This window comes from Nicotiana tabacum, chromosome 2 (assembly GCF_000715075.1).
Source record: "Nicotiana tabacum cultivar K326 chromosome 2, ASM71507v2, whole genome shotgun sequence".
Classification (NCBI taxonomy): domain Eukaryota; kingdom Viridiplantae; phylum Streptophyta; class Magnoliopsida; order Solanales; family Solanaceae; genus Nicotiana; species Nicotiana tabacum.
In genome coordinates, this window is record NC_134081.1 from 99,409,305 (window position 1) to 99,481,196 (window position 71,892).

At 36.8% G+C, this 71,892-nt stretch overlaps 6 protein-coding genes across 9 annotated transcripts; 3 read left to right on the top strand and 3 right to left on the bottom strand.

Moving 5' to 3' along the window:
• Positions 1-18,317: 18,317 nt before the first annotated feature.
• LOC107785579 (uncharacterized) lies at positions 18,318-19,034 on the top strand. The gene has a single exon (XM_016606917.1). The coding sequence runs from the start codon at positions 18,318-18,320 to the stop codon at positions 19,032-19,034; it is 717 nt and encodes a 238-aa protein (XP_016462403.1).
• Positions 19,035-24,065: 5,031 nt separating this feature from the next.
• LOC107785583 (uncharacterized) lies at positions 24,066-30,027 on the bottom strand. Its single transcript, XM_016606921.2, has 9 exons — positions 29,656-30,027; positions 28,960-29,088; positions 28,757-28,886; positions 28,172-28,292; positions 27,074-27,155; positions 26,188-26,241; positions 25,109-25,147; positions 24,488-24,587; positions 24,066-24,411 (listed from the first exon to the last, which is right to left on the bottom strand). The coding sequence occupies exons 1-9, from the start codon at positions 29,887-29,889 to the stop codon at positions 24,284-24,286; spliced, it is 1,017 nt and encodes a 338-aa protein (XP_016462407.1). The 5' UTR covers positions 29,890-30,027; the 3' UTR covers positions 24,066-24,283.
• Positions 30,028-41,343: 11,316 nt separating this feature from the next.
• Positions 41,344-42,783, top strand: LOC107785582 (uncharacterized). Of its 2 annotated transcripts, none has more exons than XM_016606919.2 (3): positions 41,344-41,846; positions 41,945-42,052; positions 42,441-42,783. In XM_016606919.2, the coding sequence occupies exons 1-3, from the start codon at positions 41,556-41,558 to the stop codon at positions 42,519-42,521; spliced, it is 480 nt and encodes a 159-aa protein (XP_016462405.2). In that variant the 5' UTR covers positions 41,344-41,555; the 3' UTR covers positions 42,522-42,783. The 2 variants fall into 2 exon arrangements, with proteins under 2 accessions (XP_016462405.2, XP_016462406.2); XM_016606920.2 differs by having other exon boundaries at positions 41,945-42,046.
• Positions 42,784-46,738: 3,955 nt separating this feature from the next.
• On the bottom strand, positions 46,739-48,803 carry LOC107785580 (large ribosomal subunit protein uL5z-like). Its single transcript, XM_016606918.2, has 5 exons — positions 48,671-48,803; positions 48,468-48,575; positions 48,328-48,370; positions 47,375-47,570; positions 46,739-47,157 (listed from the first exon to the last, which is right to left on the bottom strand). Exons 1-5 carry the CDS (start codon positions 48,671-48,673, stop codon positions 46,962-46,964), a joined length of 546 nt encoding a protein of 181 aa, XP_016462404.1. The 5' UTR covers positions 48,674-48,803; the 3' UTR covers positions 46,739-46,961.
• A 724-nt stretch (positions 48,804-49,527) lies between these two features.
• LOC107773423 (uncharacterized) lies at positions 49,528-57,840 on the top strand. Of its 3 annotated transcripts, none has more exons than XM_075236639.1 (6): positions 49,528-51,569; positions 51,750-53,481; positions 53,601-53,791; positions 55,343-55,410; positions 55,501-55,581; positions 55,814-57,840. In XM_075236639.1, exon 2 carries the CDS (start codon positions 51,776-51,778, stop codon positions 53,156-53,158), a length of 1,383 nt encoding a protein of 460 aa, XP_075092740.1. In that variant the 5' UTR covers positions 49,528-51,569; positions 51,750-51,775; the 3' UTR covers positions 53,159-53,481; positions 53,601-53,791; positions 55,343-55,410; positions 55,501-55,581; positions 55,814-57,840. The 3 variants fall into 3 exon arrangements, with proteins under 3 accessions (XP_075092740.1, XP_075092732.1, XP_075092727.1); XM_075236631.1 differs by having other exon boundaries at positions 49,530-50,358; positions 55,708-57,840; XM_075236626.1 differs by having other exon boundaries at positions 49,530-50,358.
• Positions 57,841-58,008: 168 nt separating this feature from the next.
• LOC107762403 (uncharacterized) lies at positions 58,009-59,201 on the bottom strand. Its single transcript, XM_016580760.2, has 2 exons — positions 58,719-59,201; positions 58,009-58,302 (listed from the first exon to the last, which is right to left on the bottom strand). The coding sequence occupies exons 1-2, from the start codon at positions 59,135-59,137 to the stop codon at positions 58,056-58,058; spliced, it is 666 nt and encodes a 221-aa protein (XP_016436246.1). The 5' UTR covers positions 59,138-59,201; the 3' UTR covers positions 58,009-58,055.
• Between the last annotated feature and the right edge of the window lie 12,691 nt (positions 59,202-71,892).

Genomic DNA, 71,892 nt, shown 5'->3' on the forward strand with positions numbered 1-71,892 from the left:
CGACTCTGAAAAATGAATAAATAATACAATTTCGAACAATGTCACTTTAATTAAAAAAATTCTCTGTCCCCTATCACCCTCGGGAAAAAGGAGGTGTGACAATTATTGATACTCCTATTGCCACTACCACTCTTCTGTACATGGATGAATTAGTTCCCCTATGAATGAAACCATGTATCACGGTATCAATGGTTCACTCTTGTGTCTCACAGCCAACAGACCTGACATTGTATTCAGTGTGGGATTATGTGCTAGATTTCAATCAAGTCCAAAAGAATCTTATTGAAAGCTGCTAAGAGAATTCTGAGGTATCTCAAACGAACACATGACCTGGTCTTCTACTATCCCTCAAGAGACAATTTTGACTTAATTGGGTATGCTGATGCTGATTATGCTAGTTATTTGATGGATAGAAAGAGTACATCTGGGATGACACAGTTTCTAGGATCATACTTGATTTCATGGGGTACAAGAAAACAAAAAGTCAGTAGCTCTCTCTACTGCAAAAGTTGAATATGAGCCAGCTGCTTCCTGTTGTGCTCAACTGTTGTGGATCAAGCAACAACTGAAAGATTTTGGTGTATTTTCTGATTGTGTGCCATTATTGTGTGATAACACAAATGCTCTCAGCATGGCAAGAAACCCGATTCAGCATAAAAGGACAAAGCACATTGATGTGCGACATTATTTTCTCAGGAAGAATGTTGAAAAGGGTCTCATCTGCATAAAATTTTGCAAAATAGAGGACCAGGTAGCTGATATCTTCACCATAATATTGAGTAGAGAGTATTTTAAAAAGAATCGACTGGAGTTGGGACTAATAAAATTTAACTAAGTACCATGTCCCTCAATGATTAGCTATGAAGGAATGAAAGGTAAACTGCTAAAAAGTATTTTCTGTTAATTTGTAATTCAATTTTATACCGTTACAGGTAAACACGTATGACAATTACAGAGCGAACAAGCAGCTAATGATATTGCAATTTGGTAGAAGGATGAGGCTCATATTTATAAAAAACCAGCCAGGGTGCCTAGTTCCCTTGACTCAGGTTAGTAGATCCACGTCATTAAAATATGTCCGTCTTTTCTCTCACACCTTTTTAAGCCAAACGTCACACCCGTTACAAACTGACCCGTCTACCTATTACCTTGCACCCAATTATAACTGATCCCTCATCCCCTCTAAATAACTCCAAAAGACATGTCTTTCTCACAACTGTCTACATCAAAGCCATCAAACTCTTTTCCTCTCTCAGAAAACCCTCCCTCTTGTGTCTTTGCTCTCAAAAATCATAATGTCTTCCTAGAATCCAAAGTCTCCAAAGTCCACCATTGTCACTCCCACTATGTCTTTGTCTCACGAAGCACAACAGAACGACCCTGAGTCTCAACCTTCACCCAATGAAAATCCAATCTCCGACCAACAACCACCAAATGTCTCCTCTCCGACCCCATCGAGTTCTGGTTCTCACCATAGCCGAAAAAATCAAACACCCAAAAAGTTTGTCGCTACAACCTCTCCCTCTGCTTCACTGGAAAAAATGGCTGAAGACAAAATGATAGACGAAAAAGAGGGAATAGAGGTTTTGAGTGAGCAAGTTGGGGAGGTATTTGTAGCCCAAGTGGGTGTTGCTAGTTGTGGTGAAGCATCTGAAGTGCCTATTACTTTTCTTGCTCCAACGTTTGATCTGAATATTGTTTCTCCATCAGGTAATGCCATTCTTACCTTTACTGATTCTACATTGTTCATTGCTACCGAAGGAGGGTTAGTGGGGAGTATGTGTGTGATGATGTGACTGTTGGGTCTCAAGGGAAAGGAAAAGGGGATGGGGATGGAAGTGGGGAACTGGTGCCTCACGGTGACTTAGTGCTAGTTAGTACTACAGTGGAGCCAACAGAGGGACCTACTCTGTCATGCCCCAACCTCGAGAAGCACGATCGATGCTCAACTGAGTGAACCCGGTCGAGCAAGCCTAGTAAACCTTTTCTATCCGACTCATTCATGATCCAAAAAGGGAATGCGTCACCATTTGTAAAACAGGGGAGAGATCAGTCATATAAGTATATAAACGTTGCTAGTTCATTTTTTTCATTTTATGCATTATGCCATAGTTAAATTTTCAAAATACAACTCAGTCCAACGACCATCCCAACATACATACATGACCCACATAAACGTCTACGGAGCCTCTAAGGGTACAAAAGAGCAACATGACAATGCCGGCAATAAGGCCCCGGCTATACCTCAAAATATTTTAAAAAAACTTATACAGAAGAAGGACCACATGACCCCAGGAAGAAATGGGGCTCACCAAGACTGCTGTGATGAGTGAGAGGGAGAGCACCACTATCTGCAATCAGCGCTATCTGCGATGGAACTACCTACATCCATTCAAAGATGTAGTGACCCCGGCAAAAGGGACGTTAGCACTGTCGAATAATACTAGTATGTATAGCTAAAAACACTAATCTTAGTAGAATGAACAATGAAACAAAGAGAAGGCAGTCATAACGATCAATAAGTACTTCACATAAATACAAAGAATCACCAAATAATGATCACATAATTTCCAATTCAATCTTTCCATCTTTTTAGGTTAATGATATTTAGTGCCAAAGCCATAACTCACAATGCCACCGTATTTTTACACGGAGTCCAGTCTTGGCCCGACCGGCTAAGTCATCCCAAGTGAGACATATCCATGTCCACAATGTAAATCAATAATTCCAACACAAATGCCACCATGTGTACGGCATGACGTCCGATCTCGGCCCGATCAGCTAAGCCATCTCACTTGAGACATAACCTCTTTCAAGTATTCACTCAATTCACATCTCTTTCCCATCTTTCATTACATGGCACAAACAACCTCATTTATTAAATAGTTCTTGGCACTTTGGCACATTTTACAATTCAAGTCATTCCCTTTTTATTCGTTCAACTAACGTCATCATTCATGTCGATAAGTACCATCACATAAGGCATTTCACACATAAGTGAAGGAACTTGAAAAATCATAGTTACGTTCTCAAATAGCATGATGACATGGTAAACATCTAAAACAAGTAGGGAACATGAATCTTCCAACCCAACACACTAAGGCTAACAATTCTAGTATGATCAAGTCGGAACTTACACCAAATATTTGGACACCAGGAGTTCGATTCTAGGAAGAAGAGAGTTAACCATACATACCTCAATTGCGCTTCTTTAGACTCTACAATTATCCAGAACCCTTAGCAACCTCAATCTATTTTAGCAATATATAAATTGAACCCAAAATTAGGAAAACATTCATGGTTCTAGTTCCCTTTTCTACACTCTTTTTACCACACATGCATGCAAGATAAACAACCCTCATACCCATGGACCATCTTATTAATTACTCATTTTCAGTATAAGTTTCAAAAATTTAGGGCTAGGGTATATATTCTTACCTCTAGGATGGAGGCCTAGATTGCTTTCCTTGATAATCTTCAAAGTTTCAAGCAAGAATTGAAGAATAATTGATGAGGATTATTTTCTCACTCTAAGGCTCCCTCTCTCACTCTTTAGTATCAGAAAATGAGCTCAAAATAGAAAAAGGGGGTGTTTTAACGAAATGGGGGTCGGATTTTAAATTAAAAAAATGGGTTCCCCGACACAGGTTTACGGTCGCATAATGGTTATGCGGTCCGCAAAGTCACCGCAGAAATGGCCCTCAGGGTCCTAAACTTACGGCTCAGGTATGCGACCAGTATGCGGTCCGCATACTCGTTCTGCAGTCGCATAATGCACCGTAGAACTCCCTCCGTAAAAACCCAAGAGGGATTATGCGATCGATATGCAGTCTGCATAGTGGTTATGCGGTCGCATAATCGACCGCAAAGCTGACCTCAAACTAGCCAACGTACTGCTTCACTCTGCGGCCATTATGCGGTCCGCAGAACGATTATGCGGCCGCATAATGGGCTGCAGAAACACGTCCTTCTGCGAAATATTTTTCTCTAAGTCCGTAGGATACTGTTTAATCCAAAAAGTCTGAACCGCGGCAAGCTTGCGAGTTTTTGTATGGCACCACGAAACCTCGAGTTTTTGTTTTAAATTTTTGTGGGTCCTTACATCCTCCCCCACTTAAGATTATTCGTCCTCGAATGAGGATCAAGGTTTGCTTAACATAATTTCATTTGTACCACATACCATCAGCCCAAAATTTGCCTAACTTCCTAATTTTCTGAAAATTTTGCCATAGTTTCCTTTGTATTTAGACCTAACCACCTGTCAGAGAGCCCCCGAAACACACCTTAGCAACATATATAGAATTAAATGACACAGTTGAATGCAAAATAACCTCAACGGAAGCCTCATAGGGGACATATAACTAGAAAGGAGTGTCTTTATATTAGCCGAACAAGTGATACAAAACTTAAGGGGAACAATTTTATAGAGCTATTACATGGCTATTCAAATAAATGAGGGTACTTCTTTTTCATTTCATTCTCGGCTTCCCAAGTAGCTTCTTCGACTTATTAGTTTCGCCATAATACTTTTACGGATGTAATTTCTTTGCTCCTCAACTTTCGGACCTGTCTATCAAGAATAGCAACCGGAATCTCTTCATATGACAGTTCTTCACTAATCTTGATGGTCTCAACCGGCACGATAGCGGACGGATCTCCAACTACCTTCTTCAACATGGACACATGGCATACCGGGTACACTAATGACATCTGAGGTGGTAGATTACTCTTGTACGCCACATGACCTATCCTTTGAGTAATTCTATACGGCCCGACATACCTCGGACTTAATTTCCCTTTTCTTCCAAACTGCATGATCCCCTTCATGGGAGATACCTTCAAGAACACCCAATTATCTTCCTTGAACTCTAAGTCTCAGCGACGAACATTCGAATAGGATTTTTGACGACTCTGAGCAGTTCTCAACCACTCCTTTATGATCTTAACCTTTTTCATAGCCTGATGCACAAGGTTTGGTCCTATTAGTTCTGCTTCTCCAACCTCGAACCACCCAATCGGTGATCTACATCTTCTACTAAACAAGGCCTCAAACGGCTCCATCTGAATACTGGCATGAAAGCTGTTGTTATAAGCACATTCTATGAGCGGAAAATGATTGTCCCAGCTGCCCTTCAAGTCAAGCACACAAGCACGCAACATGTCCTCAAGCGTCTGAATAGTCCGATATGCTTGCCCGTCAGTTGATGGGAGGAAAGTCGTGCTAAGATTTACGTGCGTATCCAAACCTTGCTGAAATTTCTTCCAGAAATTAGCTGTGAACTGGTCCCCTCGATCGGATATGATGTAAACTGGAGTGCCATGAAGCTTGGCTATTTCTTTGATATACAATTGAGCATATTGTTCCGCAGTGTCGGTGGATTTAACCGACAAGAAGTATGCTGATTTCATGAGTTGATCCACGATCACCCAAATTGAGTCAAATTTATGCGGAGTGCATGGTAACCCTACCACAAAATCCATGTTGATCATTACCCATTTCGACATTGGAATTTCTATACTCTGAGCTAACCCATCGGGCCTTTGATGCGCGGCCTTCACTTGTTGACAGTTTGAACATTTTGCCACAAAGTCCACCACAACCCTCTTCATGATATTCCACCAGTAAACTTCCTTGAGGTCATGATACATTTTTGTAGAACCTAGGTGCACGGAATATCTAGAAGTATGAGCTTCGGCCATGATTCTTTCCCAAAGACCAGCTATGTTTGGAACACATAGTAGCCCTTGGTACCGTAATGTACCGTCATCCAAGCCAAGAGAAAAGACCGTAGTCTTGTGTTTATGAATCCCCTCCTTCAGTTGCACCAACACTGGATCATTGTATTGCTTCTCCTTGACCTCCGTCACAAGCGATGACTCTGCCCTATTCCGCACAATCACTCCCCCCTCATTAGAGTCCTCAAAACGAACTCCCAAACTGGCCAACTGGTGAACCTCCCGGGCCAAGGGCCTTTGACATGCCTCCAAGTGAGCCAAACTACCCGTAGACTTCCGACTAAGAGCATCCGCCACCACATTAGCTTTCCCCGGATGATTAAAAAAAATGTCGATGTCATAATCTTTGAGCAACTCAAGCCACCTTCTCTGCCTTAAATTCAATTCCTTTTGCTTGAAAATGTATTGAAGACACTTGTGGTCCGTGAATACATCTACATGGACCCCATACAAATAATGACGCCAAATTTTTAATGCAAAAAGCTCCGCCGCAAGCTCTAAGTCATGCGTTGGATAATTCTTTTCATGATTCTTAAGTTGCCTTGAAGCATATGTTATTACCTTACCATGTTACATTAATACACACGCAAGACTGGTCCTTGAAGCATCGCAATACACCACAAACCCCTCGGTACCCTATGGTAGGGTCAATATTGGCGTCGAAGTCAATCTTAATTTCAATTCCTGGAAATTCCTTTCACAAGCATCGGACCAATGGAACTTAACCGCCTTCTACGTCAATTTAGTCAATAGAGAGGCAAGAGTGGATAACCCCTCCACGAACCTCCTATAATACCCGGTCAAACCCAAAAAATTACGAATCTCTGTTGGAGTAGTAGGTCTAGGCCAATCCTTCACTGCTGCAATCTTTTGAGGATCAACCTTAATTCCTTCTCCGGAGACGACATGACCCAGAAATGTGATAAATTTAAGCCAAAATTCTCATTTCGAGAACTTTGCATACAATTGGTGTTGGTGAAGAGTTTGTAGAACTGCCTTGAGGTGATCGGCGTGATCCTCTCGACTTCGTGAATACACAAGGATGTCGTCGATGAATATTATCAAAAAGGAGTCGAGGAACGGCTTGAAGACTCGATTCATAAGATCCATGAAAGATGCCGGGGCATTTGTTAGCATGATGACATGGTAAACATCTAAAACAATTAGGGAACATGAATCTTCTAACCCAACACACTAAGTCAAACAATTCTAGTATGATCAAGTCGGAACTTACACCAAATATTCGGACACCAGGAGTTCGATTCTAGGAAGAAGAGAGTTAGCCATACATACCTCAATTGCGCTTCTTTAGACTCTACAATTATCCGGAACCCTTAGCAACCTTAATTTATTTTAGCAATATATAAATTGAATCCAAAATTAGGAAAATATTCATGGTTCTAGTTCCCTTTTCCACACTCTTTTTACCACACAAGCATGCAAGATAAACAACCCTCATACCCATGGACCATCTTATTAATTACTCATTTTCAGTATAAGTTTCTAAAATTTAGGGCTAGGGTATAGATTCTTACCTCTAGGATGGAGGCCTAGATTGCTTTCCTTGATAATCTTCAAAGTTTCAAGCAAGAATTGAAGAATAATTGATGAGGATTACTTTCTCACTCTAAAGCTCTCTCTCTCACTCTATAGTATTAGAAAATGAGCTCAAAATAGACTAAAGGGGGTGTTTTAACGGAATGGGGGTCAGGTTTTAAATTAAGAAAATGGGTACCCCGACACAGGTCTGCGGTCGCATATGCGACCGCATAACGGTTATGCGGTCCGCAAAGTGACCGCAGAAATGGCCCTCAGGGGCCTGAACTTATGGCTCAGGTATGCGACCATTATGCGGTCCGCATACTCGTTCTGCGGCCGCATAATGCACCGCAGAACTCCCTCCGCAAAAACCCAAGAAGGATTATGCAATCGATATGCGGTCCGCATAGTTGTTATGCGGTCGCATAATTGACCGCAAAGCTGACCTCAAACTAGCCAACGTACTGCTTCACTCTGTGGCCATATGCGGTCCGCAGAGTGATTATGTGGCCGCATAATGGGTAGCAGAAACACGTCCTTCTGTGATACATTTTTCTCTAAGTCCGTAAGGTACTGTTCAATCCAAAAAGTCCAAACTGCGGCGAGCTTGCGAGTTTTTGTTTGGCACCACGAAACCCCAAGTTTTTATTTTAAATTTTTGCGGGTCCTTACATCCTCCCCCACTTAAGATCATTCATCCTCGAATGAGGATCAAGGTTTGCTTAACACAATTTCATTTGTACCACATACCATCAGCCCCAAATTTGCCAAACTTCCTAATTTTCTAAATATTTCGCCAGAGTTTCCTTTGTATTTAGGCCTAACCACCTCTCAGAGATCCCCCGAAACACACCTTAGCAACATATATAGAATTAAATAACACAACAGAATGCAAAATAACACCAACCGAAGCCTCATAGGGGGGCATATAACTAGAAAGGAGTGTCTTTATATTAGCCAAACAAGTGATACAAAATTTAGGGGGGACAACTTTATAGAGCTATTACATGGCTATTCAAATAAATGAGGGTACTTATTTTTCATTTCATTCTCGGCTTCCCAAGTAGCTTCTTCGACTTGCTGGTTTCGCCATAATACTTTTACGGATGCAATTTCTTTGTTTTTCAACTTTCGGACATGTCTATCAAGAATAGCAACTGGAATCTCTTCATATGATAGTTCTTCACTAATCTCGATGGTCTCAACCGGCACGATAGCGAACGGATCTCCAACTACCTTCTTCAACATGGACACATGGCATACCGGGTGCACTAATGACATCTCATGTGGTAGATTAAGCTTGTACGCCACCTGACCTATCCTTTGAGTAATTCTATACGGCCCGACATACCTCGAACTTAATTTCCCTTTTCTTCCAAACTGCATGATCCCCTTCATGGGAGATACCTTCAAGAACACCCAATTATCTTCCTTGAACTCTATGTCTCAGCGACGAACATCCGAATAGGATTTTTGATGACTCTGAGCAGTTCTCAACCGCTCCTTTATGATACTTTTCCATAGCCTGATGCACAAGGTTTAGTCCTATTAGTTCAGCTTCTCCAACCTCGAACCACCCAATAGGCGATCTACATCTTCTTCCAAACAAGGCCTCAAATGGCACCATCTGAATACTGGCATGGAAGTTGTTGTAATAAGCAAATTCTATGAGCGGCAAATGATTGTCCCAGCTGCCCTTCAAGTCAAGCACACAAGCACAACATGTACTCAAGCGTCTGAATAGTCTGCTCTGCTTGCCCGTCAGTCTATGGGTGGAAAGTAATGCTAAGATTTACCTGTGTATCCAAACCTTGCTGAAATTTCTTCCAGAAATTAGCTGTGAACTGGGAACCTCGATCGAAAATGATGGAAACTGGAGTGCCATGAAGCCTGACTATTTCTTTGATATACAATTGAGCATATTGTTCCGCAGTGTCGGTGGATTTAACCGGCAAAAAGTATGCTGATTTTGTGAGTCGATCCACGATCACCCAAATTGAGTCAAATTTACGCGGAGTGCGTGGTAACCCTACCACAAAATTCATGTTGATCATTTCCCATTTCCACATTGGAATTTCTATACTCTGAGCTAACCCACGGGCCTTTGATGCTCGGCCTTCACTTGTTGACAGTTTGAACATTTTACCATAAAGTCGCCACACCCCTCTTCATGTTATTCTACCAGTAAACTTCCTTGAGGTCATGATACATTTTTGTAGAACCTGGGTGCACGGAATATCTAGAAGTATGAGCTTCTGCCATGATTCTTTCCCGAAGACCATCTACGTTTGGAACACATAGTCGCCCTTGGTACCGTAATATACCGGCATCCACGCCAAGAGAAAAGGTCGTAGTCTTGTGTTTATGAATCCCCTCCTTCAGCTGCACCAACACTGGATCATTGTATTGTTTCTTCTTGACCTCCGTCACAAGCGATGACTCTGCCCTATTCCGCACAATCACTCCCCCCCTCATTAGAATCCTCAAAACGAACTCCCAAACTGGCCAACTGGTGAACCTCCTAGGCCAAGGGCCTTTGACATGTCTCCAAGTGAGCCAAACTACCCATAGACTTCTGACTAAGAGCATCCGCCACCACATTAGCTTTCCCCGGATGATAAAAAAAAATGTCGATGTCATAATCTTTAAGCAACTCAAGCCACCTTCTCTGCCTTAAGTTCAATTCCTTTTGCTTGAAAATGTATTGAAGACTCTTGTGGTCCGTGAATACATCTACATGGACCCCATGCAAATAATGACGCTAAATTTTTAATGCAAAAAATACCGCTGCAAACTCTAAGTCATGCGTTGGATAGTTCTTTTCATGATTCTTAAGTTGCCTTGAAGCATATGCTATTACCTTACCATGTTGCATTAATAAATACCCAAGACCGGTCCTTGAAGCATTGCAATACACCACAAACCCCTCGGTACCCTCTGGTAGGGTCAATACTGGCGCCGAAGTCAATCTTAATTTCAATTCCTGGAAATTCTTTTCACAAGCATCGGACCACTGGAACTTAACCGCCTTCTACGTCAATTTAGTCAATGGACATGCAAGAGTGGAGAATCCCTCCACGAACCTCCTATAATATCCGGCCAAACCCAAGAAACTGCGAATCTCTATTGGAGTAGTAGGTCTAGGCCAATCCTTCACCGCTGCAATATTTTGAGGATCAACCTTAATTCCTTCTCCGGAGACGACATGACCCATGAATGTGACACATTTAAGCCAAAATTCACATTTCGAGAACTTTGCATACAATTGGTGTTGGTGAAGAGTTTGCAGAACTACCTTGAGGCGATCGGCGTGATCCTCTCGACTTCGTGAATACACAAAGATGTCGTCAATGAATATTATCACAAAAGAGTCGAGGAACAGCTTGAAGACTCGATTCATAAGATCCATGAAAGCTGCCGGGGCATTTGTTAGCAGGATGACATGGTAAACATCTAAAACAATTAGGGAACATGAATCTTCCAACCCAACCTACTAAGGCAAACAATTCTAGTATGATCAAGTCGGAACTTACACCAAATATTCGGACACCAGAAGTTTGATTCTAGGAAGAAGAGAGTTAGCCATACATACCTCAATTGCGCTTCTTTAGACTCTACAATTATCCGGAACCCTTAGTAACCTCAATCTATTTTAGCAATATACAAATTGAATCCAAAATTAAGAAAACATTCGTGGTTCTAGTTCCCTTTTCCACACTCTTTTTACCATACATGCATGCAAGATAAACAACCCTCATACCCATGGACCATCTTATTAATTACTCATTTTCAGTATAAGTTTCTAAAATTTAGGGTTAGGGTATAGATTCTTACCTCTAGGATGGAGGACTAGATTGCTTTCCTTGATAATCTTCAAAGTTTCAAGCAATAATTGAAGAATAATTGATGAGGATTACTTTCTAACTCTAAGGCTCTCTCTCTCTCTCTCTCTCACTCTATAGTATCAGAAAATAAGCTCAAAATAGACTAAAGGGGGTGTTTTAACGGAATGGGGGTCGGGTTTTAAATTAAGAAAATGGGTGCCCCGACACAGGTCTGCGGTCACATATGCGACCGCATAACGGTTATGCGGTCCGCAAAGTGACCGCAGAAATGGCCCTCAGAGGCCTGAACTTACGGCTCAGGTATGCGACCAGTATGCGGTCCGCGTACTCGTTCTGCGGTCGCATAATGCACCGCAGAACTCCCTCCGCAAAAACCCAAGAGGGATTATGCGATCGATTTGCGGGTCCTTACATCCTCCCCCACTTAAGATCATTCGTCCTCGAATGAGGATCAAGGTTTGCTTAACACAATTTCATTTGTACCACATACCATCAACCCCAAATTTGCCAAACTTCCTAATTTTCTGAAAATTTCGCCAGAGTTCCCTTTGTATTTAGGCCTAACCACCTATCAAAGAGCCCCCGAAACACACCTTAGCAACATATATAGAATTAAATGACCCAACAGAATGCAAAATAACACCAACCGATGCCTCATGGGGGAGACATATAACTAGAAAGTAGTGCTTTTCTATTAGCCAAACAAGTGATACAAATTTTGTTTTGTTTTTTTTTTGGGGGGGGGGGGACGACAATTTTATAGAGCTATTACATGGCTATTTAAATAGATGAGGGTACTTCTTTTTCATTTCACTCTCGGCTTCCCAAGTAGCTTCTTCGACTTGTTGGTTTCGCCATAATACTTTTACGGATGCAATTTCTTTGTTCCTCAACTTTCGGACATGTCTATCAAGAATAGCAACCAGAATCTCTTCATATGACAGTTTTTCACTAATCTCGATGGTCTCAACCGGCACGATAGCGGACGGATCTCCAACTACCTTCTTCAACATGGACACATGGAATACCGGGTGCACTAATGATATCTCAGGTGGTAGATTAAGCTTGTACGCCACCTGACCTATCCTTTGAGTAATTCTATACGGCCCGACATACCTCGGACTTAATTTTCCTTTCCTTCCAAACTGCATGATCCCCTTCATGGGAGATACCTTCAAGAACACCCAATTATCTTCCTTGAACTCTAAGTCTCTGCGACGAACATCCGAATAGGATTTTTGATGACTCTGAGCAGTTCTCAACCGCTCCTTTACGATCTTAACCTTTTTCATAGCCTGATGCACAAGGTTTGGTCCTATTAGTTCAGCTTCTCCAACCTCGAACCACACAATCGGCGATCTACATCTTTCACCATACAAGGCCTCAAACGGCGCCATCTGAATACTGGCATGGAAGCTGTTGTTATAAGCAAATTCTATGAGCGGCAAATGATTGTCCCAGCTGCCCTTCAAGTCAAGCACACAAGCACAACATGTACTCAAGCATCTGAATAGTCTGCTCTGCTTGCCCGTCAGTCTATAGTTGGAAAGTAATGCTAAGATTTACCTGCGTATCCAAACCTTGCTGAAATTTCTTCCAGAAATTAGCTGTGAACTGGGACCCTCGATCGAAAATGATGGAAACTGGAGTGCCATGAAGCCTTACTATTTCTTTGATATACAATTGAGCATATTGTTCCGCAGTGTCGGTGGATTTAATGTGCTTGTGGCACAGTTTATTATTGCTAGAAGTTATAGGATAGTCCCCAAAGAGCCTGCTCTTAAAAGACCCACTACTAAGAAGCAGAAGAAAGAAGCACTTGAGAGAGCTTTGAAGAGAAATAAGAAGAAAAAGAAAAGAAGAAGGTTGGTGAAAGGAGGAAAATTAGTGAATGAGGAGGATCTGCCTCCGGAAAACATTGAGGATATTGAGGATGAAGAGGTAAATGAGGAACCTGCTTCCCTTGTTCGTAAATCCTCTAAGAAGTCTATGCTTGTGAAGCCCAAAAGAGGATCATCTGTGAAAGGTGTGGAGATTGATAAAGAGAAGAGTGTTGAAGAAAAGAGTCTGGTGAGAAAAGTACGTCTGAAAAGAAGGGGAAAGTGTGAAGAAATCTTAGAAGAGGAAGGCAAGTGACAAAGAAGAACCCGGTTCCTCCAAGAAAGCCAAAGTGGAAGTGTCTGAAGTTGACAAAAGAGAAAACCTAAAGAAGCTAAGGGAGCTATGGGGCAGAGTGTTTGATGTTGATATCCTTAAAATGTCATGCATGAGATAGTTGGTTGCAATTTGCGAGTTTCAGAAGTGGACTCATCTGTTTACCATTCAGAGTCCCAAGGTCTATGAAGAGGAGGTTCGTAACTTCTACGCGTATCTGTTCACTATGGAAGACGACAATATTTGCCTAAAGGTTAATGGAGTGGATTTTGTGATGGATGAAGTTGGACTGGAAAATATCTTGGGTGTGCCCACTGAGGGGCTCTCGTCTGTTGAAGGGACCTGCTCCCCTGACTTTAGGAAGATAATTTTAAAGACTCGGGTTGTTTAAAGAGGGGAACAGGTACACAAGAAGGCCCCACTTCCAGAATATCAGCTCATGTTTGAGATGGTGAACAAGGTCCTGCTCCCTCGCACAGAGAGATGTTCCATTTCTTAATGGCGGACCTATTCCTCATGGAAGCATTGGATGGATACACTACCATCAACCTTCCTGGTATCATGACTGAACATATGAAAAAATGGCAGACTTTAAGGAGGGGAACCATGGTTTGCCTTATGGGTTCTTGCTCACTAAAGACTTTGAATATTTCAAAGTCCCTTTGGGAAGAGCAATGGTGGGAACTCGAAAGCAAACTTTCTCAAAGACTACCTTGGATAAGTGTGAGTGTATAGACAAGGAGGGGGAATTGGTAGCAATTCTATGATTTCTGAGCTGATCGATGCTCAGACTGTTGCTAACGAGGAAATAAGGAGGCTGAAGGCTAGAAATTTCATTCTTGAGGGATAGCTCAGTCAAGCAAAAGAGGAACCTGGTTCTAGCAGTGCACAGGATGTAGAGGTTGCCTGCTGAAAATGCAGATCTGAGGAACATGTTGAGAACCTGGAAGAGCAACTGATAAACGAGCAACGGTCTGCAAATGCTCGAGTGGATATTCCTCTCAAAGCCCTTGCCTCTTCATCCAACCCTCCCTCTTCCAGTGCCCCTTGAACAGTCCCCTTGTCAGTGCCTAGTTTAACTGTGCTTGTCTTAGCCCCAGTGTCCTATTTTGGCTTGTTACTTTTATGAGTGTGGTACTTTAAGTTTGTTTTTTGTGTGGTTGTTTTGTAACAATAGTACTACTGCCTATGTTTTTCTTCTCAAATTAATCAATGAGTATCTCAGTCTTTTGCTATGCATGTTATATTCTTGTGCTCTGTTTTTAGCTATGATGTATGCACACAAGAGGCATGAGTTAACTTAGCTGGACTTCTTTTTGCGTTTACTTGCATATATTCTTTTTATGATGCCAAAAGGGGGAAGAAAATTGAAGGGGAGAAAGAGAAACAGGTTCTCAGGGGGAATATAACTAATCTGCATGGTGAATTGTATGGAGATCTGGTTCTTAGGGGGAACTTCAATTCTAAATTTGTCATCATCAAAAAGGGGAAAATTAATAAGTTATATGCCTTTGTATTTTGATGATTTAACAAATTTCATATGAAAACTAGATATGGAACCTGATACATAGCCTCAAAATACTCAGAACAACAAGTCACACGTCTGGCACAAGTTTTAATAATATCAGTCAAAAAAATGACAGAGGGAATAGATGGCTATCAGTTCCTCCGGTCACAGTATACATCAACTCCTTACACCTATTAAAATTGCTACACTATTGCACTGCACACACAATAGTGCGATAGTCACTTTATAGAGCATGTTGTGTACCGGATACTTGCTTACATTATCCCATTGACCTCACTTATATATTACCAACATGAGGCAAGGGAACACACACACTTGCAAACGCTAAATCATTAAGTCTCTCTTAAGTGTATTGCCACCTTCATTTACTCTAAGGCTTGAAGAACAAAGTAGCAACAGAACAAAGGACCAGATCCCAGCACTGTATTCATTGTATGTCCTTAGTATTGTTGTATCTTTGTTAATGTTATTCACTTGATATTCCTACTCAGCTTAGTTAGAAGCATCTTATCGGATATCTTTTGTAAACCATAAACCGTGTGTTTGTGTTTGTTTAGAGTTAGTCAAAGTGGTGAGCTTTGTAATAGAGTTATTACAAAGAGGCTTGCAAATACAGTTATTGCAAGTAGGTGAGGGATTAAGAGTTTAATTCATAAGTTACAATATGTTGTAATCTAAAGTTGCTCGATTAGTGAAGTTGAAATCCTATAAGTGTAGGTCAATCCTACGAGTGTAGGTCGTGATAGTTTTTCACGTAAAATACTATTGTGTCATTTACTTACCGGTGTATGTATATTCTATGGAATTGATAGAGAACCAGATTCTCTATATATAGACTTTTAGTTTACATCAACGTAACAATTAATATCAATTACTCTTATTCGTATTTATTATTTGTTTGTTTGTTTGTTTGTTTGTTTTGCTTTTTTTATTCCCCTTTTCTTGTCTGGTTCTTGATTGATTGAAATGAGTACGTCACGACTGATTAAATACAAGAACAGAAAATAAGGTTCCTCATAAAAAATAAAAATAAAATGTATTGCAAAAGAAGACAGCCAATGAATATAAAAGAAAGCAGCCAATGAACATAAGAAGGCAGTCAAATGTATATACGAAGTCATATGCTACCCGTGACATTGCAAAATGCAATAATTTAAGTTTATCGATATAGTGGTTAGAGACTCAGAGTTGTTCCATGCCAATAATGACATGTTTTTTCATGCATTGATAGCAGCGAGGAAGACAATTATATTTTGATACGAGTAGTTGTTTAATTTCTTGTTTTTAAATACTCCTTGTAGTAGTCTAACAAATTATTCAAAGACCGAGTGGAATCTCGCTTTTCACATATCACAGCAGCCAATTTGTCATTTGAAAATCTATATATTCCATCGTGAAGACCACCGTTAAAGGCACTCCGGTATACAAGATATTATGTATTCATGCAAGATTTGAAAAATCGTATCCGAAAGAGTTGTACGGTCAAATATCTCTATAACAATATTTCTATATATTAATTATTCATTATAAAAATCGAATTTTCCTCAGAACCGAGTTTTAAAGTTTTATTTTACCTCTCTATAACAACTTTTTACCTATAACAACAACAACCATATTTATAGCAGAACGTTCTTTGTAAAATTACTCCTCCCCTCTATAACAACCAAATAGAATCTTTAAGATTACTAATAATAATTCTAAAAATATGCACATAATCTTTTCCATTAAATAAATAAAGTTTCTATCCTGCATAAGATAAAAGTCTTGAAGATTTGCACATAATATCTTTTTCCGTTGGACAAATTCCAAAAAATATTTAGATAGAAAATTTAGCTGTTAAGCTGTTAGATTGTCTTCAAGGAAAAACTATTGGATACCTTTTTGCCGAAAATTTGGACACGAATCTTCGCCAATTCAAGCATTATATCGCTAGTAAGAAAATTAAATCTAAGAAACAAGCTATAATTATAAAGTTCTTCCATCAGTCTTGAATTTTTTTAGGTAGCTTTAAAATATCTGCCCTAGAGTTTAAATCTTTATACTTTTAGTTATGAATTTATTAATAATGTATTAACTTTCTTCAATATTTAACTAGTAAAATATGTATATCCTTTGAGATTTTAAATTTGAATAATTTTCTTATCTTTTATATGTAATATGAGAAAAGGAATAATATATTATTAATTTTTGAATAATTTTTATCTATAACAGCCAAAATATATTTAAACGTCAAATATTGTTATATGTGTATAAAAGTCATTCACTGTAAACGCCAAAAAATATCGGAATAAATAAGGTTGTTATAGAGAGAGTTGACTGTATAAATAATCTTTCTTAATGCAAGCATTAATTACTGTTTCTATAACTCGAACTCATGACCTATATCATGAGGAATAATACCAAGTATTAATCCTTAATCCTTTGCTAATATTTTTCCCATAGTCAAGAAAGAAATTCTTTATCAAAATATTTAACAAATTAGAAAAATTACCTTAGGGGCGGATCAAGTGTAATATTCAGGAGTTCACGTGAACCTTATAATTTTTGCCTAATCTTATTTTTGTATTAAAATTTTTATTAAATGCATAAGAATATTTAATTTCTTAATGCAAGCATTAATTACTGTTTCTATAACTCGAACTCATGACCTATATCATGAGGAATAATACCAAGTATTAATCCTTAATCCTTTGCTAATATTTTTCCCATAGTCAAGAAAGAAATTCTTTATCAAAATATTTAACAAATTAGAAAAATTACCTTAGGGGCAGATCAAGTGTAATATTCAGGAGTTCACGTGAACCTTATAATTTTTGCCTAATCTTATTTTTGTATTAAAATTTTTATTAAATGCATAAGAATATTTAGCTCTAAATCCAGTCCATTGGTCCTATTATTATTGTATTTTAATTTGAGATTACTGTAGGAACCTATAAAATTTAAATTCTGGATCTTTCTCTGTGTTGAGTACTTTTGCCTATTGTCTTAAAGTAAACTAAATTAACTTATGTCCGACATAGATTCAAAAATAGGTCAAATTAACTTCTGAGCAGTAAAATGGGACAAAATTCTGAAATGAAGGAGTGAATAACATTAGAATCCTTCTTTAAATTAAACAAAATAATTAAGAACAACATTGGTTTCTTTTACCTTTTATTAGGTACAACTGTACAAGAAAAAGTATCTTTTACACTCAAACTTAGTGACGACAAAAGCTCCGACGCCTCAGTCCTCTTTCCCTCTAAAGAGTTTGAAAATAATGAATAAAAATATAAAAGAAAAATAGTTTTTCTTTTTTTTCTCTTTTCCCCTAATGCCTTTATTTTGGTGAGAGGAGCTTTTCAAAAGAACAGTTTAAAAGATAAACGTGTATTACTTTAATAACATAAACATAATTGCTAAAGTTTGAAATAAGACCTATATATTGCTCCCTACTAGTAATTTATCATTTCAGAATATCTCTCTACACCTCTAACCTATCTCTAAACCTCTCTTTTTTTTTTTGGCCGACATTAATGGACGTTGAAGAATTGCTTAACCTCTTCAATTCTTACTGGTTTGAATCTGAAATACTCAAACCCAAACAACCCTTTTCAGGAATTTCCAAAACCAACAGCAACCCAAATCTTGAATCCAATAAACAAATTCTTGAACAGCCAAAACTTTCAAAAGTTCCAACTTTTATAGTCAGATCTCAAAGTGACCAATGTTTGAGCTCTAAAGATAGTACTTTTCATTCAGAAAACTCACCAAAATCTGTTCTGGTTGAGCCTAAACTTCAGCCAATTCTTTCTGGGAAAGAATATAATGAGTCTGTATTTTCCTCTGAGGCAGCTGAAGGAGGTGTTAAGAGTAAAGAGAGTTATAGAAGGAGAAAAAAGAAGAGTAATAATAGTAAAAGTTTGTCAGAGTTAGAGTTTGAGGAGTTAAAAGGGTTTATGGATCTTGGTTTTGAGTTTTCAGATAAAGATAAAGATTCAAGTTTGGTGTCAATACTTCCTGGATTGAGGAGATTGGGAAGGGAAAATGAAGAGAATATGAGATTTGAGGAATTAGAAGCTTCAGTTTCAAGGCCTCATCTTTCTGAAGCATGGGCTGTTTGGGAGGAAAAGAAAAAAATGGAGAAAAATCCACTCAAAAGTTGGAAGATTAATCCAGTTTTAGGAAATGAAATGGAAATTAAAGATCAGCTTAGGTTTTGGGCTCATACTGTTGCTTCTACTGTGAGATAGTAAATGGCATTGTTCCCCTCCTCTGAACTTCAAAATGATGAAAGGAGAATGAGGGGAAATTGCAAGTAGAGTTGCTTTTACCTTTTTTTTTGGTGGTCTAATTGTAATATATTTGTATGGCTAATTTCTTCTACTGAATCGTTTTCGATTTTGATTATCAATTTACCATCTTAGAAAGTTTTGTATCTAGAAGTAGCAGAGATAGAATTGGTTGAAACTTGAAAAAATGAGTTGTTAAAGTTAGGAGAAAAATAATTTTTGAAAGTTGAAATTGTGTTTGAATATACATTTTATTTGAAAAGAATTTGAGGTTAAAAAACTTCAAAAATTACTCTAAAAATATTTTTGTGATTTGAAAGTTTTATTTTCAAAATCAGCGAAAAATTATTAAAATCTATAAACAAAAAGATATTTGAAAAAAAGCTTACAAATTTTATGACCAAATGGGAGCGAAATATATTTAGATTTGATTTCTATCCAACCTGAGAATTTATCTTTAGAAAATGGTTTCCGATTAGTTTGCGTATTCTTTAACTATTTCATGATACTATACCGAATAATTTTGTTAATCAAAGTTTATACAGATAAAGGAAATCACCAAGTTATTTTCACCTTTACTAACAAATGAATTAGGATGTTATTTGATTTTCACTCGACCTAGAAAACCATTGCCCGAAATTATATTTTAAAATAAGAACATCTAGGAATCACAAGTGATATAGTAGCTTATACCAATACTCATTGGTTGCCTGTTACTGTTTAAGCCATTCCAAAATCTACATCCGCTCCTCCTATTCTCTTTTTCTTCTTATTATTATTTTGCTTTTATGTTTTCTTTTTTCAAAATCATCAAATGGGAGAATACAACAACAACAATTCAGTATAATCTCATTAGTAGGGTATTGGGAAGGTAGTGTGTACACAAAACTTATTTCTATCCTGGGTAGAGTAGACCATCGGCTCCCTCCCTTCAAAAATTCTCCACATTGCTCTTGGGATGACTCGAACTCAGAACCTCTTGGTTGAAAGTGGAAGACTTGCCGCCGGAATAGTTCCAAGAAATTGAATTGGTCCATTCAATTTTTGAATGAGTGCCATCGACGAGAGGGCAACAAAACATTGTGCAGACCAACCAATACTGACTTTTATACGTGGACTTTCTTTGTTTATCTATAATATATTCACATATCAAAGTACCCTTCATGCCAAGAACTTTCTAGATACATCCAAAAGATATTTATCTTGGAATATCCTCCCTATATTCCTAGTCTATTTCCTCCATTTAATTGAACACAAAACTTAAAAATACTGTAATTTAACGTGTTTATTATATAGTAAGTAATTGTGGACGAATTAATAGTAAATTTAGTACTCTATTTTTTTTGTGATAGACATAGATAAATGCTTTGGTAAAAATAAAGAGTGGAATATATAACAGGACTGTATTTGCTAGAAAAATTCATGTTCCCTAAACTCCGTAAATATATCACATCAACTGACACAATAACATAAATCGAAATATCCTGCCTCCGTATATGACCAATCCATTGTATACCTTCATCTCTGCTTTAAATGTTGTTATTACCTCTCAATTAGCTTATTATATTAGTCTAATTATCAATCAATAAAGAATGCACCAATCCATTGTATACCTTCATCTCTGCTTTAAATGTTGTTATTACCTCTCAATTAGCTTATTATATTAGTCTAATTATCAATCAATAAAGAATGCACTTACTTGTCCATAGAACTAGTAAAATGGTTAAAAGAAAACAGTTATCTACTCATATTATCCATTAAAAAATATGTTGGATAATGAACTTTTTAAAAACGGGTCGAATATGGATAAGAACCATATTATTCATTTAGAAAATGATTAACCAATGGATAACTAATGTGTTTAACTTTTACATTTGTAACGCCTCAAATTGAGGGTTACTCAAGTTTGGGAAACTATGAATTCTCCCAAAAGTGATCATATTCAAGAAGGCATGTATCCATATTATCCGCCGGATAACTTGTTTTTTATCCGTCTCAAATACGGATCGGGTCGGATAGTTTATCTGTTTTTAAAATTATCAATTTTGACCCGCTCATATCCGACTCGCCCGTTTGACACCCCTACTTGTCCATGTGATAATTATCTTGTACTTAACAAACACATTGGGAGAGAAAACTGAGGTGGCTTAAATAACAACGACATTAGTGAATAAAACTAAAACGTATTAACTGAACTTTCAACGTGAATCAGTCAAATCGTTACTAATTGACTTGACTTTCCACCTAACAGAACAATGATTGGAGTAACTAACAGCTTCTTTGGATGGTAATTACCATTGTATTGTGTTGTTATTTTGAATGTAATATTACAATTAATGGTGCTTAGTACGTAAAAGGGTCAATAAAATCAAATAGAAATTAGATACAGTATAAGTTATATACGTTTAAAGATTTTTTACTAGTTTATTATATCAAGTTAGTTACCACATCTTTTTTCCAGGATACCTATTAATGTTCGTTATACAAAATTACCTTGTAGAAGACCTAAGTGTGTAAAATATCTTACTGGATTAAAATTAATTTTTTTTATTCTTCTAGACCAACGTGTACTAAACAACCGCTAATGCGATTCGAATAATATATGCTCAGTTATATACGTGAATGTGCGTGTACACGTATATACAACAAACTTTACAAGATTTCCTTTTAGGAAAAAAAAAAAAAGGTCTCTTTTCCAAGTGCGCATATATGGCAGCTATTTAGAAGAGGAAAAAATCTGATGCTCTTTGACACTTTCTGGTTTGACAAGGAATATTTACAGACTGGCCATGATTTATTTTCAGCAGATTTAATGGAGAAATGAAATTCAAGAATCAAAAGAAAAGGATAAAAGTTAAACAGCTAAAAGGGTTTACCGACATACAGCTTCTCAGCTTGCATAATTTGTCATGAAAATTTTCAAATTTGTTGTAAGCTCAAAGATGTCAAAAAACACGAGCTTCATTATTATTTGACAATCCAACAAACTACAACAACTACTACCAATTTGTTGAAGCCGACTATACGAATCATTACTTCTCCATTTAAGCTATACTTATGTTATCGCATTATTTGACAATGTGCCAAAAGCTTCTACTATTTCAGTTGACATGAAGTTTCAAGTACTTGACTTAAAGCTCACAACATTATAAGCTTCTCCCTCCCTTCCTACCCAATAATGTGAAAGTGAAAGTGATACCACCAAGAAAAAGATAAGAATTATGATGACAAATTTGAACAACAATTATTAATATTAAGACATCAAATAGTGAACTATGACTGCGACAACCAGTTTGGCCTAACAAATTACAACAACAAATCCAGTATAACCTTACAAGTGGAGCATGGAAGAGTAGTGTGTGCAAACCTTACCTCTACCTTCAAGGTAGAGGTTGTTTCTAATTTGACATAACAAATTACAACATCAAATTCACTCTCCAACAAGTCCAAGTACTGAAGAAAACCTTACACTTTTATAAAGTTCTCAACATCTTATTTTGCAAATCTTTTTTTTCTTTTACTTTTTCTTGTCCTTCTTTGATAGTCAAAATTATATATTTGTATACGGTCAAAACCAAGTTTGCCCTTCGTGTGATTAATCAAGATTGGAGCATGATAGATCGAGGTTCATCATTATCGAGCTATGAAGTGAAGTCGGGCTGCTGAGTTCGAGCCCTAGAAACCGACCAAGGTCGAGATCAGCCAAGATCGATATCGAGCCCAGAAAGAGGTCGAGCAAATAGAGACCGATCGAGACCGAAATCAACCGAGATCGAACTCATATAGAGGTCGAACGAATAGAGGTCGATCACGATCGAGAGCGGCCGAGTTCGAGATTGAGCCAAGGGACCAAAGAGCCGTTATAATTACATTTGGGGAGAGAATCTCGGCGTAAATCAAGGAAAAGCCTATTAATTAATCTATCATGGGATCCTCACTATGTATTTTTAATTATATCCAAAGTAGGATTCATCCACTATATTAGGAGTAAGTTATCATTGATTCACGGGACTCAATTTTGATTCATTCACGGATTCATTCATATATTCATACACTCTCATATTCGGAAATTTATTGAGATTTACATAGCATCTAGCTAATATTTTCCTTTTTGGGGCTTTTGGTATTGATTTATCTCGTTTATTTATAAATCATTCTCTACTCAATTTGAGTTTATATTCATTCATTTTTTACAGTCAATATTCGACATATTTCTACTTATCTTTTTAATTTGCACCAAGTTATACCACGTATCCTTAGAACCACGCATAAATTCAACTCTATCCGTTTTTTCGGGTAAACAACATTTAAGCAGTATATCATGATAATACTTACAGAAGCATCGTACAGGCTACAGCTGAGAGATAAATTTTATGAATCTGAATGTGTATATCTTAAAAAAGGGTCAACTATAGGAGAGAACAATAGAAAAGGCCCCATAGACGGGGTAGGTAAACAATATGCTTTAACAACTTAAAATAATAGCCATGTTAAAATTATGGAGGATTTCTTTTGTTAAATATACTTACCAAAGTCAACATACAAAATAGTAGTGAAAAGAAATTAGATTTGAAAAACTGCTCTTTATAAAACAACTCAAATTTGAGTCATGCTTCACCCTTTCAACTGGGAGTATTAAAGGATATTCTAGCTCTTCCATTTGTATTTGCATGATGGATAAGATATAGGACAAAGAAGTATCATTTAAAAATACCAACCACATATTAATATAAACTTGTCAATTGCAAAAGGTCCACCTAGGTTCGGAGGCGAGGCTAAGATTCCAACCTTATGGGTTCTGGATTTTGGAACCACGACTTCAAGTATTAAGGACCGAGTTCGGCCGAACCCGTATTTGTCTCTCCGCCCCTGCCTGGGTTTTGGGGTGTTTTATTTTTTATTTTATTTTTTGGGGGGGAGGGGGTTCTAAGGTAATCAGATAGAACCATCAATCATGAATAACATGCATAGAGTACACAGGTTGGATTATGGTTTTCTCCATTTTCTCCTTATATAACTTTTATTGAATTATGACTAATCTTACATACGAAGCTTAATTTTGGGTATACATAATTACATTGAGGTGGGAAGGCACCGCGACTATATATCATGAACAGACTATATCTAAATGCATCAATCATATACAACCATATATTACAAAGGTGAGATGCATGTACCATATGCTAGAGAATCGGTTAGGAAGTAGTATGTCAATTGTCATTGGAGATGGCCTCTGGAAGTTTAAAGGTAGGAGGTTTATCGGCGCCTCTCCTTGAGTATTCTCTCCATCTTCGAGCAGCTGCTGCAGCTCGTTTTGTTCTTTCTTCCACTTCTTCATCTGCAGCAACCAACCCAAATTAGGTTATGTGGAGATAGTATACATTAGCAAATTCATTTAGGTTTGTTTTCGCTACCTGTGTTTGCGTAGTCTTTAGCATTGCCCCATAAGTTGTCCCAGTACGATTCAGGTTTCTCAGAATCTTTCTTCTTCATCATTCTGATTTTAGCTTGTTCCTGCGATAGCTTACACGTTATACCAGATTCCCATCTAATCACAATGCTACAGCTATCAATGGAGCAAAAATCCGAGTATGAAATCCGCGTAGAAACAACATTATATGCCCCCTACTAAACAAACTAACAAGCCCACCTTTTCCAATATTGCTAGCAATATACCACTATGGTAACTCTCCCATAAACAAATAAAATTCAAAGCAATATATATAACCACGGAGATGCACTGCTCAAAAGGAGAGAATGATGAACAAAATAATAGAGGAAATTGCAGTATCATGCCTAAATTTATTACAAATCAATACTTCCTAATGCATGAATAACCAAAATAAGTCGGGAATATGCATAAAAGTAAACCATCTGCAACATGGACCACGTGCACAGTGACATATAACATATCACGAAATATAGGTTAACAATCAATTCGAGATTTTTGAACAGAAGCAAAACAAACGAATTTAAATATGCATATTACAAGGTAGTATAGACATATACTTTAAACTTGGGCCAGTAGTTCTTACCAAGACTTTAGATTGTCGTTTCTCCCACCGGATGCTCGCCTGCATCGTAAAGTGTTTTGACATTATACAAATGTGTAAAGCGAATTGGAGAAGAGCAAATAATTAGCTGAACTTTAACTGCACATAGCTTCATTATTAGAACAGGTTCAAAAACAAATTGATAAGTTGATTTCCAGAGGCTAAGAATCTCAGTTCCAACAAGTCCAAACAAGATAACAGAACTACTGGTGGTTTCCATAAATCGAAGAACAGAACAGTTGTGGATATCATTGGAAAAAAAAACTATTTCAATTTTCACATAGGGGATATTGAAAAAGAAGAAAATAAGAACTTATACAATGCATGCAAGCCAGATATAGCTATCTTTTTCGTGGAGATGTACTGAACAATATCCTATTCATTCTAGAGTTAGACAGTGACTAACTCCTTCTGAACATATGTCCTAAACAGTGATTTCTTGAAATTGATCAGTCATGATAATTTATGATAATAGAGTTCTTCAAATTTAGTCTGGCATGAAAATATATATTCATGGATAATTCTCTTGGCGAATCAGCTTTCTATTTTCACAATATAATGACAATAAATATTTGCTCATAAAATATTCTAGATATATATTTGGCAAAGATGAAACATTTAATCAGTCACTTTAAAGTAGATATCTTATAGGTGTATCTCTCAAGCTTTCGATCTTGAATAATTCTATTTGATTACAGCCTAGTTGTTTTTTGCTAAATTTATCAAATGTTTCTAGCTTAGGGGTACAGTTCAAACAGCTAAATACATTATTATCCTTTCTTCCAATATCATTGCAACTGAAGCATAAAAAATTTCTAGCTTAGAATACAGTCCAACTGCAACTGCTTCTCAGAGTTCTTTGAATGTGGATTTCAAAAAAGATACTAAAATAGAAGATAGATCATTCAAAGCCATCATACACAAATTTGGAACACTGTAAGATGCAATTAAACTATGGACATTTTCAGGGCCAAAAATATCATGATGATGTCAATTATTGATTAAACTCATATTGATAAAATGAACCATCAAAAGAGACATAAAACGGAATAACAAAATACCATTCTGAAAACATCCACTGATCCACCACCCATTCCTGAAAGCATGAAGGCAACCTATTGAGACATAAAATACACATGTTACACGTGATACCAAGATAAAAGGAAGATCAAACAAGATCGAGTAATTTGAAAAGTCTAGCAGCATATTCATTTAGTTGATAGAGTCATTAGAAGCTTGTTAGAACAGAAACTTAAGAAATTTTTTGGATAATTTAGACACAGATCACAGAATACCATCTCCAAACATGATAAAGAGGAAGTAGAACATTTATTTCCATATTTAAAGAGTGAAATACATCAAAAGCATCCCTCTGCAACTAGTCTGAATAACTGACTGTTACTTCCACATAATCCTTTTATATCATATCAACCTGCTAAAACATTCACCTACAGCACCAACAAATCATTTCAGCTTCAAGCAACTCAAAAAGATCTCAAGCCAAGAGAGAGAGTGTGTCATATCTGCTGGAGATGAAAACTCATATTCCATTTATAGGCACCAACTTAGCTGATTCAAAAAATAAGGAGCAGTTTACCCATGGTCTTTTAACCCTGGGCTTGCCTGATTAGTGAATTCACTATGCCTAGGTGAATTAAGGTATTTCGAATACTACAACTTCTTTGCCTAGAGTTAAATGAGCTAATAAAAGCAGTATCCGACTACTTCATGTTTATAAAACTTTTAGACGACTATGCAATTTCAGTCAACAAAAAGAATGAATATAGGTTATTGACATCAAAAGAATTACACATGCTCACAGTAGAATCCATCAGTCAACAATTTAAGAAGTCATCGAGCATTTTAGTGCAGCAAAATCATAAGGAATATAAACTGGATGTGCTTTTGGACATGAAATTGCCAAATTAGGTGAGAAATGTAGCTCACGTTTACTCTTTCTACTCTTCGCATTTCATCCTCAAGCAAAGATAGCTGTGCAGCAGAAGTCCAATGGATACAATCAACTGGGCTGCAAAGAGAAAGAACTAGTAATTTGACTAGCAATATCGTTCACTCCTACAAATTCTGTGAGATGGAAATAGCAGAAGTACACAACTTAAGGATCCTAAGACTGTGGAATCGACAAATAAGACGTAACTTTCAGGAGAACAGAAAAAAGTAATGCTTTAGAGTAGGATTAGTTAAATCTTCCATATTCAGGAAGAAACAACATTTTTGATTTTGCAGCCCCCGGACAAGTTCAATTTGGGATGTATCAGTTTCTTTTCCATTGGATGAACTTCAAAGTCATCTGATATAGATACATAAATCAAGTGTCCTTTCATTTCCTTTTGGAAAAGTAGCCTAATATAGCATAAGAATCTTTGTTAAAACTAAAAGTGCAGATATGTCCATCACTTAAAGCAAACTTGTTTACATTAGTCTATCTTCCGAACAGACACTCTTCCTATGCATTTCTCAAGAGCTTAAGCTGCAGAGTTCAAGCTTATTTGTCCAGCTTATAACTTCTTAAGGGAGGCGAAATAGATAGTATAATCATTGCAGTCTAAAGGAGATACACATTTTGAATTAATACTCTAGTGAGGCGAAATAGATAGTATAATCGTTGCAGTCTAAAGGAGATACACATTTTGAATTAATACTCTATTGACTCAAGTCTCAAGTTATGTATAACAACACATAGGATGTGTCATAAACCTTCTATAAAATAAGAATATGACATTGGAAACATCTCATAGCGGCAAAACAAAATAAATGAACGAAACAAGATGAAATAGGAGATGCATCACATGCACATATATAAGCTATAGAGTTACACTTTATATTTGCGAATCTGCAGAATCATTTTTGCAATTTTACTTGATTTGCATCAGGATCATACCACATTGAGAGACCATAAAGGAAATAATAACTGTATATGTCTATTTTACTTGAATCTTGACTGAACAAAATTACATTAGGCCTTTAGCAAAATGGATATAGAAGTTCAAAATAAGCAGCTACATCCACGAAGCAAGAACCTACCAGCTATCTATAGCTTGTTGAATTAAATCAGTGTTTCCAGATTGATCGTAAACTCTAGCTCTTCCATAGTCTTCCTCAATGCCAAACACTTTTGGGCAAACATTGGCACAATTTTTGCAGCCTGTGAAGGAGAGAGATGTGTTCTAAATCATACTTTTTCAAGAAGGTGCTGCAAATTTTCTCTTTGTATATCAATGAATTGACAAAACTTCCTTAACAGAGGTCAACAAATTTAGAAACAAATCATAACTGATAGTATAATGCTTTGCACTAAAACTATACAAAATCTATGCAGTTTTTCCTAATTACTTTCAGCATTCCAGACTCATTGAGACGTCAAACATTCTCGCTTTTCTAGCCTTGTAAAAGAGCATGCTTTGCAAATCCATTGGAGGTGGTTAACACATCAGATGACCGATAACCAGCTTCGTTCATTAGTACAGACATGACTTTTAGAATTCAGTCCCAGGAAAAACAAAACTAAAAGCATGGAGATGAACTAACTCCAAAAAAAATTAGCTACCTGAAAGAGATATGAAGTGAAATTTAAAAAATAAATAAACAAATAAAGTTGAGGCATAATACCTATGCAGCTAAACTCATCAACAAATACATGATCTTTCGTTGATGAATCACTCAGGAAAGGATTGATTGCTGTGGCAGTGTACCCGTGGATCTCATCATAAACTCTCCTTTGCACAGGATCACTAAGAATCTAAAGTGCTACAATGATTAGCAATTGAAGTGCAACACAAAGTACATGCATTATCAAATATTCAAACACCCACCTCATAGACCTCATTGATAAACATGCAAAAATTCGTGGTCTCAGGATCATCACCACTCAAATCTGGATGACAAGCTTTCATGCAATTATAATACGCTTTCTTTATTTGCGTGGGTGTAGCATCAGGAAGCTGGCAACATAATGACCACGAAAAGTTAACAAGGTAGCTAATAGTATAACCTCCAATTACTGTTTGCATTGAAATATGGTTTTGCCTCACTAGTATTAACTAATTACTGAAACGCATAGTACCGGATTTTCGATAAAGGAAACAGGCAAATTATACTAGATATGTGCAATTGCCATGTCTGCATCAGCATATTCAGCTTCTTCATAAAGTACTGTAATAATTAACATACCTTTTGTTAATATAGACTGATAGTATATTTTCCTTAGAGGATTAAAGTAGCATCTGAATAAGCAGTTAAAATTTACCCATTATTTGAGGTTGGTTAATGGTATTTTGTTGAAAGTAATCACAGAAACTACAATATGAAAAGCCAAAAAAGAACTTCAATTAGCATATCCAGACACAAGGCAATGAAGGCAGCCAAAAAAAAAAGAGAGTAAAATTTTGATTTTTGAAAGTTAATGACTGGACTTACACAAAAAGAATGTTTTTTCTCTTATTAAGAACTAACTGATTGGAAAGAAAGGCAATAAGACAGTGAAAGTTGAAAAATAGGTTGTAAATTACCAAACCCAAAACACCATAGTAATCATCAGCAATTTCCTCAGATGCTGCGGAATCTTGATAAGCAACTTTGATTCTCCCTAATCTTCTCTTCTTCCCAGAATGACCAACTGAGCTCCAATTCAAATTATTAAAATTATTAGCCAAAATTGGCCATTTACTTCTTGAAGAGAAAAGCTGCAGTGGGTTTTGTAATTTGAGGGAATCTGTGCAAACAGGTGACAATAATTGAGCCATTTTTTTACAGCTTGACAGCTTCTAAAGAATCAAGAGGTAAGCCAATAATGGATCAAAGATACACAAAAAAAATGAAGAAGAAGAAAGCAGAAATAATGGAAAAGGTTGGGATATTTTTAGCGTGTAATTGAAGAATTTATTTAAGTTTATGAGGAGGGAAAATTTTTGAATAAAAAGAAATTAAGGAAAAATGATGAGATGGCAAGCTGAGAACCTTTTGTTTTTTTAAGAATCTAGAGTAGGCTTAGAATGAATCTTGTGCAGCTTGGCATAGGTCGGAACGTGATTTTGTAAGCAATGACACGTGTCTTAACGTGGAGGAATTTACTTGCACGCTTCATCTGAAGTTCTTTGTCATAATTAGTAGAAGCCTAGAAGGTGAAAATAAAAAATAGAACAAGGTGAAAAAGTAAAGGTAAATGAAGATAAATACAACATTAATTCTTTATTCTTACGGCTTGTTTGAATTGTTGTTACTTATCGTTTTATAATGTATCGTATCGTATTGTAGTGTATTATATTATATGGTGTTGTTTCATAAATATAATATTTGGATAGATTGCATCGTTTGCCGTCGTTTCATGATGTCATGCACCAACAATATAAAAAATAAACTTGCAACATTATTAAGAAAAATAAGATACGGAGTAGAATTATTATATAAAAAAGCAGGGTAAATAATAAAATATGATTATTTAACAATAAGGAAGAGCAAGATGAGAGAGAAAAGTAAGGAAACGGCGTCACCATACCGGCATTTTTTATCGTTACGAAACGATAGATTTAACAATACGATACAGTAAGATTTTAAGTAACAATCAAAACAAACATTATATTTAAAGAACAATAAAATACAATACATTAGATAACAACCATCCAAACAAGTTGTTAGGTGCATAAGTAAAGGTTAATGAAGATAAAAACAACATTAATTCTTTATTCTTACCACTGTCATTGGTTTCTTCTCCTTCCCTTCTATACCATGTAATGTGATAGGAAAAAATTGAAAAGGAATTAATGCTTGTTTAATGGCTTTGCTTTTGGTTCTGGATAGCATAATTTGTGCGGAGGAAATGGGCTTTCATGGCCATTTACACTTTTGAAATTAAAAATATATATATTTTTAGATATATTATATGTAAAAGATAGAAAATCTTTTATGTATAAAATAAGATAGTCATATAACTAAAAATATATTTGTACACGAACGTTCATGATTATTTACAATGTTAAAATTAAAAAAAATATTGCTATCATTTGTCCAACTCCCCTTGGAGTCTTGGACCAATTGCTAAGGTATTAGCAATTGGGCAACAAAAGGCTGCATTATTGACTATGCCATTGGGATTTGGGTCATCACATCTTGTAAACATCTGTATCACATCTTGTGAAAGGTATAGGCAACCACCAATGAAGAAATTTTGGCGACCAAAGTTTCCCATTATAAATTATATAAGAAATCTTACGGAAATGTTTCAAATAAGTCCTAACTTATCAACCTCTAGCCGTTAATTATAAATTTACCAAAATTAATCATTACATATAAAAATAAATAAAGGTTCTTTCTCTCCAAGAATCACACGCAAAGATCTACTTCCATATTTTTAAGTATGATCAGCTAAATTAGATGCAAGACGGGAAAAAAAATTCATGAATAAGGTAGCAAAGAAATTATACAGGATTCCAAAAATCTAAGTAAAATGAGATATTTTTCAACGGGTATGGTTGAAATTTATTGAAAATATATAGATTAGTCAATATACAAAAATTGAAAAAGATTGGAGGTGATTTGAAATAATTTTATATCAAAATTCTTAGTTAAAATCGAATTCAAAAAATTCTTCTACTACATACATCAAACATGTATACATAGATATATAATACATACACAACCCCTAAAACTTGCCTGAATTTTTCACTTGGACAGTTATACTAAGGTTTGTTGCTATTGAGCTCTTGATCTCTACCAAAAATGAGCCAACTGAACACAAATTTGGCGACTCTAAACAAATTAGGGTGCGTGAATATCACTCATCACTGACATGGCAGATCAAACTAATAAAAAACTGACACGTACGCGAAGAAATGAAAAGGGTCAAAGTCTGAAATTAAACAGAAAAAGTGACATTGACTGACGGTAACGGAAAAAAGAAGGCCGGCCGGAATCTTTTGACAAAAAGTTGAGTGCTGCCTTACTCCAGAAAAGAAGAATCCTCTCTGATTTGGGTACTTCCTTGCACATCTCTCTGTCTCTCGGTTTCTATTTTTCGTTATGAAGAATTGGGAAATGGCATAAGAAAATGGAGAATAATTGGGGGGAGCTGGTGGCCAGCTTCTGCTGGTTTTGTTAAAAATAGCTTGAAGGGGGAACACTGAAATTGATGTTTTAAATTGCCTTTCTAAACTGCAGTAATGGGATGCAGTGGCCGTGGTGAAAGAAGAAGATACTAATTCTGGTATAAAAAGATTGAATTGAAATAATCTGTCCAAAAACCAATGATTAACCAGAATGAGTGCAATTAATTGGAATTGCATTTCTCATTTCTCACTAATAATAACTGTTGATAATATAACACCGTGATGTTTTTATAAAAATAGTGGATCACATCATTAATGAGCAAGAAATGATTTTTCTAAGATCTACTAGAGATCCAGGACCGTAAATCAAAGTGATTCCATTTCTCCAAACTTTCTACTGTATGAATTTGATAAGAAGATACAGGGAGTGGTAGCAGCAGTGACTATGGTGGCTGCCGGAATTAGTAAAAAACGGCTTCAAAATTTGTCACCCGAAAATCATCTTTGCGGCGAAACATTCAGAATTTCCAGCAAAACGCACTCTGTTTTAAGTGAGATACATGCTACGTGACACGTCAGCAAGTTGTTTCTAATTGACACACTTGAGCTTAGGTTCAAGTGTTCAATAGGAGCGAAGAATAGTTAAAGTGTCTAAATGAAAAAATAGAACAAATTGAAAGGGCCTATATGTATTTGGCCTATATATTAGATGACACATTAAATATATCTTCAAAAATTTATTTAGACACCTAAACAAAACCTATGACCTATTGAACATTTTATCTATGCTCAAACCGTACCTATTGAACACAAATTTGACAATTATAAACCAACTTCAGTGCGTGAATACACTTGCTATTGACATGGCAAATACAGCCAATGAAAAAAAGTACATGTCAGCAAATAAAAACTCAAAGATTGAGAAAAAAGAAAGCTCGAGACATGAAGAGTTTATCGGAAATGAAAATCTGATAATATTTCATCTTTCCAGCAACAACTTGTCTTTTCCGGCAAATGGCTTTGTCTATAGTATTTGAAAGATGATGAAGAAGAACTCCATTTTTTTGCACGAGAGAGAGAGAGAGAGAGAGATATCCTTTAAAAAAAATCCGACAGTCTCCATTTTTTTCGTCGAAGTTGATCCAATGTCTCTTTGATTAGCCATGTGACTCCATCACCACCATTCCAGCTTCTCTCTTGGCTTCTGATAATTTCTGCTAAATTGCTTCTATGTCTCTTTCTCCTTTGTGTTTGATCTCTCCCAACTCAATCACTAATAAGTCGTACTAAACGTCAAATTACTTTTAAGGGATATGGTAAAAAATGTGGTGATTAAGAAATTCTTCATAGGCTGCTTATGTTATTCATCAACTTCCATTCAGTTATGGCTGAAAAGGATGAGCAGAAAATGGATTACAATTGAAATTATTGTGAGGATTGACAGGAAGAATGAAAAAATAGTTTGAATCTAGACAAAATAACAGGACGGCATGAAGAAGGAAGGAGTTTGGAAAAATGGGTTGGAAGAAGAAGTTATTTCCGGTGAAATTTTGTATTTTCCGGCAAAAACATGTACTGTAGCTTAAATTGCTCACGCGCTCAATTTGAGTGAGAAGCACATCTCCTGCCATGTCAGCTTCTCGCGTTAAATTGACACAGTTTCAACTAAGATTAAGTGTTTAATAGGTCATGGTTTTAGTTTGAGTGTTAAGTGAGATTTTTGGACAAATTTAGGTGGATGCATGTGTATTTGGCCTAATACATATGTGATACATATATCATATTTTTTTATGTTTATCTTCTACTTCTAATTTTTAATTCAAATTACCTCAAACTCTATCAAATCATCACAAAACTGAGAGTTAAACTCCTTGATAATATTAGCCAATTAACCCTACAGAACAATCAACCCAAATTCCTTCCCCCTACCCACTAAGGCGGCTCTGACTGGCCATATGGCCACCGACGAACAGCAGGGGATGCGCCTAGCTACCCCAAATAAGAACAGTGAAAACAACATTTCAACACAATTCAATTTTGTTGCGGCTGTTGAAGGAAAAATCAACGGGCCAGGCAGAAAGAATGTACGATTAGAACACAAGCCTTATGAACTAATTGATGGGAAAGCGAGAGTAGTCTTCTTGAAAGAGGAAGATGAATTACTGGCTGAAAAGTGCAAGTGGACAATTGTTGGAAAATTCTCTCGAAACCGTCCCCAAATTGACAAAATAAGGGATGGTTTCAAAAGAACTTATCCCCTGAACAAATCGAACAAAATTGGGGCCTATGATTGGAGGCATGTGTTCATCGATTTCACGGAATAAGAGGATTTCAAGAGGTTCTATGGTAGACGCCCAATACAAATTTGTGGCACCACCATGAGAATTCAACGATGGACCAGGAACTTCAAAGCGGATATGGAGTCAACCTTGGCTCCGATTTGGGTGACGCTCCCTGAATTACCATAGCATTACCACGACTAGGCATCAATGGAAATAATTCTATAGCCCATTGGTCCTCTAATAGATCTAGACAAGGCTACGGTGACAAGAACAAGGCCAACTACGGCGAAAGCTCGAGCGGAGATTGACTTATCAAAACCAAATTTGAAGGAAGTAGAAGTGGCACTTGTGGATGATAACGGTGAACTAGACATATTCAATCAACAAATCGAGTATGAGAATATCCCGGAATTATGCTAATGTCGCATTCAGGGTCATTCAGACGCGATTTGTAGGATGCAACAGCCAAAGGGCAAAGAACCAGGGACAAATGATAAACAGAAAACCAAATAAACTAAGAATATTATGGGTGAGGATGAGGGTGGATGGACTGAAGTAAAGAACTCAAAGAACAACAGGAAAAAGGCTAAAGAAAATACCAGGAATGGGGAGCTAAATAATGGGAGCACTCAGAAGACCAATCCATCAGGTTAAATGGCCAAAGTCAATATGGTAGATGAACAACTAACGTAAAAGAGGCTTACTGAAATCAATGTTCACTCAGAAATGATAGATGTAGAGAAGACCATTAGAGAAAATCAGAAAACTACCGAGGCATAACAGAGTGACGAGCAACAAAGAGGAAAAACAACGAGAAAGGGAAAAAAAATAAGAGCAAGGCTGGAGTGACTATGAAAGGGAAAAAAACAAAGAAAAATGTTGCAATAGTACCATATCAACTTGAAGATCAGGACCTTAGTGCAGGCCAAAGGCTGATCAATGTTAAGGAGGATCAAGTGAAGAAAATCGCTACAAGGAAGTAGAAGAGGTTCCAATCCAAGATCTCTCTTCAAAATGACTTACTTGAGCTTTAAATTAGTCCGGAATTAAACGGTGGTGACCAATTTCTAACTCTGAACTTAAGAACAGTAGAGATACAAGGAGATAAGGGATGGGTTGGACTAAATACGGATTTGGAAATTGAAGTGCGTCAACTTACCCCAGGAAAATCCCCAACCCAAATATCAGGGGACCCTCTTTCACACATAAAAGTGCGGCAAGGCACATACAATACAGATCATGAGAAGGTCCCGGAAACACAAGACGCTAAAATGGTTAACCTAACCGAAGAGGAAGGGGAAATCAGATCGGATGATGAGAATGCATAAAGACCTCAACGAATGCTAAATTTTCAGAATGAATAGGCAGGAGGAAATGGAGTGAAAGAAAAAATTTCACAATTCAATAACCTTTCCCCTAAGGGTTATCATAGCCAAAAGGGGTGGAATGAAAGGACCATCACCTAAAGCTACAAGCCAGAAAAAAAGGACCTCACCCCTAATGTTTCTAATGATTAACACAATTTCATGGAATACTAGGGGCATTGAGTCCCAACAAGATTTTGAAAAACTTCAACTTTACAAATACAATACAAAATACATTTTATTGCGTTACAAGAACCAATGGTAAGGTCTACAAAAATTGAACACTACAAATTACAATTAGGTTTACAATATTATTGCGTAAATTACAAAAATAAAATTTGGTTGTTCTGGTCATCAGATGTATCAGTGAATATATTAGAAGATTCAGATCAACGGGTGACATGTCAAATAACTCTTACAACATTAGCTACGCCAGTTTATGTGACAGTAGTGTATGCGAAATGTACCACACGTGAGAGACGATAATTGTGGGATGAATTAAGAGCTTGGGAATCCAACATACAAGGGCCACGGGCTGTTGTAGGTGAATTTAATGTAATTCTCATCACAGAAGAAAATATTAGGAGAAGACCATATAGCCTAAGCAAAAACATCGATTTCATGAACTGCATAAATGATTGTGAGTTGCAGGATGCAGGTTTTTATAGTGCTAAATACACTTGGTGTGACAACAGGGGACCAACCAAAATAATATGAAAAATACTGGACAGACTTCATATAAACTCATGGTAGGCAGATACACTAAATGAAACATTTATCACACATCTAGCAAGATTTTGTTCAGACCATGCACCTCTACTAATCAACATGAAGACATCAGATACTACTAGACCAAGATACTTCAAATTCCTAGATTTTTGGGCAGAGCATGAAGATTTTATCAAATTGGTCTAAGAAGTGTGGCAGGAACATATAAAGGTAACCCTATGTGGATCCTTCATCAGAAATTAAGGAAGGTTTGCCATAGATTGAGTTGCTGGTCTACAAACTTTTGGATATATATATATATATATATATATATATATATATATATATATATATATATATATATATATATATATATATATATATATATAAGGAGCCTAAGAAACTAGAAATCGAAATTGAGAATCTAGAGGAAGAACTGACATTGAATAACACAGACAAGAGAATGTGAGACCTAAATAAGCTGAAAGCAAACTACTATCAATATTTAAAAATTCAGGATGTAGTCTTGAGACAAAAAGCGAAAGCAAATTGGTTGAAGGATGGAGATAAGAATACTACATACTTTCATGGTGTAATAAAAGGAAGAAGGAAATGACTCAACATTCAGAGAATCAGGATGATAATGGAGAAACGAGAATAGGTGAACAAGATATTGCCACAACAACAATAGAACATTTTCTAGGAATATTTAATCACAATGAAGCGCCAGATGATATGTCTGCATTGGATTGTTTAACACCAAAAGTCACAGAAGAGGACAATGAAATGCTGACAACAATACCTACACTGGAGGAAGTCGAAAATTATGTTTTCTCTATTAGTACAGAAAGTGCCCCAGGCCCGCATGGACTAAATGCCCTTTTCTATGAAAGATGCTGGAAAGTTATTGCGGAAGATGTATACAATGCAGTGGTTTCCTTCTTTCAAAGGGCCTCTGTCTCGAGATTCTTTACTCACACTTGCCTAGTAATGATTCCAAAGGTGGAGTTCCCCCCAAAACTATTAGAACTTAGGCCAATTAGTATGTGTAATGTTTCGAGTAAGATATTTGCAAAGATGTTAAATGCTTGACTGACGCGGATCTTACAAAAAATAGTCTCCAATAATCATCTAGACCAAAGAAAGGAGGGAATGTAGTACTAAAACTTGACATGGCAAAGGCTTACGACATGGTCGACTGGTCTTACCTGTGTAGTCTAATGAAGAAATTGGGGTTCTCTGACAAATAGTTGGAGCTAATACATACACACATTCCGAGCAACTGGTACTCTCTGGTAGCTAAAGGCCAAAGATTTAGGTTCTTTAAATCATATAATGGACTGAGGCAAGGTGAACCTGTCTCACCTTCACTATTTGTATTGAGTGCAGAGCTTCTTTTAGTGATGTTGAATAACCTTCAAAATTGGAGGAGGTACTCAGGTTTCCATATGGAAAGACATAGGCCAAAGGTGAACCGCTTAGCCTCTTTAGATGATATAATTTTATTTACTAGTGGGCGCAGAAGAACCTTGGAGCTGGTTATGAATGTTTTAACCGTGTACGAGAACACTTATGGACAAAAAATAAACAAAAGTAGAAGTCGTTTCATGCTGAAGACCGAGCCTCCTTAAGTGTTATAACCAGGGTAAAGAGTATCACGGGAATGAGATATAAGGAATTCCACACAAAGTACCTGGGCTGCACATTAATTACAGGTAGACAAAAAATCACATATTATTCTGAAATAATAGATAAGGTGACAAGTCGAGTGAAAGGGTGGCAAAATAAGCTACTATCTACAGGAGGGAAGTCAATTCTTATTAGTCAAGTCTTACAAACTATACCTATGCATCTATTAGAAACAGTAAATCCACCCAAAAGGGTCTTCATACAAATAGAGAGAATTCTAGCAAACTTCTTTTGGAGAGGTTCTGACAGAAATGATCGACACCATTGGATATCATGGAAAACTCTGTGTTATCTCTATAAAGAAGGAGGCGTCCAATTCAGAAGTTTAAAAGATATAAATGACTCATTCACAGCCAAAGCATGATGGAATCTAAGAACTAGGGACTCTCTGTGAAAAGATTTTATGATAGTTAAATACTGCAAAAGGACACACCATGTAGTTTATCAATGGAGATTATGGCAATCACGCAGTTGGAACGCTTTGTGTGCAGTTGGTGAGAAGGTGGAACAAAACATTGAATGGTTACCTAGAGGAGGGGGAAATCTCTTTCTGGTATGATAATTGGTCAAAACAAGGTCATTGGTACAAACTATTACCATCAGGAATGAAACCTAAAGATGTCCAATTAAAAGATATCTTAAAAGGAGGCAACTGGAAGTATGATGCAATAATTGAAGATATACCAAACTCAGTCAAGAATATAATGGACCAACACAAAATCAGACTTTACCCAGACCTACCAAATAGAGTGATATGGACATCAAGCTGAACTGGGAGCTTCTCAGTCTCCCCTGCATGGGAAAGTCTCAGACAATGGAAAACTTAAGGAATATTAAACAATATAATATGGAACAAGCATATGCCTTTTTAAAATGACCTTCATAACCTGGAGGGCCTAAAACGATAGAGCTCCAACCGATGAGAAGGTAGCAAGATTTGGTTACAACATCCAAGCTAGATGTTACTGTTGTCAACCTCCATAAATGGAATAAATATAGTGGACCACCTATTCTATTCAGGAATTTTGGCTTAAGAAATCTGGACAAGGTTTGCAGGTCCTTTTGGAATAAAAGTAACAGATGTGCATCTGGGTCTACTAGTAGCCAAATGGTGAAATCATAGAACCTTAAATATAGTGGCAGCTTTCATGATTAAGGTCCTACCAGCCTTGATAATATGGGAATTATGAAAAGCGATATGTGCGTGCAGATATGGAAAAGAAATTCCCTCGGCTCGTAGATCAGAGAGTTTAATATCTTACACTCTCCATGAACTGATCAAACAAAAATTTGGAAGAATAAAGATGCAATCCTCTTGGGGCCAGCTGCAAAAAGTGATTGATCAACCTATTAACAACATGGCATATAGATTGGTTAGATAGCAAAAATCTCCGGCATTGGCTATCAAACTTAATAGTGATAGTAGTTGCATTGATGGTAACTGTGGGATTGGAGGAGTCACTAGAGATAACAATGGAAAATTCATACGAGCTTACTCTATATACATTGGACCAGGCACTAGCAACTTGGCAGAAAGTAAGGCTATGCTCTATGGACTGCAACAATGCTGGCAAAGGGGGCTACACGCTATTGTAGCAGAGACAGACTCCAAACTGATAACCTCATGCGTGAATGAGGGAGCAACAACACCATGGAGAATTATACAAATTGCAGAAGAGATCAAGAGAATTATCATTGAAAGGAATATAACAATGCAACATTGCTACATGGAAGCTAATATAGTTGCGGACAAGTTGGCTACAATCAGTCACACACACTGACAAGAACTTATTTTCACTAGGTATGAGGATCTACCAAAGCAGGTTAGGGGACTTATGCAACTGGACAAGTGGAAACTTGCTTCATTCAGGGTTAGACAAATGAAGGCAGCTAAAATTAATAATGAACCTCCGTAATCAAGATTCAGCAGCACGCAAGCAACCTTACCATTTTAGTTTCATATTTACGCAAACTAGAAATAGTCATGGTAATAGAATAATAGAGTTTAGGCTTATAAACTCTCATGATCTACTAGAGGGTAAGGTATTAAGTCCCCATCCATGTACTCTTTTATGGGAAGGAAATAAAATAGAAGTTGCAATTTATAAAAATAAAAAAAAACTCCTTAAGATCTATCTAATCTATTCCAACAACACACACTCAAAAAAGCAAAAAATTAATTTATTTTGCTATAAATAGCTAATTGTTTAATATTGATAATATTTTATGAATTGACTAATTTTTGTACTAACTTACTTATGGGCTGACATAACTGAAAAATTTCCAACAAAGCTTCTCCCTATAATGGGCTTTATAGGACGAGAATCTTGATTAATCGAATCCGAGATGAATAAAAGTACAAGGTTATTTATTTGTTGAGTGAAATGCCCGTGTCCTTCATTGGGCAATCCAACAAGGAATTATTTGTGATATATTCTTCCGTCTTAATTTTTATTATATTTTTTATTTATTCAAAGTTAGTGTGACTAATTTGTAGAATTTAAATCATATCTAATTATTTTTAATATTGTAAGTATTTAGAAAGAATGTTTTTAAAGGTTAAGTAAGGACATGTCACAGATGATGCAATTTTTAAACACCCCAACATAATCATGAAATATAAAAATCTAGAGGCGAGACATTTGCCCATGTACATATTTGCTTGCTCGTCTCATACCTCACCAAAAATATCATAATATAATATTCCATATAACATGTATCTTTAAATTCTTCAAAGTATTTGACTATAGCTAGTATAATATGTTATCCTATAATTAATAAATTTATGACTTCAAATATATATTTATTATTTATTCTATCATCAATATATATATCTCCGAAATGATTTACAAATATTTTAGACACAATCTTAAAGTTTTTTAAAAAGGCAGCCCGGTGCACTAAGTTTTCGCTATGCGTGGGTATGGGGAAGGGTCGGATCACAAATGTCTATTATACACAGTTTTATCTTATATTTCTGTAAAAGGCTCGAACTCGTGACCTTCTGGTCATATGACATCAACTTTACCAATAACTTTTTAAGATGATAAGAAAATTTCAGAACTTGGAGGGGATAAGGAGAAACTTTTAGAAATTTGAGGGGAAAATGTTTCAGAGATACAGGATTTTAGTTGCAAAAATGGTTAGGTGACTTAACTCGTGAAGAGAGGCAGAGAGCGCGTAATCTGAGCGCGTGCTGATTTCCCTCGAAATTCAAACCTCAGTCACATTGAGTACTCTGTCTGAATTCCGAAATCCCTAAAACCCCTTTTTCCTCCCTCGCAAACCAAACACTCCAACAATACGACGTAGTACAGATCGATCGATGAGGAACATTATATCGATGTGGGAAAATGGACGGCCGTCGGAAAATGGATCCGACAACGGCAAGGATAATGACGATAACAATAAGGAGAAGACGATAGCAAAGGCAGCAGGGTTCGTGGTTTTCTCGGGAATCGCAATGAGCATTCTCAAAGCCGTCAATCCTTTCAATAATCCAAACCTCAATAGTCAAAGCAGTGAGGTAAAGGCAACAGTTTTTGAGTTAGCTCAACTTCAAACTCAGCCTCAAGTGCTTCAACAATGCCAGCCAGAGCCTGAGCCCATTGTCAAGGTTGTTGACTCGTTTGTAATTGCATACGTTTGTTAACTTTTATGTTCAATCATTTGAAGTTTATTTTTATAAATGTGTTTGTTTTGTGGCTCTTTTAGAAACCGAATTGTTGTGCGGAGAAAAGAGCGAAGGAAGCTTCACAAAATGTAATAGAGATTGAGCGGGGAGACACTCTTTGGGGGCTCTCTAGACAATATGGGGTTTGCGTTCGTTTTATTTTCTCTATCTCTATTTATATGACATTCTTTTCATTTTGAGATGTTTCCATATGTTCACCATTCCATTTTTTATGCTTTTTATAATTGTTAAGAATTCAAATTCATTAAGCTATTTAAATTTTAAATTGTGCTGCACTTTTCCGTTGTCAAAATCAATTATTGAACTATTTCTTTAATATTTTTTCCGATATCACTAAATATTATATGAATCAAATTACTAACATTTTAATCTTGCCGTCATATAAAATGTGAAAGATTGAGTATTTTATTAGAATATTGGTTTCTCCTTTATTCCAAAGAAAAAAAAGATGACAAAAATCTTCATTTACCAGTTGATGACATGGTAGCATATTGAATGTATATTTTGGCTTCATAGGTCTCAATTGAGGCAATTAAGGAGGCTAACGGGCTTGAAGGGGACACCATCTATGCTGGCAAGAAACTTGTAATACCCTAATGTGGTCCTTCTCATTGCTTCTTGTTGTTGTATCATTACTTTTCATGTGAGGTTTTTTTTCTTTTTTCTTTTTGTCTATTGGGTAAGCTGTATTAGGGCAGAAACTTTTGTAGTTTGAGACCAACGCTATGGCTGCCATTGGAGATAGGGATGTGAGATTGGTTCTGAGCTATGTAAAATGAGGAAAATCTTAGCTGCTATGATGAACTTGTATCTTGACTCACAATATTTTATCATGTAGAAGAAATGCTTACTTTCCAAATCCTCTTTTGTTTTGTTGCCCTTTATCATGTGTATTATTGTATTTCTCTTTGTTTAGTTGCATCCTCCATGGTATTATATTTGGTAGCAAGTCAAACTTCCAATTTTAATTCTGTTGCAAAAGCAAGAGAAATGCAGTTAGCAATAAGATCATTTTTTTATATATAACAAAAGCAACAAGAAACTGAACAAGCAAAATGTTAACAGAAATGAAAAGTAAAGGGGTTTTGAACCTATCAAAAGAAAATGTAAGGGGTTGTGATCATCAATCACAAGTATTTTCCCAGTGAGGGTGGATGGGATGGAAGAAATTTGGGCGTAAATCTTTCCTAATATATGTAGGATTTAAAGCTTCAAATCTACTGATGTCTTCCGTCTAGGAAAGCCTTCATTGCATTTGTTCTGCTTTACCATTTGATGCATGAACTTATTGAATCTTCACTAATTATAGATTGTAAAAGTTAGCTTTTATGATTTCGTTATATTGGCTCCAAAGTAACTATCCAATAGAATGTTTCACCATATTATCATTTTTTCACTTGACAACAACTATTACAATGTTCTGAGCTTGTAATGGCAAGTTCTGATAGACTACTGCTATGTTGCAGCATAGAAACCTGTCAACATGTGAATATTAGCATTGAAACTAGAGAAACAATGAAAACCTACAATGGACTATGAAGCAAGGGATACGTATCCACTTCACCTCCCACTCTGTAATGGTGGAAGCTCATAAATCTCTCATCATGGAGTGTGAGATCAATCTTGTCCATCAGGTCTTCCCACATGCATGTGCTCTTCTTCCACCATACTGTAGGCTTCTTTCTATTTTTGGTGCAAGTATGGCGCATTTCTTATGCTTGGTATGGTTCTTCCATTTATTAATAATGTCTTGGCTCCTATACTTGTTGTTTTGGCTAGGAATCAATTGAATCTGGCCTCTTAACGTCTTTGACTTAATTAAGCATTGCTTATTATGTGGGTATACATGATGGCCTTATATCCCCCCCCCCCTTCTTCTTACTCACTTAAATTGACAGAAACAGCTCTTCCTGCTCTTTTTCTTAAATTGACAGAAACAGCAAAATGCTGGACGAATACACTGAACTTCCTCTGGTTTGTCAGTTTACTCTAGAATCAGTGGTAGTCTGAAAATGGAACTTACAATTTTGTAGTTTGCCCATATTTAAAATTAACTTCATCTTTTTTTGTCCCTTTTATTTTATTATCTCCTCAAATTGTTATGCAGTTCAAGAATGTAATGAAGTTTAGTTCCATTGAACAAAAAACGTGATAACGGATAAATATTGGAACTTGCCATAGTGCATTGCAAGCTTAGAACCAAAAAATGTGGATAGTGGAGTGGTTCTATGTGATCATACACAAAACTTGAATGTTTCCCTCCCTTCTTTTTTCCTTTCGGAGCTCTTAATTGGGGACCATACTTGGACCAGATTTGAAATTTGTAAACTTGAAAATGAGTACAACAGGGTGGAACATGACCCTCCTTTCAAAATAAGAAGCAAATTATTATTCTCAAAATTCACAAAAAATAAGTGAATTGGGATTGAGTTTCAAGCTTTCCTTGTGAGCTACTCTTGAATTGCTCCATAAGAGAAGGAAGATGTTTATCATTGATGGAATACTTATTTAAAAGAAGTCTATTATTTATGAACTGCTTCAGAGAACCCAGCATAGTTTATGATTTTGCATTCACCTACTCAGTTTTGAAAGGATAAAGAAGCCTAATGCCTAGAATCTTGCATACTATATTCCCTAAGCTACTGACTAGCCTTACTTTCTGGGTTGAGTTTATATATTTTAACATGATTTCATAGGCCCTACTGTTTTTTCGTGCTCCCTTGCAATCATTTTGTATCACAGGTCCTACTTGCAAATTGCAATGGATATTGTCCTCAAGAAGAATTAGGCCTTTTTAGTAAACGTTTTAATTTTTGCATAATTGGCGTTTATGAAGGGAGCCTTGTAGCAACGGTAAAGATGTCTTCGTGTGACCTATAGGTCATGGGTTCGAGCAGTGGTATTATTAGGGTATGATGCTTACATCACACTCCCTTGAGATGCGGCCCTTCCACGGACTCTGCGTAAACGCGGGATGCTTCGTGTACTGGGTTGTCCTTCATAATTGGCGTTTACGCTGTGTAGACCAAAATTCTGGGTTTTGATGGGAGTTTTGCATTTTCTTGTTGATTTAATTCTGTATTTACTATATTATATTCACCCTGCAAAGTCAGAGATCAAATCTGATGTAGCCAACTAAGATGAGGTATCTAAAGTAACTGTGGGTTCTGGCAAAGAAAAGTTAAATCTGACTCACATTAAAACTATATGTTCAAACCAAATCCATTTTCTTATAACTTTTATTCAACTGGTTGATTAGTAAAGTCTATTGTGCAGGAGCTTTTGCATCTTCAATGATGAGGCCAAATGGTTTCTACAATAGAATGTCCTCCTCCTGTTTCATCAACTTGAATTATTATCCCTCTGCAGCCATTTCATTCACACACTACCACAAAGCTTTTCCAGATTCTTGAAATCAACTAGTACATAGGACCTTGTACTAGCATGTGAAAACAATCAAAAGTTCTCACTTTTTTGCTCCTTTTCTGTTTCTTTATCTCATTCATTTTTTTCTTTCTTATTGTGATTAATCGTGTATAGAAACGTGGTGATTCTGTTTCAACCACAGCTTCTAAAGCATGCCACCTAATACAATCTTTAAAGGTAATCAAGAATATCTTATTAACATCATCATCATAGGCTTTATGAGCTAAAAGAATGTTTCCCTATATCCCTAGTGATCTTCACAGGTTCATTAATCTTGAGACATAATCATGATTAGTAAGACCCACTTTCTAATTACATAAATGATTTTCTCTTAACATCTCTCCTTCAAATCAGAGCTCCGTGTCACTGCTCAAAGAATGCAGAACTCTAAGGCAGCAGCGAAGAAGCAGAAGGTTCAACTTAGGGGATGCAGTGCCTTGTGCTGCAGTTGTAGGCTGAGTGTTTCGTCGTCTTCAGAAGAAGCTGAAAGTTCCAATTCTGATAGATATCCAACCATTTCAAGCCTAACACATGCCATGGTGCAAGAAAGGTTAGATAAGATGATTAGAGAAAGAGAAGAGGCTAAAAATGAAGAGAGGAGGAAGGCGCGAGATGAAAAGACCAAGTTTATAGTGATGATAGCAATGGAGAAATCTTCTTACGATCCAAGAGAGGATTTTAGGGAGTCCATTGAGCAGATGATAATAGCAAATAGGATTCATGATACGAAGGATTTAAGGCGACTTTTGAATTATTATGTTTCTATGAATGCAGAGGAATATCGTGCTATTATATTCGAGGTGTTCCATCAAGTTTGCACCAATTTCTTTTTATCATGTAAACACCATTCATATCGTCAAGTATAAAACTTCGGTTTTCCTTCAATTCCAAGTTTGCAGCGTTGTCTTACGTTTTCTTTATTTCGATAGTAGCATAATATAATAAGTACAAATTTCAGAAGTGATCTTGTGAAGTTACTGTGAATACACACTGTATTATTCTATTCTTCCGAAATTTTATCAGCGCCAAGCAAGAAGTTATAGGTCCATTGCAATTGTGAGCGAGTCATGAATGAGAGTGCATCCTCATACCAAGCTGTTTACATTGCGATAGAGATGATCAAGTGGATGAGAGACGCCATTTGAATATTTGATGATGCAGTAACTTCTCACGTAGTCACTCTTCTTTAAGTTCTTAAGGATAGTCATGCTACTTATGGCTACACAGGCAACAAATATTGCAGTGAGTTGTGTGAAGTATACAGTGCAGATACAGATTTAGAAACAAAACCATCTCCAACACCGTCTCCAGATGCAGCTGTCAAGTAACTGCTTCATCAGCACACGATCAGAATCTCTAGATCCAGCATAGTTAAAGACCAGTTACAGTAAAACACTAATAACATACTGGTAGATTGCAACAAAAGAACATGACCACAAAAATGGATTGAATTCATCTGATGCCAAAATGAGAACTAACACATCCTCGTACACCAACTAATAAAAACTTTCCAAAACTTTCCTCTAGGAGTAATGTAGATGTCTGTCTACAAAATACATAAACATAAACTTGCTAGGAGACAAACTGATCAAGAAGCCGGCTCTCAGCTTATCACTGAATGTTTGAGGACTTGTTAAGAATAACACCTTCATATTTAACCTGGAACCACTTCATTGCGTCCTCCTTTGTGACCCTGTGCTGGATCCCAACTCGAGACTTGCACCTACGACGACGAGCAACACGGTATCCAGGGCGCTCCAATACAACGTAGAAATCCATACCATAAATACCAGTTGAAGGGTCATATCTGTGAAACAGACAAGAAAAAACAGAATGATACAGCTTAGAAACGATTTATATATATATAATTTAAAAAGCTACACACAAGGAAATTCCAGCAAAAAATTTAAGGCAATTCGTGTTATGAACAAGGAATACCATCAACAGACTAATGTTGGAAGCAGCTAATTTTGTTGATTATGAAGCTAAAAACAGGAAAGATACTTAGATGACAATTTGCTTACTTGATTCCAAGATCAATGTGCTCCTGAATACCAAACCCAAAACAGCCGGTTTCACTGAAGTTCCTTCTCAACAATTCATATTCCTTAACTTTCAATCCACTCTCAAGTAGCTGCATAGCTTTTTCCCCTCTGACAGTCACATAGCAAGCTATCTTTTCATTACGCCTGATTCCGAAGGACCTCACAGTGTACCTTGCTGTTAATGAGAACCATGCAAGCATGTGTGAGAAATTAAATATCATCTTCAAACAGGTAGATCAAGATAAATACAAAAATCAGTTAAATGTCCACAAACAAAACAGTGGATATTCCATTCACCAGCCATATCACACATGCCAATGCACAAATAAAAGCAGGAAGCAAGTTAAGCTAACCATAACTCGTGAATAACATGGTCATCAAATTTCTACAATCTTATATTGTGAGTAAGGCTGGCTTGGATCAACATCTAGCAAAAATACTAGCATATCTATGTTGCCTAAAAGAACAAAAATTCAGTGCTATTACAAGAACGTGCAACTAACATAGCTAGTTGCTTGAGGTTTTCATTCATCACAAATAAGGGCCTTCCATATACAGGTAGACAAAAAGACAAGTTACTCCTCGCAACCTTTCATTGAAACTGTAATTAATCAATCAATCAATCAACCAGGCCTTAATACCAAAACTATAATCAACTAGGCCTCAATCCCAAAACTAACTGGGGTCTTCTATACAAGTCCTCTGTATCTATCCAGCTCTATTCGCGCCAACACATAAACTGCAACTAATTATATATTAAGGCCAAATATTACAAATGCAATATGTTAACCAATCACCTTGAAAGTATACATAGGCCTCATTTCATTCATTAGACAAATGTTCATAGTGCAGGTCTAATATTTCCTGACAATGTCCTTAATACAAAGGTGCCGATTATTATATTTAAAAGCACATAATATTCAAAGTCTTACCCTTGGAGAAAACAGGTGATTGACCACTAAGTTGCTCCAACACCTTAAGTATCAAAATAAAAATAGATCCAATTTTAGGATCAATATCAATAGAATGGAATATAATAAATTCAGGGTGATGTTGTGAAAAGGGGCTGAACCTTTGCAGCTCTGGTGAGTCGATCTCCACTCTCACCAACGGAGATGTTGAGGACAAGCTTCTGAACCTTGATTTCCCTCATGGGATTGCTCAGTTTCTTCTCTGAAGCCTGCTCTCATTTTACACAACAAGAAATGCTTAAGTTATTGGCGTATACATAAGATAAACATGAATACACACTGAATGGAAATCGCAGAGAGATACCATGGCGTTTCTGCTGGAAGATGTTGCAGCTGCAGGGAGAGTTGTACGGTACTACTGATGGCGCGAAGAAGATCCAAAAAAGAAAACCCTAAACCTATCTAATTTTTGACGTGGGCCGCAACTTGTATTGCTCCCGAGAAGTGTGAAGTGCACAAATAACCCGTCCCCTATTTAAAACATAGCCGAAATTTACAAAGTTTTTAAATGTTTAGCCACTTTAGAATCAACTTCAAATATGCTGTTCTGAAATGAAAATCGAGGTTTGAAGATTTTAAAGTTAAATTCTCTGAGAAAATCTAAGATCCGAAGTTTGAATAAGTTTAAATTCAGATATAAGGTCTGAAGTTAGGTTTAGGAAAATCCAACTCTAGGCTCGAAGGTCTATATTTGAACTTTGACTTATTAAACTTTAAATTTTCACTAAGGTTCTGAACGAGTCTAATTACGAGTATGATGATTTCAAGAAGAAAAAGAAATAGCTTTAAATTATTTTTAATAACTTCATATATTTTAAAATAGGAGTGTTACTAGTGGCTATATAGTGTCATCTCTACTTCTCACATCTGTCAATTTTTAGTAAGTGGAGTGGATGTTTAGTTTTTGGATTGTTTATTAATATTTAGTTAATCTTTTGAAGTTTAATTAAAAATAGATATTTTTAAGATGGAAGTAAAACTTAGATAAAAAATATTTCCAACTAAAACACGAAAAAAATTCAGGATTGTGTGTTGGAGTTAGAAACTCTCCACTTCAGCGCGTTCTACTGTAGTTTAGAAATTTTACAAGTGAAACTTTAACACATTTGATGAATTATAATTCCCTACACATGGAATCCAACGCAGTATAGTAGAGTTTCATGCTTTCATGTGTTAAGCTCCAACATACTCTATTGGAGTGGAACACAAACTATCTTGGAACTCCAAGATAGTGTCTTGGAATTTAACTTTATTTAAGTACCACTCGTAAAATCACCCCATTGTAGTTTTTTTGTACATTACAAACTAAAATTATCCCATAATGAAATATATATACATGAATGCTGAGAGTGTTTTGGAATTCAAACTTCTACACCACAAACATTAATGTCATGACCAAGTTCATGGTACGTATTATTCGCTTTGGGCGTAGGCTTGCACGAATTTGTCTTTCGGGCTACCACATTAAGCTCGAAAAGCGCGCTTGCCTTGTGAACTTACGTCATGTTTTATAAAGCTCTTCACTTTCCTCTTCTATTCCGATGTGAGATTCACCTTAACATAACATATGCACCCCTTTTTCAGAAGCTTGTAGTCTAGAAGCCTGTCAATCATGCTTGACCCACCCTCAGCGCTCCGCCCTCCGTCACATGCATCACAATTATTGTGAAGTTTGAGATGTTTGAGCACAATTTTTTCAAACGCGGACAAAAATTAAACAAGACACCAGAATAGCCTATTTGTGTAAAAACTCCCAATATGTCACAAGAGATGGCCCAATAGACAACAATGCGGCCCAGCCCAATTACAAAAACGCAAAGCTGCCATGATTACCCAAATCCAGAATCCAAACGACGTTTGCCGTGGTAGCCGTCGAAGTGTCGTTTGAAGTTTCCCGGTAGTCTTTGCTACCGGCACCAACTTGAGATTGGGTCATTAATTATCCGAACGCATTCTTCCTTCTCCGTCGAAACGAGCTCGTCTAATCCAAAGGTGTTTACTCTTTCCAGTTATGGATTCTTCTGGATAATTGATTTTCATGACGGTCAAGTTTTGTTATTCAGAAACTAGTTTCCCTTAAAAAAGAATTTGCCTTGACTTGAAATATGAAAAATGAAGATGTTGCAGCTGCAGGGAGAGTTGTAGGGTACTACTGATGGCGCGAAGAAGATCCAAAAAGAAAACCCTAAACCTATCTAATTTTTGACGTGGGCCGCAACTTGTATTGCTCCCGGGAAGGGTGAAGTGCGCAAATAACCCGTCCCTTATTTAAAACATAGCCGAAATTTACAGAGTTTTTAAATGTTTAGCCACTTTAGAATCAACTTCAAATATGCGGTTCTGAAATGACAATCGAGGTTTGAAGATTTTAAAGTTAAATTCTCTGGGAAAATCTAAGATCCGAAGTTTGAATAAGTTTAAATTCAGATATAAGGTCTGAAGTTAGGTTTAAATTCGTGTGTGTTTATGTGCTGCCCTAGATTTATTCCTATTAATTTTGCAAGGTGAGAAGTAAAATGAAGTACTTGTTGTTTTAATTTGACACTTACTTTTATGAACTATTCAAAGCATTTCTATTATTGATACTATTCCATTCTAATTCTAGATTTCATTTGCCTTTAAATCTTTTATCAATAGTAAATAAAACAAGTTGGTATTGCTTGACTAGTAGCTTTTGCAATTTCATATTTGGGTAAAATAAGTTACTATTTCATGATTGTTTCTGCTAATTGAGTATCCTTCAATCTATGTTGCTCGTACTTTTAAAAAATGTTGTGTGGTACGTGTCAACACATCCTCCAAAAATAGTGCAAATTTTGGAGCATACGACACGGGTGCGACAACATTTTTGGAGAGCCCAATCAACATAGCCTCCAATGGTCGCAACTTCGTTCTTGTTACCTACCCTCTTTGTACAGACGGCCAATGGTTGACGGGCTCTTGACATTGCTTGTTAATGCATCTATTCTTGTTCTCTGAAAATTCTTGTCGCTCTCAAGCCAAAGTTCCTTGCTTTTGAGTTCTAACTCTCGTATTTCATATGAGATTTATCTCCCTTTCAGTCCTTAAACCAAAGTTTCTTGCTCGTGACTCAGTTCACAAGTGATGGCTGACCGCCATTGTAGAAGTTAAAAATCCTCTACTTCCAAATCCTGGATCCTCCTTTGAAAAAGAAGGAGCTCTACCTCCTTGTACCTTAGCAGGTGACTCCTTCCTCAAATGTTGGGTTGCTGATAATAGTAGTATTGCACGGTGGCATGTCCATCTTTCGATTTGAACTCAAAAATGCTTACTGTAAAATATGTTACTATTTTGTACTTCCAAAAGAAAGAGTTGATATCTGAAAAGGATTTGTCTGATAATTTTGTTCAAAAATGATTCAGGTCGCAGTTCTTAACTTCCAGATTAGATGTGGAGTATCAAAGATAAATTATCATCAAGGTTAATGAATATTTGCATAGCATCTCTTTGCAAAGCGAAACAATTGGAGAAAGCTGAAGCTGTACTAGTTGATGGCATAAGAATCGGAGTACAACCAGATGTCGTCACTTACAATACAGTAATTGCTGCATATTGCCGCTTTGTTGGCATTGATGCAGGTTATTCCATCCTTTATAGGATGAAGGAGGCTGGAATTAGTCCTGATGTTATTACGTATAACTCTTTAATAGCTGGAGCTACTAGATATTGCATGTTATCCCGATGTCTCGATCTGTTTGATGAAATGCTTGAGATGAGTATTCTTCCTGATATTTGGAGTTACAACACCTTAATGCATTGCTTCTTTAAATTGAGAAAGCCAGATGAGGCTTACAGAGTTTTTCAGGATATTATTTTGAAAGATATTTCTCTTCATCCAGCAACATTCAATATATTAATGAATGGTCTTTGTAAGAATGGATATACAGAGAATGCCCTAATGTTATTTAGGAGTTTAAAACGTCATGGATTTACTCCCCAATTAGTAACTTACAACATTCTTATTCATGGGCTGTGCAAGTCAGGTCGAGGAAAAACTGCAAAAGAGTTTCTCAATGAATTGGTAGAAGCAGGTCATATCCCAAATGCCATCACTTATACGACAGTAATGAAGTGCTGCTTCAGATGTAGACAATTTGAAGAAGGCCTTAAAATCTTTGCAGAGATGAGGAGGAAAGGATATACATATGATGCCTTTGCTTACTGTACAGTTGCTAGTATGTTACTTAAAACCGGGAGGATGAATGAGGCCAATGAGTACCTGGGCTATATCATTACAAATGGCTTTGACCTTGATACGGTGTCTTTTAACAACATTATTAATCTATATTGTAAGGAAGGTCAGCTGGATAATGCTTATAAGTTGCTGTACGAGGCAGAAAAAAAAGGCTTGAAATCTGACAAGTACACCCATACTATCTTAATTGATGGCTTGTGCAGGACTGGTAATTTCAAAGAGGCCCAGCAACATTTGGACTGTATGAGTATGATGGGTTTTGATTCTAACTTAGTTGCTTTGAATTCTTTTATTAATGGGCTGTGTAAAGCTGGTCACCTTGATCATGCTTTGCAGATGTTTGAATCAATGGATGCCAAAGATTCCTTTACTTACTCCACTATAGTGCATGGTCTTTGCAAAGCTGGGAGGTTTCGTGCAGCATCTAAGCTATTACTATCGTGTGTTAGAGGTGGCATGAGAATTCTTAAATCAAATAAACGTGTTGTTATTACTGGCCTTCGTTCTTCTGGGTTTTCGCATGAAGCAAGGAAGGTCCAGTCTAAAATTCGATTGGCTAAGATACTGCATTATTAATTAGGAATGGTGCTCAACGCTGCCACTCAAATGTTAACCTTATTAATTGCCTACGGTTTTGCACTATAACGCTTTATGGAGGCTGAAAAACCTCGAGCGTTAATGCAACTGAGAATACAACCTACAGTAACCAGTTTCAAGTCAAGTATTCGATCCTCTTGTAAGAGGCAAACACAATGACACTTCTGTCAGGAGGTTGTTAATTATATACTTTCCCTCACCCTAAGGATACTGATGACATGCTGTTGAAATTGTGAAGAGTTATTCTGTGGAAGTAAAAGCATGCTTTATCACAGATGCTAAACAACTAGGCGGGTCGGACTGTAAGTCATTTGTACTTCTAAATAATCTCTTTTCACTTATTTTGGTGTATTGTTTAGTATTGTATTCCAAAGTTAGATAGTAGAGTACAATCAGTTCAAGGAGTGACTCTTTTCTGCAGCATGACATTCTGGGCTCTGAATCCGAAATCATTAAGCAGTTGTGATTGGCTGAAGATAAATCAAAGGTGAGGATTGTATTCCTCACCTTGAGCCAATCAGTTCAAGGAGTGACTCTTTTCTGCAGCATGACATTCTGGGCTCTGAATCCGAAATCATTAAGCAGTTGTGATTGGCTGAAGATAAATCAAAGGTGAGGATTGTATTCCTCTTTTCCTTTATCTAGAAATGAATTGGTCTTACATATTTGAGCCAGAATGCTTTTTTCTCCTGTTTGAAGTTGCTTAAGATGTGTTGATTCTAGCCAATTGACTCGGGGAACGAAGGTCTGTTAAGCTAGATAGTTAGTAGGGATCACGGTTATACAGTTAATACATGCATCATGCTTTTATGCTCTCTGTCTCCCCAGTTCCTCTTTTGAGGCCTTTTGTAAAAAAGAACAACTTCAGTGTTTCAAACCAAAAGTTACACTCCCTCTTTTCTAGCATTTTATATGATGGTATTTCATTGGTACAGAGTTCAAGATATTCATTTGACTTATATTTTAAATGAGCGATTATAAAAGAAAATGTTAAAGTAATGCTGAAAAGTTTATTTGATGGAGAAAAAATCATGTCTAATTTTAAAGTTTGAATAGTTGAATGCATTTGAATAACTGAAAGTTTGTATAGAAATGGAAATGGTGTCAAAACATTTGGGAGCGTCCAAAATGGGAAGTGTCTAGATCTGAACCTGAAAAAGTAGTTCATAGACAGAGCCTTGAAAGTAGCGGTAAGCTTAGGTAATGGAGGTTCTCTCTCTGAACTGATGCTGGATTAACTAAATGTTATTTAAATTCAACAAATTATTCAAGTTAGATTTATAGTTTTGTTAATAATTCGACAAGTGACTTAGATTTATAGTTCTGGATTTTGTGCTATAGGAATGGATAAAAGAATCTTATATATGAATGTTATAGCATTGAATAAAGGTTTAGTGATATTCTTTTCCTAGATCTGATTTTGCAGCTATTCTAGAGTACGGAGCTTCTGCAACTATCATCTATTAACTTCTAAAGGATGTAATTCAATTTCTTAATCTGACTGGTTCAAATGTTCAATTCCTGGATCTCATCAAGCACTTTTAATGTATTTAGTTTTCCTTGCTCTTGTACTCAGGGGATTTTGCACTAATCAATAGAATTTTCACTTTCTCCAAGGTATAACTTTTTTTCCCCAAATCAGGACCTGCACATCTTTCTGCCTTGAACTTATCAAGTCTTCTTGTAGTTTATAAACATCTTTGGAAAACATAGTAGTTTTATGTTATATAATTTGTATAAAAGCACTACACTGCTCTTGTTTTCTCTTGGCAAGTTATTTGTAGCTTAGCCCTTTGGAAGTAAAAACTTATACTTTGAGTTCCACCATTTTTCTGACTGAAAGTGTTTGGTTTATATTCTTTGCTTGAAATCCTTTTCATTCTTAAGTTTCAAGCTTAACATATTTGCAGTTATGCATGCTGGAAACAAGAATATAATTTCACATATTATAGCAATTAGATCTCACATAGAGTAATTATTCATCATTAAACTGAATAGATTAATGCCTGCTTCTAGTCAGTTTGTCTCAGCATTTGATGAGAGGTACAATGTAAATGAATATGACAAACTCTCAACAACCTGGAGATGACCAGACTGACCACAACTATTGGCTGTTATCAAATTCATTGATAATTGTTGTGGTATACCTTTGATCATTTGCAGATTTTTTAATGCGGTTGCACAATAGGTTACTACTGGAGGACAAGCTTTGTCTATTTAAGTTTGAAGTTGTAAGTTCCCTTCATCTTCATTTTCCGAATGGATTTTCATAGCAGCTTCAGGTGTGAACTTTTTCCTTGCTCCCTCTTTCTCTATGATAGGAGATTGAGCAACTTCAAAGATTTGGGACAAGGAAGCCAGCTTCTAAAGCTTCTTCTGTCAAAGACCATGTACTTAATCTGGTGAGTTTAAGTTTCTAATTTTCTCCATCACTTAGAGCTTTCCTTGGTAGGAATTGAAAGGAAATTTATTTCTCTCAAAATTTGTTACGTTATACTAATTCTCCTTAATGCCCGAGGTTTTTGTAGATTTTCTTGGTAAGATAGCACTTTCCTATCTCGATTTAAGAAGCTTTTACCCCTTATCGGAGCAAGGCAGTGCACAAGTTTAAATTACAAATGATTTTCATCTCAGGAGAAGGATGTGGCAGCAAAATACTGTAAAAGGAACAGCGTGGTTTTTGGTTCCTTTTAATGTTGCATGTCCTATCCAAGGCCACAGCTTACTCTAGTAGTTCCACATCAAAGCATTTATGTCCATCTACTGTCGAAGCTGATTCTTACAAGGTAATTTTGTCCTTGAATCTGCAAGAATGACAGTATCTGAGATTGGAAAGAGTCAAAGACGCACCCAAGGGGTGTGGCCTGGGGGTCAATGAAGTGGAGGGGAGAATCAAGAGGTCTTAGGTTCATATTCCAGTGGAGGCAAAAAACAATAGGTGATTTCTTCTCATATGCCTTAGCTTTGATGGAGAGAGTTAGGGTACATGTGCTAGTGGGAGGTAGCAACTACCCAGTGGAATAGTCAAGCCGCACGCAAAATGGCTTGGACACTACTGTCATTTAAAAAAAAAAAGTCAAAGACATTAGGAAGCCCAAGGCAGAAGAAAAAGGAGTTAGTGGGTAGGATCAGGGTTACTTGGAACTTATTTTTTCGGTTTTCCTGTTCTAATTGAAGGTGAGTGGAAGTTTTATGCTGATATTTCTTCTAAAAGTGTAGTATTACTTGTTGGAACATAAAGGATTAAGAGATGCATTCCTCTTGGGGATAAACAGAATCACATTGGTATATAGCAAGGGGTAATTGATAGATGTGAAAAGAAGCTAACATCATGGAAGAAGCAGTTCCTATCTTTTGGAAGCAGACACTTCAGTAAACACTGTCTTGATGGTATTCCTACTTAGATATCACTGTTCTATATCTCACAAGAGTTGGAAAAAGACTTTTCTCATTAAGAAGCAAAAATTCAGATAAGAAAAGTTTCATTCAGTTAGAATACAAAAGAGAGGGGTGGGGTGGGGGTGGGGGTGTTAAAAACCTAAAGAGCCATAACAAGTGCTTCTGAGTAAATGGTTGTGGAGACTAAATGATGGAGGAAATGACTTGTGGAGAGAGGTGATCGACACTAAATATGGTAAATCTGTTAATTGAGCTTCTAAATCTGTCTCACAGCCAAATAAAATGGTTGTATGGAAACAAATCTGCAGCTTATGGGATGAACTCCAGAATACTATGTTAAAAGCTGGCAGAGGGGATATGATCAGATTTTGGCTAGGCAGATGGTTAGAGGAAGGATGTCTTAAGGATATCTTTGCGTAATTTATACAACATAGCTGTAAATAAGGAGTCTGTAGTTGTTGACATTTTCTCTGAATCTGGCTGGCGATTATAATTCAGAAATTCTAATGCTTGGGAAATGGAGGAGCTGTGACTTGCTACATTTTGTTGCTGAAGCAGGCAAGGGTATGGGAAAAAGAATGGCCATGCGAACTACTATGGAAAACTAAAGCTCCTCCTAAAGTTCCTTGCTTTGGGTGGACTTGGACACTCAATTCTTGTTTGACCCAAGATGTTCTACAGAAGAAGATATTCAACATTTGCGGTGAATGCTATTTCTATGGAAGTGACTAGAGTCTTGCAATCATCTGCTGCTACTTTGCTCTCAAACTTGGCAGATATGGGCATGTTTTCTGGATATTTTGGTGTATACTGGGCAATGCCTCAAGAGTGTGAAGTATCTATTGCAAAGCTGGAAGGGGCTTTGCGCTCCTTTTTGCTCTTATAAATTGTGTCTCATTCCTTCTGAGTTAAATTTGCTGCTTATCATGCTTTTGCCATCTTCTAACAACACTCCTCTGAAGCCAAGGAAAAACGAAGCGCTGTCAATGAAGCAGATTACACAAGCAAAGAAAGGTGCGAGTCTGATATCAAGAAATTGGTCCTGTAATTCTTGTTTTTTATATATTTATTTTAAACAAGCATGATCTTTGTTGCAGTTGTAAAAACTTTACGCGTAAATAATGGCTCACTAGGTATATATAATTTTCAAGTCAAATAGATAACCTGAAACGTTGCTGGAAAACCAAGCATACCCAAATTGTTCTCTTATTTAGTTTGTCTACTCCAGCATCTTCGTGCTTCACATATTTGAGAAAGCAATAACATTCGAATTGTGCAGATCTTATTCATTGACAAATGAAACATCTATGATTTAACATTCATAAAAAGAACTTAGAATATTGATTTTTTTTTTTTTAGTATAGTGAAAGGAGTATAATTGGCTAATAAACATTTAATCCCCCAACCCCCTTTCCAAATGGAGGACATTACAATGAGTTGAACAGATACAAATTAAGAACTCTCAACTGTCTATTTGTTAAGGAATTTCAACTCGGAAGAACCATGGGAGGGTAAATGCCATTACAAAACAGGCAAGCAGGAAATTACAGCAGGATTGCTGACATCTCCACCTACAACCATTCTGCTGTATAGTAGATGAACTAGATGTGATATATGAACTTCTGGATTCTACTGGCCGTTGGCTCCATTCAACCACCATTATTCTGCTCTCCTGTAATCTTGTTTGCACATTTTTTGCTGTCTTCCCACATATTTCACATAATCTGTAAATTCGATAGAATTTAAAGTTTTATACCATGTCGATGTAAAGAATTTTCACACTACAAGTAATTTGTCCTTAATAAGTAAAAATAATTATCTGAATAAGAAGACATGGTATATGACGTAATAAGTGAGAAATTAAACTACACTATTCAAAACATAATTTTTTTTGCACTGTCATTGTGAAGGGGAGCGTTGGAGCAATAATAAAGTTATCCCCGTGTGACCTCTTGATCACGTGTTCGAGCCGTGAAATCAGCCACTGATGCTTGCATTAGAGTAAGCTGCCTACATCACACGCCTTTGGGTGCGGTCCTTCTCCCAAATTTGTGTGAACGCGGGATGCTTCGTGCACCAGACTGCCTTTTTAATGTACAAGAAGACTTCTAAGAAAAATAATAGGATGATAGAATGGAACCTGTTGCCTCTCTGATTAAACCAGGCTTCAGCACAATGACGATGACAAATACCAAGCTCAGCTTTACAGTCACAACCAAGCTCAATTATTTCCTTGGATTCTTCATTCAAATGACAAATACGACATACTTTTTCCATTCCTGGATTTTCATCATCAATATCTACTACTACTTCAGTACCTTTCTCTAATATTATTTCTCCTAATTCTTGACCTTCTCCATTATTAGAAACCTTCTCTGAATTACCTCCACATTTAGTACTAGTATTTATATTTCCATCTTCTCCTTGTTTTGTCCCAGTCTCCTTAACTTCTCCTTGTGTTATCTCAGCTTCTTTATTTTCTGCCATCCCTGGATTCTTGGAACAGTTTGAAAGCTCTTCTTTTTTGGAATTTCCACCGCTTGCTGCAGAATCCTGCATAATTTGCCAAAAACACTCTTAAGATTAAAGGTTAGTTTAGTGCAGAATTATAACTTTGAGGGAAATAAAGGAAGTATAGTCATGGAAGAAGGAATAAAGAAAATGAATGAAAAAGCATATCTTCTTTACACGATTTTCACCTGAATATGCTTTGCTTCCGGTCGTTATTTAGTAGGCAACAAGCTTTAACATAATTTTATTGCTAGTAGCATTCTTGTATTTCTTATTTTTAAATCTTTTTTATTACACGTAGTGTCTTTGTTTTTTTTCTTGTTGTTGTTATTGTTGGTTACTTCCTGTTTAGCGTTTCTTAAGCCGGGGTCTATCGGAAACAACCTCTCTACCTTCAAAATGTAGGAATAAGGTCTGCGTACACACTACCCTCCCAAACCCCACTTATGGGATTACAAGGATTTGTTGTTGTTGTAAGCTTTAACATAATTGGGTAGATAATATATACTCCTTGTATATAGAAAGTTGAACGATACTGAATAGTATTATATTGGTGAATTTGTACGAAAGGTGATAGAATTTAACCATTACTTTAGATGGCAGAGAGTGCGAGTTTGAATGGGAGAAATCTAGGAATAGTTCATTTTAAAGAATACCTTTTTAATTTCCAAGTAAAAAACGTGGTAGAAATAAATATAAATCAAAATTGTTTTGGCTGCTCATCATGCTTTGGCAATCATCTTCTAAAAGCACTGCTCTAAATAATAAAAAAATAATATGTTGATGATTTTGATGAATTTGTACATGTTTATATATTTTCCTTCATGTGAGAATGGCAGGTGCTTAAAGAGATGGCTTGTAACGTTGCTGGAAGAACGCATTCCCATTGTTATCTTATTTAGTTTGTCTTTTCCACCTTCATGCTTCAAAAATATGAGAAAACAATGAGTAATATTTTGTATCTTATTCATTGGAAAATGAAAAATCTATCATTTAAAACATTTGAAAAAGAACTTAGAAGATTATCAGGATAAAACAAGCTAAGACGAGTGTGTTTAGCATGATGAAAGTTATTTTGCATGAAAAATGTTTTTGGTTCATGAGTCGAAAATATTTCTTGAAATAAAAAAATATTACAAGTTAATGGTATTATTAGCAAATTGGAGTGCTTTGATGAGAATTTTGAGTACTAAAAATTAATAATAATGTCTAATTGCTTGTTTGAGCGGTAAATATGAAATTAAAGCTAAGATAGTTCTACAAAAATAACTAACTCTAATACAGTATTATTACGCCACCCCCTAAAAAAATAAAATAAAATAAAAAGGACAATGAAATAGGAGAACAAATATAAATTAAGTAGTTCCTTCTATACATAGAGTCAAGGTATGAGAATTTGGTAGAAAAATAGAAACAGAGATAATTCAGAGTCTATTTCTTAGCGTTGAAAGAATGTAAAATAAAAAGAAAATAAATTACTAAGCAGGCAAGCAGGAAATTACAGAAGTATTGCTGACATCTTCTTAAACAAGCATTTTGTGTAGTAGATGAACTGGTTGTGTATGAATTTATGGGTTCTACTTCCCCTTGATTCCATTCTGTCACCATTATTCTACTCTCCTGTAATCTTATTTGCACATTTTTTGCTGTCTTCTCACATATTTCGCATAATCTGCAAACTCACAAGAAAATATAAGAATGATGTTACATTCATAGGCGAATATAAGATTCCAAGAAGGATGCACTATTATACAGAGTTGAATCTAAAATTTATATTTGACGGATTCAACCTTTAGGTTCTTATCATATAACCATTATCATTTAGAAATTATAGGTTAAAATTAAAAAATTCTTGCATTTTTAGTGAATTTTTTAATATATACTTATGTTCCATATAAAAAATGATGGAATCATTAAACCGTGCTACATCATTTACTGCTATTTGTTTTAATTATATAAAATTTTGCAATAATAAAGGAGATCAAGGATTTCAAGGTGTTCGATTTGTGGATTTTTAATAAATAAACCAAATAAAAAAAGAAGAAAAAATACTTAATTAAAAACAGAAGAGGGACAACTAGACATGCCTACAAATTGAGATTTGAACCTCTAACTTCACTTGTAAAGGTGCACCCAATAATCATTGCAACACATGACTTTTGAGCTTGGGTGTCCACATGTATATTTAAAGAATTTTTAAGAAATATAACATTATTATATATAGTATCGAGAGAGGAGCATGGGTTCACCGTTCACGTGCCCCATGCTCCAACACATAGATACGCCCGAGATTACACTCCTCAATCAATATGCTCATTTGATATATAAAACACAACGAGAGATTTTTATCGGTATTAAGTGCAGCCACAACTACAAACTCAAGTGTGAATCACTGAACGAAAACTCCAATACTAGTAATAAAGGGTGATTGTGTTGTGGTTTTGAGTTTCTTGGCTTATGTTCTAATAGTAACCACAGGGAGAAAACAGAGAGCATGTTCCCTAGTTTCATTTTTGCCGAGGCTGATATTCTATGGTATGGAGGTCTTTGATTGGATGGAGAACTCCGCAAGTGTGAATCCATATAGCAGTTCACCAAGAAATCTCTAAGTCAAGCTAATATGTACCCTCATGCACCCGTGTCAGATCCTCTAGAAATGCACCCGATTATATTTTTAGATAGTTCGAACAACATAAGACTACGAGGAAGCAAGTGAACCCTGAATAGATGCACATAAGTTCATATCTCTTCTTAAGGGTGATGCTATATATGCATGGTTTTAAATGCTCAAACAGACCACTTAAACTCCCTCTACAAATATATTATACATATTTTATACATATTATTTGTGTATTACTTATTTTTGACCGAACGAACAAATATGTGACTAGTCCTATAAACTTTACCCAGTAGGTCGGAGGCACAAGAGTTGCCTATAGATCCTCGGATTCGTGGGTGGCTACGTTTGTACAAAATATTGCTTAGTATTTTGTAAATATTTCTTCTGTACACACGTACAAGCATGTAATTAATCAATTGCCTAGTGTCTAGGATTTAGAGGTAGTTCGTAAGAACATATTATTAATTTTTTTAAAAGAAAATTCCTATGAGTGCCCATAGTTTCTGTTATGTGACCTGGCTCAAATTTGTACGAGTAACAAGGAGAGAAATTATCCAAACTGTTACTCCATAAACAATTTCAATCAAAACTAGTTCAAAATAAAATTTCTATTGAAAATAACACATATTTATTTTGTAGCACATCTATTTTGCTAATACACAAAGATAGTTCAAACTTTTTGAGACTATAGCAATTTTGTCATACTACTCTAATTCCTTTAAGTTGAAATTCAGATAATTGAGCATTTTAACTCGATTTAGAAATCACTATTAAACATTAGTTTGTTGGATTGGGTCGAAGGATTAAACTGAAAAAGCCATAGACAGCTATTGAAACTTGCTTAAGCTTGAATTCAAAAATTTGGGTTTTCGAAATTAGAATTTATTTCGAGTGGGTATTTTTGAAATAGATTGGATACATCTTAATGAGTATGAATCTCAATTTTGGGATAATTTGGTGGAGGTTTTAGATGGTTCGAATTGAAATTTGAGCCAAACTCGAAATACACAAGATGAACATGGAAGAAGATCATGTGTGTATCACACATATCTATCATTTATGTATCATATGTGTATAAAATATGTATCACATATGTACCTATGTGTGAGATAGATGCGTGATACATGTTTGATAATTTATCACAGAAGAATTTCTTAAACTCGATTTTAATTATAAATTTTGATACCAAATCAGTCCAAATCACCTCTAATCTTGCTCAAATATTGTATATTGAGTCATCTATATGTTTTCAACGAATTCCAACCATACCCATTGAAAAACAATCTTCTCTTTTTTTTGCGTATGTTTAATATTATTTATCATTGATAATGAATTTTGACTCCAAACTAGTCTAAGTCACCTTCAAAATTTCGTCAAATTTTGCATATTGCCTTATCTATGTGTTTTTAACGATAACAATAATATCCATTGAAAAAAAAAAATCTTTTTTTGCCTATATTTTTTGAATGTTTTATATCATTGATAATTTTTTGGGACTATTTTTGATAGCATGACTAAAATGGCTAGTTATTGGTAATTAGTGTTTTTTTTTTGGAATATTCCCTAGGAATTATTCTAAGAACTAAAATTTTTTGTTGGAAGAAGCCAAATATATAAAATTATTTTTCCCGTGTTAAATACCTTACTAAAAGATGAATTGGGTCTTATATTTCTTTCAATCAAGTAATTATTCAATTAAAAATTCGTAATTGCACAGGTTTAGATCCTTTGGAATTTTTCTTTAACTTATTTTTACGTGCCTGGTAAAAAATTTAATTGCATGTTAAGAAATATTTCTTTTTCATATATAGTGAAAGAAGTATTCTGCTCTCCTGATACATTGTAAAAATAGCACGGACTAGCCAGTTTTCGGACTGGTTATTCAAAAATAGCCAACGTTTGCAATGTCATTGAAAAATAGCCACTATTTTGCTGCAACACTGAAAGTTCCAGCTTAATATACTGGAGATCGGTGCACCTGTGTATGAACTTCTAGCATATTATGTTGAAACTCCAACACGCGGAAAGTTCCAACATAATATACTGGAGATAGGAGCACTTGTGTTTGAACTTCCAGCATATTATGCTGGACCGGTATATTATACTGGAACTCCAGTATATTATAATGGAAGTCCAGTATACTTATGCTGGAACTCCAATATATTTTTAGTATATTATGCTGGAGTATTTTCCGGATTTTGAACAATGTTTTCGTTCAGATTTATCTTTACATGAAAAATGACTAAATTTCGATTACTTTTAAAACTGTGGCTATTTTTGAATGATCACTTATAAATCTGACTATTTTTGAATTTCTCCCTGATACATTTCAATAAATTTCATCAGTACAAATAGGAGCATTTGTATTCATTATCCACATTGATAAAATTGCTGAAAAGAGAAAATAACTTCGGTTGTGTTTGGTATGAAGGAAAATATTTTTCAAAAAATGAGTGGTTTTATCACTCATTTTTCCTTGTTTGGTTGGTGAGTGAAAAACTTTTTCCGAAAAATATTTTCTAGTGCTTGGTTAGTGAGTAGAAAATATTTTTTAGAAAAATATTTTTTATGCTACTCTCCTCACCCCCATTCCCCCAAGTCCCATGTTTCCTTGCTCAGCCCCTCCCCCGTCCCCCGTCCACCAATACTCAATATTTTCAGGACTTTATTTTTTTCAAGAATTTAATTATTTTTCTAAAAATTTACCTAATCCCAAAGTAACTAATGTGTTGCTTTACTTTTTACGCAAAACAACAACAACAACAATAATAACCTAGTGAAATCCCACTAGTATGGTCTGGGGGGTAGCGTGTACGCAGACCTTACCCCTACCTCGAAGAGATAGAGAGGCTATTTCCGAAAGACCCTCAGCTCAAGAGGACGAAAAGACAAAATAAGACAATATCAGTATCACCACAGAAATCATAGGAAAAATAGGAACAACATGAAATCCAGAAGAAAGATGCAAAGCAAAAACGAAAAAAAGCAAAAACAAAAATGATAACTAGTAAATAGGTCCGATATTGAAACGCAAAATAGTAAGACATGACATTGCCAATAGCTAGCTTAGACAAAAACCCTACCAGACTAGTCTCACAACGGTACAGAATAAGACAAGACTCAACTACCTCCTAATCTACAACCCTAATACTCGACCTCCACATCTTCCTATCAAGTGCCATGTCCTCGGAAATCTGAAGCCTCGCCATATCTTGCCTGATCACCTTTCCCCAATACTTCTTCGGCCGCCCTCTACCTCTTCTCTTGCCCTCCACAACCAGTTGCTCACACCTTACCGGGGCATCTGGGCTCCTCCTATGTATATGCCCGAACCATCTGAGCCTCGCTTCCCGCATCTTGTCATCAATGGGAGCCACGTACACCTTTTTCCGAATATCAACATTCCTGATCTTATCCATCCTAGTGTGCCCGCACATCCATCTCAACATCCTCATTTATGCTACTCTCATCTTCTGGATATGTGAGTTCTTAACAGCCCAACACTCAGCCCCGTACATCATGGCCGGTCTAACCACCGCTTTATAGAACTTACATTTGAGTATCGGTGGCACTTTCTTGTCACACAGGACTCCAGATACTAACCTCCACTTCATCCATCCTATCCCAATACGGTGTGTGACGTCCTCGTCGATCTCCCATCCCCCTGGATAATCAACCCAAGGTACTTGAAGCTGCCTCTACTTGGGATGACCTGTGAGTCAAGCCTCACATCCACGCCCACTTCCCCCGGCTCAGCGCTGAACTTATACTCCAGGTATTCCGTCTTTGTCCTGCTCAGCTTGAAACCCTTAGACTCAAGAGCCTGTCTCCAAACCTCCAGCCTCTCGTTAACACCGGCTCGCGTTTCATCAATCAAAACTATGTCATCGGCGAATATCATGCACCATGGCACCTCCCCTTGAATATGGTGTATTAACGCGTCCAACACAAGGGCGAATAAGAACGGACTGAGCGCAGAGACTTGATGTAGCCCCATAACAATCAAAAAATGCTCAGAGTCACCTCCTACTGACCTTACCTGTGTCTTATCTCCATCATACATGTCCTTAATCGCCATAATGTAAGGAACCGATACATTTTTTGCCTCCAAGCATCTCCAGAGAACTTCTCTAGGAACCTTGTCATATGCTTTCTCTAGGTCAATAAAAACCATGTGCATGTCCTTCTTCCTATCTCTGTACTGTTCCACCAACTGCCTAACAAGGTGTATAGCTTCTGTAGTAGAACGACCCGGCATGAACCCGAACTGATTGTCGGAAACAGACACCGACATCCTCACCCTCGCTTCAACCACCCTCTCCCACACTTTCATGGTATGACTTAGTAATTTGATACCCCTATAATTGTTACAACTCTGGATATCACCTTTGTTATTATACAATGGAACCACCGTACTCCACTTCCACTCATCCGGCATCCTCTTCGCCTTAAATATAACTTTGAACAACCCAGTCAACCACTCCAAACTTGCTCTCCCCTTACACTTCCAAAATTCCACCGGAATCTCGCCAGGCCCTGTCGCTCTACCCCTACTCATCTTACTCATAACTCCCATGACCTCCTCCACCTTGATGCGCCTGCAGTACCCAAAGTCACGGTGACTCTCGGAATGCTCCAATTCACCTAGCACGATATCCCGATCCCCTTCTTCATTAAGAAGTTTATGAAATTAAGTTTGTCATCTCTTCTTAATCTGGGAATCTTCCATCAATACTCTACCATCGTCGTCCTTGATGCATCTCACTTGGTCCAAATCCCGATCCTTCCTCTCTCTCAACTTGGCCAGCCGGAATAACTTCTTCTCCCCGCCTTTTCCCCCCAGTTCCTCGTACATACGACCATAAGCTGCAGTCTTAGCCTCCGTGACCGCCAACTTAGCTTCCTTCCTAGCTACCTTATACCTCTCCATGCACGTACTGCTCTCATCTTCACCACTAACTTCAGGTACGCCGCTTTCTTCGCTTCCACTTTACCCTGGACCACTTCATTCCATCACCAGTCTCCTTTGTATCCGCCAGCGACGCCTGTCGAGACCCCTAACACCTTTCTTGAATCCTCCCTTATATAGTCTGTTGTCGTTGACCACATAGTGCTCGCGTAGCCACTTCTCCTCCAAGCTCCTATAGCCGACAACCGCCCCTCCAACTCTTGGGCTTTATCCTTAGTTAAGGCTCCCCACCTGATTCTTGGTCTTCCTCGAGCAGACCTTTTCCTCCTCTTCAACATAATACCAACGTCCAGTACCAAGAGCACATTCTACGTCACGAGTATCTCACCTGGAATCACCTTGCAATCCTTGCACAACCCTTTGTCACACCTCCTGAGGAGGAGATAGTCAATCTGAGTCTATGCCACCGCATTTTGAAAAGTAACCAAATGCTCCTCCCTCTTTGGAAAGGTAGAGTTCGCAATCACCAACCCAAAAGCCTTAGCGAAATCCAACAACGAGGTACCTCCTCCGTTCCTCTCCCCAAAACCGAAGCCTCCATCCACCTCGCCATAACCACCTGCAGTCGACCCAATATGACCATTGAAATCCCCTCCTATGAATAGCTTCTCAGCAGGTAGAACCTGGCGCATAATCTCATCCAACCCCTCCCAGAAATGCCGTTTAACCTCCTCATCTAGGCCCGCATGTGGTGCATAGGCGCTAACGACATTTAGGGTGCACTCTCTAACCACCAACTTAATAATCATCAATCTATTATTCACTCGTCTAACCTCAACCACAGACTCTCTAAGTTCCCTATCCACTAAGATACCCACTCCATTCTTACCCTTCTGGACTCCTGAGTACCAAAGTTTATACCCGTCCGCGTCCCCCGGCCTCCCTCGCCCTCGACCCTACCCACCTTGTCTCTTGGATGCTCGCTATATTGACCCTCATCTTCTGGAGGATCTTTGCCAACTCTATAGACTTATCCGTCAAAATACCTACATTCCACGACCCAATTCTCAACCAGCGGACACCTTGTTCCCTTTACCTCCCTTGCCTCCCGACCCTCCCCTCAAAATACTTTTTTATATAATGTAAAAAATATACTCATTTGTTGAAATGCAAAAAAAAAATCTATCTATAACATGAAAAGAAAGTAATATTAATAATATTATTATTTAGGGTGGGGGTGGGGGTGAGGAATTAGGTGGGTAGGCATGGGGTTGGGGGTAGGGTTGGGTGGGCGTGGGGGTGGGTTGGAGGGGATGGGGAATAGGGTGGGGAAGGTTGAGAAGGAGTTTTGAAAAATATTTTCCCTTCTCTTGATAAGGAAAATATTTTCCTCCGATTGGAGGAAAATGTGATCATAAGGAAAATATTTTTCAAAACATTTAAGCCAACCAAACATGAGAAAATTAGAAAATATTTTTCGGAAAATGTTTTCCTTCATACCAAACACACCTGATAGAAACTAAGGGTCCACCAAATAATAGAGAACCAGGTTCTCTATTAGTTTTCACGAATGCACGCACACTGCATTAAGTAAATAACACAATAAAATTTTACGTGGAAAATGTTGGCCCAAGTGAAGGTTTGTTTTGAAGATTGACAAAGGAAGCTCATGCATGAACCAAGTCCATCCCCTATGTACACAGACACGGGCAAATTCGAGCATATGGGATGCACGTGAAGGAGATAGGCTTAACTTGGTATATTTGATATCTCCTGATCGAAAATGTTATATAATTAATAAGTAGAAGGACTCCTTACTCAAAAAGAACACTATCCAAGATAAGGGGGGAGTTAGAAGTTGAGAACAACTAGAACTTTTTCACCAAGGAAGAGTAGCATTAGGACTTTAGTTGTTTCTTCATATACTAACTCTATATATTGCAGTATGTTCTCATTCTACCTGTACGCACAAAAGCTGAAGTTAAACATGAATTGAGAGCAAAATAGCAAGGCATTTTGCAAGCAATTCGTGTGTGATTCAAGTGTGCAAACCTGAAGCTACATGAACCAGATAGAAGAACCAGTTCCAAGTGTCTGTCTTTTATTCTAGTTCAATTGTAGTTGATGTTTTCATATTGTACCTTTCAGCTTTATCTAGAAGCAATTGTAATAGGTACACAGAGTATTCAAGTTAGAGTTAACTTGAAGTTATCGCAACAGTTAAAGGTTGGTTGCCATAACGGGATAAGAATTAATCCTTAGGTTTACAAAGTGTTTTGCAAATGCTGTTTTGGCATAGTGATTTACTGGAGTGTTTGGGAAAATCCAACTGAGTAGTAGGTCGTGGTTTTTTTTACCTTTTGAGCCAGGTGTTTTCCACGTAAAAATATTTGTGTTCTTTACTTTTCGCATTTACTATTTCAACAATAGTAGGTTAAGGAACACTTAGACGAACTAGGTCCTTCTATAATCAGTGCACGCGAAAAATTGGAGACTATATAAATCTCCTCCCCCCTTGTGTGGTATTGAAGTTAAAACATCAATTGGTATCAGAGCAGGTTATCCTTGAAGAGGCTATCACCTTAGGAGAAGATCAAGATGAGTGCACCACTTGAAAACTGGGAAGGGCAATCCACTGCTAGGCCACCACTCTTCAACGGACAGTACTACTCCTGGTGGAAAAACAGGATGAGAGATCACATCATATGAGAAAACAATGAGCTGTGGGACATTGTCACTGATGGTCCAATGGCTACACTGAAGAAAAATGCTGAAGGAGTTGATGTGCCAAAGACAAGAGCTGACTGCACTGCTAAGGATTTGAGGAAATGGGAGAAGAATACTAAAGCCAAGAAATGGCTTGTTTGTGGACTTGGTCCAGACGAGTACAGTAGAATCCAAAGTTGTATCGCTGCTAAGAAAATTTGGGACACTCTGCAAGTGGCCCATGAAGAAACACCTCAAGTGAAGAGGTCCAGAGGAACACTACTATATTCTCAATATGAGAATTTCACCATTAAGGAAGGGGAAACCATCCAAGAGATGTATACAAGGTTCACCACACTGACAAATGAACTTAAGTCTCTTGGAAGGATTATTTCTGAAGAAGACAGAGTTGAGAAGATTTTGACAAGGGTTCTGCCAGTTACTTGGGAGAGCAAAATCACTGCCATTCAGGAATCAAAGAACATTGCCACTCTTAATTTGGATGAGCTAATTGGAAATCTCACTGCTTATGAACTTAGAAGGCGAACCATGAATATGGACGTACCCAAGTAGGAAAGGAGCCTGGTACTCAAAATCACTGAAGGTTTTGATCTAGAAGATAATAAAATGGCTATGATCGCAAAGGACTTCAAGAAGTACCTAAGGAGAGGAAATGGTCCTTCTAGAAGTGGAAGCTACAGCAAGCCAAATATTCATGAAAAACAAACCAATGAAAGATGCTACAAGTGTGGGAAAACTGATCACCACATCAAGAACTGCCCTCAATGAGAAATTGAATAGAAGAAGGAAAGAGTTGAACGAAGGAACAGGAAGAAGGAACAGGTTCAACCTAAGAAAAACAAAGGATCAACAAAAGCTATGGTAGCTGCTTGGGGAGAAAGCTCAGATGAAAGCTCAGATGATGAAGATGGAGATGAACAAGCACTTATGGCCATTGGAGAATCTGATGAGGAAACTGAGGTAAGTGTAATTCATCTCAAAGACAAGATTAAATTTTTGTCTAAAGAAAGGCTATCTGAGTTACTTTTAGGTTTAATTGACGAATCTGAGGATGTAAACAACGAAAAAGAACAGCTGGCTAAGGAATGTGTGATTTTGAAAGCAAAGTGCAAAAACCTGGAACTTAGGGTTAGTGAAACTGTAATTGAAAATACCGCTTTGAAGAACCAGGTTCATACACTTGAGTCAAATGCCCTAGAACTTAGTTATGAAAATCTAAAATTGAAATTAGGAATAGGTAAGAAGACAACTGATTGCACACAACTCACTCTAGAAGAAAATGTAGGTAAACTAAAAGATGAGTTGTATAAGAAGGATGAGTAGGTAAGAATTTTGACAAAGGATCTAAGCAAGGTCAAGCATGAACTAGACAGAACTTGTAAATGGAACAGGTCCTCTGATGCACTTTCATGGCTACAGGAACATCATAGTAGCAACAGAAGAGGACTTGGCTTTGGGAATCTGCCACCAAAATGGGATCCCTAAAGCAAGTACCTCACACTCCGTGAGAACAAGATTTGCACTCACTGTGGTAAAACATGTCACTATAAAAGTGAATGCACTACAGAAGAAAAGGCAAGTCAAAAGAACAAAGAATTTATTCAAGGGAAGAATACGCTACCAAGTTGGGCTAAAAAGAATTTGATTCATCCTTTTGCCTATAGAAAGGGACCCAAACTAGTTTGGGTTCCTAAGACTAACCCCTGATTTCCTTTTGCAGGTCCAAGTGAAGGGGAGCCGCCAGATATGGTACATGGATAGTGGCTACTCAAAGCATATGACAGGAAGCAAGAACTAGTTCCTTTCACTTGAGGACCTCAAAGGAGGTAATGTCTCCTTTGGAAATAGGAAGAAATGTGAGATCATTGGGGTTGGACTGATTCTCACTCTATTTCGAATGTCTACTTGATAGATGGCCTAAGGTACAGTCTAATAAGTGTATCACAATTGTGTGATAGAGGTAACATGTTAGCATTCACCTCTACCAAATATTTTGTGATTAATCTTACCACTGACAAGATTGTTTTGCAGGGAAAAAGAGTGAATAATATATATGTTGTAGATCTGTCCACACTTTCAGAAAATGACCTCATTTGCTTAAGTGTGTTGGATAATGATCCCCTACTTTGGCACAAGAGACTTGGACATGCCGGTCTGAGTCAACTCAACAAGTTAGTCTCCAAGGACCTGGTGATAGGGTTGCCTAACATCAAATTCAAGGAAGATAAAGTTTGTGAGGCTTGTGCAAGGGCGAAGCATGTAAGATCCTCTTTTAAATGCAAAAAATGGTAAGTACCACCAGGACGATGGAACTGGTCCATATGGATCTCTGTGGTCCAATAAAAATATTAAGCCGAGGTGGTAAAAGATATGTGATGGTGCTTGTTGATGATTACTCTAGATTTACTTGGACTTTGTTTTTAACATCTAAAGATGAAGCATTTGACATGTTTACTTCTTTTGTTAGAAAAACTCATAAACAACTAGGTAATCAATTTGCATCAAATAGGTCTGATCATGGCACTGAATTTGAAAATGCTAAATTTA

What these genes read in the sequence shown, in the direction of transcription:
- LOC107773423 (XM_075236639.1), top strand. Translation starts at nt 51,776, where the DNA reads ATGTGGAGTATCAAAGATAAATTATCATCAAGGTTAATGAATATTTGC.
- LOC107785579 (XM_016606917.1), top strand. Translation starts at nt 18,318, where the DNA reads ATGGACGTTGAAGAATTGCTTAACCTCTTCAATTCTTACTGGTTTGAA.
- LOC107762403 (XM_016580760.2), bottom strand. Translation starts at nt 59,137, where the DNA reads ATGCAGGATTCTGCAGCAAGCGGTGGAAATTCCAAAAAAGAAGAGCTT. An exon ending in TTTAATCAGAGAGGCAACAG is followed by an intron (nt 58,303 to 58,718) that starts GTTCCATTCTAT and finishes TCGAATTTACAG; the next exon opens with ATTATGTGAAATATGTGGGA.
- LOC107785582 (XM_016606919.2), top strand. Translation starts at nt 41,556, where the DNA reads ATGAGGAACATTATATCGATGTGGGAAAATGGACGGCCGTCGGAAAAT. An exon ending in AGCCTGAGCCCATTGTCAAG is followed by an intron (nt 41,847 to 41,944) that starts GTTGTTGACTCG and finishes TGGCTCTTTTAG; the next exon opens with AAACCGAATTGTTGTGCGGA. An exon ending in CTAGACAATATGGGGTTTGC is followed by an intron (nt 42,053 to 42,440) that starts GTTCGTTTTATT and finishes TTGGCTTCATAG; the next exon opens with GTCTCAATTGAGGCAATTAA.
- LOC107785580 (XM_016606918.2), bottom strand. An exon ending in GACTCACCAGAGCTGCAAAG is followed by an intron (nt 48,371 to 48,467) that starts GTTCAGCCCCTT and finishes TTGATACTTAAG; the next exon opens with GTGTTGGAGCAACTTAGTGG. An exon ending in ATCACCTGTTTTCTCCAAGG is followed by an intron (nt 47,571 to 48,327) that starts GTAAGACTTTGA and finishes TCTCATTAACAG; the next exon opens with CAAGGTACACTGTGAGGTCC.
- LOC107785583 (XM_016606921.2), bottom strand. Translation starts at nt 29,889, where the DNA reads ATGGCTCAATTATTGTCACCTGTTTGCACAGATTCCCTCAAATTACAA. An exon ending in ACTATGGTGTTTTGGGTTTG is followed by an intron (nt 29,089 to 29,655) that starts GTAATTTACAAC and finishes TTATGTTGCCAG; the next exon opens with CTTCCTGATGCTACACCCAC. An exon ending in TAAAGACTACGCAAACACAG is followed by an intron (nt 24,412 to 24,487) that starts GTAGCGAAAACA and finishes TGGTTGCTGCAG; the next exon opens with ATGAAGAAGTGGAAGAAAGA.